Source organism: Oncorhynchus gorbuscha, linkage group LG18 (genome assembly GCF_021184085.1).
Source record: "Oncorhynchus gorbuscha isolate QuinsamMale2020 ecotype Even-year linkage group LG18, OgorEven_v1.0, whole genome shotgun sequence".
Lineage (NCBI taxonomy): Eukaryota > Metazoa > Chordata > Actinopteri > Salmoniformes > Salmonidae > Oncorhynchus > Oncorhynchus gorbuscha.
In genome coordinates, this window is record NC_060190.1 from 70001179 (window position 1) to 70073267 (window position 72089).

The 72089-nt window shown below is 43.2% G+C and overlaps 4 protein-coding genes across 8 annotated transcripts in view; 1 reads left to right on the forward strand and 3 right to left on the reverse strand.

Moving 5' to 3' along the window:
- Positions 1-12916, forward strand: part of LOC124003420 (protein kinase C and casein kinase substrate in neurons protein 1-like) — a 117226-nt gene extending 104310 nt beyond the window's left edge. For 3 of the 4 annotated variants that reach the window (XM_046311673.1, XM_046311672.1, XM_046311674.1), the window contains 7 exons: positions 724-959; positions 1129-1284; positions 4427-4602; positions 4704-4824; positions 4994-5214; positions 7782-7990; positions 8847-12916. In XM_046311673.1, the coding sequence (XP_046167629.1) occupies positions 724-959; positions 1129-1284; positions 4427-4602; positions 4704-4824; positions 4994-5214; positions 7782-7990; positions 8847-8956 (1229 nt within the window). In that variant the 3' untranslated portion in view covers positions 8957-12916. Of the gene's footprint in view, positions 1-723; positions 960-1128; positions 1285-4426; positions 4603-4703; positions 4825-4993; positions 5215-7781; positions 7991-8361; positions 8422-8846 lie in introns of all 4 variants that reach the window. The other variant, XM_046311675.1, reaches the window with a different exon arrangement.
- Positions 12917-29568: 16652 nt separating this feature from the next.
- LOC124003637 (SAM pointed domain-containing Ets transcription factor-like) lies at positions 29569-50784 on the reverse strand. 2 transcript variants are annotated; one of them, XM_046312057.1, is made up of 6 exons: positions 50363-50784; positions 37529-37994; positions 33984-34181; positions 31592-31639; positions 31256-31390; positions 29569-31058 (listed from the first exon to the last, which is right to left on the reverse strand). In XM_046312057.1, exons 2-6 carry the CDS (start codon positions 37980-37982, stop codon positions 30880-30882), a joined length of 1014 nt encoding a protein of 337 aa, XP_046168013.1. In that variant the 5' UTR covers positions 37983-37994; positions 50363-50784; the 3' UTR covers positions 29569-30879. The 2 variants fall into 2 exon arrangements, with proteins under 2 accessions (XP_046168013.1, XP_046168014.1); XM_046312058.1 differs by lacking the exon at positions 50363-50784 and adding an exon at positions 38648-38814.
- Positions 38739-40529, reverse strand: LOC124004199 (sporozoite surface protein 2-like). Its single transcript, XM_046312962.1, has 3 exons — positions 40489-40529; positions 39294-39848; positions 38739-39144 (listed from the first exon to the last, which is right to left on the reverse strand). Exons 1-3 carry the CDS (start codon positions 40527-40529, stop codon positions 38739-38741), a joined length of 1002 nt encoding a protein of 333 aa, XP_046168918.1.
- Positions 50785-69162: 18378 nt separating the features above from the next.
- LOC124003341 (protein ILRUN-like) overlaps positions 69163-72089 on the reverse strand; it is a 9330-nt gene continuing 6403 nt past the window's right edge. Inside the window, exon 5 of the mRNA XM_046311507.1 lies at positions 69163-70971. Within this exon, the coding sequence (XP_046167463.1) occupies positions 70936-70971 (36 nt within the window). The 3' untranslated portion in view covers positions 69163-70935. The remainder of the gene's footprint in view (positions 70972-72089) is intronic.

Sequence of the window (72089 nt, forward strand, 5' to 3'; positions counted from 1 at the left end):
TCTTCCCTGACCCTCTTCTCCTTCTCCCTCTAACCCTGACCCTCTTCTCCCTCTCCCTCTAACCCTGGCCCTCTTCTAACCCTACCCTTCTCCCTCTAACCCTGACCCTCTTCTCCTTCTCCCTCTAACCCTGACCCTCTTCTCCCTCTTCCTCTAACCCTGACCCTCTTCTCCTTCTCCCTCTAACCCTGACCCTCTTCTCCCTCTCCCTCTAACCCTGACCCTCTTCTCCCCCTCCCTCTAACCCCACCTCTTCTCCCTCTCCATCTAACCCTGACCCTCCCTTCTGACCCCTTCTCTCCCTCTAATCCTGACCCTCTTCTCCCTCTCCCTCTAACCCTGGCCCTCTTCTCTCCTTTTCCATCTAACCCTGTCCCTCTTCTCCTTCTCCCTCTAACCCTACCTCTTCTTCCTCTAACCCTGACCCTCTTCTGCTTCTCCCTCTAACCCTGACCCTCTTCTCCCTCTTCCTCTAACCCTGACCCTCTTCTCCTTCTTCCTCTAACCCTGATGCTCTTCTCCTTCTCCCTCTAACCCTGACCCTCTTCTCCCCTCCATCTAACCCTGACCCTCTTCTCCTTCTCCCTCTAACCCAACCTCTTCTCCCTCTAACCCTACCTCTTCTCCTTCTCCCTCTAACCCTACCTCTTCTCCCTCTCCCTCTAACCCTGACCCTCGTCTCCTTCTCCCTCTAACCCTGACCCTCTTCTCCTTCTCCCTCAGGGCCCCAGTATGGCAGTGTGGAGAGGGCCTGGGTGGCAATGATGACCGAGGCTGAGAAGGTGAGTGAGCTGCACCAGGATGTGAAGAACGGACTGCTCAACAATGACTTTGAGAAGGTGAAGAACTGGCAGAAGGACTCCTACCACAAACAGATGATGGGAGGATTCAAGGAAACCAAAGAGGCAGAGGAGGGCTTCAAGAAGGCCCAGAAACCATGGGCCAAGAAGCTCAAGGAGGTGAGGGGCAACCACCTGAACAACTGTACACTTGAGCATTGCTGTAGAGATCTGGACCAAATCAGAACATGCACCACGCTCTGCTGTAACCTTGAAGTAGTTTGCATTGAAATGATACCTCCAAAAGTGTAAATATCCTTAAAAAATATACCATATCTTCTCTCCTCAGCTTGAGACTGCCAAGAAGACGTACCACCTGGCGTGTAAGGAGGAGAAGGTGGCGTCCAGCAGAGAGGCCAACAGCAAGGCAGACACCTCAGTCACAGCCGACCAGCAGAAGAAGCTCCTGGACAAGGTGGACAAGTGCAAGCAGGACTCTCAGAAGGTGAGCTCCCCAGGCCCCTACTGTCCAGGCCCCTGCTCCCCAGGCCCCTACTCCCCAGGCCCCTACTCCCCAGGCCCCTACTCCCCAGGCCCCTACTCCCCAGGCCCCTACTCCCCAGGCTCCTACTCTCCAGGCCCCTACTCTCCAGGCCTCTACTGCCCAGGCCCCTACTGCCCAGGCCCCTACTGCCCAGGCCCCTACTGCCCTGACCCCTACTGCCCTGGCCCCTACTGCCCTGACCCCTACTGCCCTGACCCCTACTGCCCTGACCCCTACTCCCCAGGCCCCTACTGCCCTGACCCCTACTCCCCAGGCCCATACGCCCAGGTCCCTACTGCCCAGGCCCCTACTCCCCAGGCCCCTACTCCCCAGGCCCCTACTCCCCAGGCCCCTACTCCCCAGGTCCCTACTCCCCAGGTCCCTACTCCCCAGGTCCCTACTCCCCAGGCCTCTACTCCCCAGGCCCCTACTCCCCAAGCCCCTACCGCCCAGACCCTCCACTGCTCACCCTCCTCTTCCTGCGTCTCTTCATGATAGGGAGGCCTCTCATCCTATTGCCATTACTAGTTCCAGGAGTTTTTCTTGACCATGTGTCCTGACCAGTTAAAGATCTTGGCCCAGTGATTATCTATTCACTAGTATAGTGAAGGGATTCCCAAACTCTTACACTCAGGCCCCCCTTCCAGCATTGGGGAACATCCCTCTCCGCTGCCTGTGCGAGCGCACCACACATATTTCTATGGGCACAAGCACTATTCATGGCACAAACTGTTCACAGCCCTCTTGTTGGCTTATTTCCTGCAAAATGACAAATTTGGCCATGTCTCATGTGTATTCATGTGATATTTGAGTGACTCAAACGTTACAACAAAATCGATGGGCAAAAAAACCTAGCTAAAAAACGTTAGCTGACATGGGCTAATTGAGCTGGACATTTCTGACAAGTTGTAAATAGCTCTCTAAGGTATGCAATGACTGATGACTGACATAAGTGTGTGTGTGTGTGTGGGGGGCTCCATGCCAACGCAGGGGGAACGCCCCACAGTTTGGGAACCACTGGTAAAGTGGACTTTACTCTGCTGAGCCCACTGGAATGATATCACAGCCTTGCTTCCCCTTGACCCATTCAAACCATTGCACAAGTTATATAATAATGTCTTACAACTACTGAGAGGACAACTAATTATCATTCATCCTTGGTCAACATCAATCATCACCACTTCTCAGTAACCTCAAGCTCGTAAAGACCTTGCTATGCAGAAGCTAAAACATGTAAGAAGGAAGAAAAATAAGTCACTGTTAAAACCTAAATATCCCTAGAAAATATTCCTATTCATGAAAATCACAAATGAAATATATTGAGACACAGCTTAGCATTTTGTTAATCACCTTGTCATCTCAGATTTTCAAAATATGCTTTACAGCCAAAGCTAGACAAGCATTTGTGTAAGTTTATCGATAGCCTAGCATAGCATTTTGTCCAGCTAGCAGCAGGTAACTTGGTCACGGAAATCAGAAAAGCAATCAAATTAAATTGTTTGCCTTTGATAAGCTTCGGATGGTTTCACTGACGAGACTCCCAGTTAGCTAGCCAATGTTCCTTTTTTCCAAAAATATTATTTTTGTAGGGGAAATAGCTCTGTTTGTTCTTCACATTTGGCTGAGAAATCGCCCGGAAATTGCAGTCACGAAAACAGAGAAAAATATTCCAAATTAGCTCCATAATATCGACAGAAACATGGCAAACGTTGTTTATAATCAATCCTCAAGGTGTTTTTCAAATATATATTCGATAATATATCCGTCGGGACAATTCGTTTTTCAGTAGGACCGATTGGAGTAATGGCTACCTCTGTATTTTACGCGAGAGTCACCCTGGGAGCCATCAGGTGACCACTTACGCAATGTAGCCGCCTACGGCTATTCTTCAACATAAATGCGTAAAACTACGTCACAATGCGGTAGACACCTTGGGGAATACGTAGAAAGTGTAACCTGGTTGATAGCACATTCACAGCTCAATAGGGACTCATTGGAACGCAGAGCTTTCAAAATATGGGGCACATCCGGATTGGATTTTTCTCAGGCTTTTGCCTGCAACATCAGTTCTGTTATACTCACAGACAATATCTTTACAGTTTTGGAAACGTTAGAGTGTTTTCTATCCTAAGCTGTCAATTATATGCATACTCTAGCATCTTGTCCTGACAAAATATCCCGTTTAAAACGGGAACGTTTTTTTCCCAAAAATGAAAATACTGCCCCTAGAGTCGCAACAGGTCTTAAGGTGTAAAATGTTGACATTAAAATAAACATTCTGAAAGGGCTCCGAAACACCAAAACACATTCTGAAAGGGCTCTGAAACACCAAAACACATTCTGAAAGGGCTCTGAAACACTACAACACATTCTGAAAGGGCTCTGAAACACTACAACACATTCTGAAAGAGCTCTGAAACATTAAAACACATTCTGAAAGGGCTCTGAAACACTAAAACACATTCTGAAAGGGCTCTGAAACACTAAAACACATTCTGAAAGGGCTCTGAAACATGAAAACACATTCTGAAAGGGCTCTGAAACACTACAACACATTCTGAAAGGGCTCTGAAACACTACAATACATTCTGAAAGGGCTCTGAAACACTACAACACATTCTGAAAGGGCTCTGAAACACTACAACGCATTCTGAAAGGGCTCTGAAACACTACAACGCATTCTGAAAGGGCTCTGAAACACTACAACGCATTCTGAAAGGGCTCTGAAACACTAAAACACATTCTGAAAGGGCTCTGAAACACTAAAACACATTCTGAAAGGGCTCTGAAACACTAAAACACATTCTGAAAGGGCTCTGAAACACTAAAACACATTCTGAAAGGGCTCTGAAACACTAAAACACATTCTGAAAGGGCTCTGAAACACTAAAACACATTCTGAAAGGGCTCTGAAACATTAAAATAAACATTCTGAAAGGGCTCTGAAACACTAAAACACATTCTGAAAGGGCTCTGAAACATTAAAATGCATAACCCGCTTTGCGGGGGTCAACAGACCCTCAGCTCTCAACTGTACAGCCTGTGTGGTTGTTTATCCCTTACATGTTATGAACATACTCTCTGTCTGATCTTCACCATGCAGGCTAAGGAGAAGTATGAGAAGACTCTGGATGAGCTGAGGAAGTGTACGCCCCAGTACATGGAGAACATGGAGACAGTGTTTGACACGTGTCAGCAGTTTGAGGAGAAGAGACTGAGCTTCCTCAGGGAGGTGCTGCTGGACATCAAACGACACCTCAACCTCACCGAGAACCAAAGGTAGGTCCATACTCACACCACCTGGGCACCACCATTATGATACACTGAGTCAAGATGAATGTGTCAGAATAGAGATGTAACTTCTCTCTATCCGTCTTCAGTTACGCCACAGTGTACAGAGACCTGGAACACACCATCACCTCTGCCAGTGCACAAGATGACCTGAAGTGGTTCAGCAACAACCACGGCCCTGGTATGCATATGAACTGGCCCCAGTTTGAGGTACACAACCACTTCTTCCCAGTTAGCCTAACAATGCGTGTGTTTTAATTGATCGTTTTCAACTCATGGAATGAATTTCAATTCACTTCCTCCATTGACTGAAGGGGAAAAACTAGGAATTGACTTGTAACTGGCTTGCTCCCCACCTTCCTTCCTTCCTTCCTTCCAGGAGTACAATCCAGAGCTCACTCACATGATCAGCAAACGAGAGAAGTCGAAGAAAGGGGCAGACGGTATAATGCTGACTAGCGTGACAGCAGCACCCAACCATGTGGCAGCACCCAACCATGTGGCAGCACCCAACCATGTGGCAGCACCCAACCATGTGGCAGCACCCAACCATGTGGCAGCACCCAACCATGTGGCAGCACCGGCTGGAGACAGGGGCAGGTTGGTCTCACAGACAGGGGCAGGTTGGTCTGACAGACAGGGGCAGGTTGGTCTCACAGACAGGGGCAGGTTGGTCTGACAGACAGGGGCAGGTTGGTCTGACAGACAGGGGCAGGTTGGTCTCTCAGACAGGGGCAGGTTGGTCTGACAGACAGGGGCAGGTTGGTCTCACAGACAGGGGCAGGTTGGTCTCACAGACAGGGGCAGGTTGGTCTGACAGACAGGGGCAGGTTGGTCTGACAGACAGGGGCAGGTTGGTCTCACAGACAGGGGCAGGTTGGTCTGACAGACAGGGGCAGGTTGGTCTGACAGACAGGGGCAGGTTGGTCTCTCAGACAGGGGCAGGTTGGTCTCTCAGACAGGGGCAGGTTGGTCTGACAGACAGGGGCAGGTTGGTCTGACAGACAGGGGCAGGTTGGTCTGACAGACAGGGGCAGGTTGGTCTGACAGACAGGGGCAGGTTGGTCTGACAGACAGGGGCAGGTTGGTCTCTCAGACAGGGGCAGGTTGGTCTCACAGACAGGGGCTGGTTGGTCTCTCAGACAGGGGCTGGTTGGTCTCACAGACAGGGGCTGGTTGGTCTCTCAGACAGGGGCTGGTTGGTCTCTCAGACAGGGGCTGGTTGGTCTCACAGACAGGGGCAGGTTGGTCTGACAGACAGGGGCAGGTTGGTCTGACAGACAGGGGCAGGTTGGACTCTCAGACAGGGGCTGGTTGGTCTCACAGACAGGGGCTGGTTGGTCTCACAGACAGGGGCAGGTTGGACTCTCAGACAGGGGCAGGTTGGTCTCACAGACAGGGGCTGGTTGGTCTCACAGACAGGGGCAGGTTGGTCTCACAGACAGGGGCAGGTTGGTCTCACAGACAGGGGCTGGTTGGTCTCACAGACAGGGGCAGGTTGGTCTCACAGACAGGGGCTGGTTGGTCTCACAGACAGGGGCTGGTTGTCTCACAGACAGGGGCAGGTTGGTCTGACAGACAGGGGCAGGTTGGTCTCTCAGACAGGGGCAGGTTGGTCTCACAGACAGGGGCTGGTTGGTCTCTCAGACAGGGGCTGGTTGGTCTCACAGACAGGGGCTGGTTGGTCTCTCAGACAGGGGCTGATTGGTCTCTCAGACAGGGGCTGGTTGGTCTCACAGACAGGGGCAGGTTGGTCTGACAGACAGGGGCAGGTTGGTCTGACAGACAGGGGCAGGTTGGACTCTCAGACAGGGGCTGGTTGGTCTCACAGACAGGGGCTGGTTGGTCTCACAGACAGGGGCAGGTTGGACTCTCAGACAGGGGCAGGTTGGTCTCACAGACAGGGGCTGGTTGGTCTCACAGACAGGGGCTGGTTGGTCTCACAGACAGGGGCAGGTTGGTCTCACAGACAGGGGCTGGTTGGTCTCACAGACAGGGGCAGGTTGGTCTCACAGACAGGGGCAGGTTGGTCTCACAGACAGGGGCTGGTTGGTCTCACAGACAGGGGCAGGTTGGTCTCACAGACAGGGGCAGGTTGGTCTCACAGACAGGGGCTGGTTGGTCTCACAGACAGGGGCAGGTTGGTCTCACAGACAGGGGCAGGTTGGTCTCACAGACAGGGGCAGGTTGGTCTCACAGACAGGGGCTGGTTGGTCTCACAGACAGGGGCTGGTTGGTCTCACAGACAGGGGCTGGTTGGTCTCACAGACAGGGGCTGGTTGGTCTCACAGACAGGGGCAGGTTGGACTCTCAGACAGGGGCTGGTTGGTCTCACAGACAGGGGCAGGTTGGACTCTCAGACAGGGGCTGGTTGGTCTCACAGACAGGGGCAGGTTGGTCTATATGCCTTGTCCGAGCCAGAACAGCCCATAGGTGCAATAGGCAATATATGAATTATGCGTATAAGATGTTATATCTGTTTTCATACAGATGATATCAGTTGTTTGCTCAAGACTATTTCCTCTTGTATTGGGGGCTAGAACATGTATCTAATCTAATGTCCAGGAGGTGGCAGCACTGATTAATGTTGATATAAAGTTAACCGTTCATAAAAACAAAGCATGCGATGTTATTGCAAACTACAGTATCAATACGATGTCCATTAGGGCAGCCCCCCGCACCTCTCTGATGGGGTTAAATGCAGAATATTTCGGTTGAGTGCATTCAGTTGTTCAACTAACCAGCTATCCCCTTTCCCTTTCCAATAACCTGTTGTGAAATGTCACAGTTGTGTTTGGGAATATCTCCACAAGGGCTGTTTTAGTGGCCAGAAGAGGATGTCACCCAGTTGTTTTAGTATTATTATGTGATTATAGCAGAACAGAGAAGTGGGGGCGGGGCATGTTTTCTCATTTACATTTACATTTAAGTCATTTAGCAGACGCTCTCGTGCTGGGTTGACATGAATAAAGAGATCAGCTCATAAAAGTGAAACATCCAGTTTGGGTCTCCAATTCACTCAGCCCTTTCTCCTCTGTGCTGGTCACATGATGACCATGTTGATGAATAGTGATCCTAGTTACTGGAGGAAGCTTGTGGTGAAACTTTTCTGCAATCGAACAATGATGATGATGGTCTAGGATGTTGAAACGTCTCCTCCTCCACAGTGTCAGCAGCTCTGATAAGAACCAGGCCTACTCCTCCCAGGACCAGTCGGCAGAGTGGTCAGACGATGAGCAGGCCGCACCAAACTCAGGCTCAGACACCAATGGGGGTGGAGCCAACCCCTTTGAGGATGAGTCAGCGAAGGGCGTACGGGTGAGGGCGCTGTACGACTACGACGGGCAGGAACAGGATGAACTCACCTTTAAAGCAGGTGAGCATCCCAACAAGAACTAACTAACTCTATTTGGTTGTGATTCTGTTTTTCATGCATCTTTTGAAAATGTTATGTCAAAAAATCTATTTCCCATTTGGGACAATAACGTTACTAATACTGCTGCTACTACTGCTGCTACTACTACGACTACAACTACTACTACTACTACTTGTGAACCTTTTAGAAACCAAATCTGTTTATTGGGTACCACAAGAAAGACACAAAATTGTGCACTGGACTTTTCAATTAAATTTGTTTTGATATATATGATTTAAAACCAATCATCTAACTAACCCGCAGTAGGATAAAAGGTTTCCAAACATAAAAATCAGTTTTTTTTGTCTCATTACCTTTTTCATCCCAAAAAGAAAACAAACAATAGCAACATCCACGGCCCTGGCATGCATATGAACTGGCATCAGTTTGAGGTACAGTTTGCAAGAAATTAACACACACACCTCAAATATAACCTAGATTTCAACCAAAAATCTACAACAGAGTTTCAAGGTTTGGTTGATTTCAAATTGAATTCAAATTGAATTCATGTTTGTTGATAATCAAAAATCAATCAAAATTGTATGTCAATCTGATGTCTCCCTCTCTCCTTCCCTTCCTCTCTCTCGCTCTCTCTCCATCTCTATCTCTCACTCTCTCTCCCTCTCTCCCTCTCCCTCTCTCCATCTCTCTCTCCATCTCTCTCTCTCTCTCTCTCTCTCTCTCTCTCTCTCTCTCGCTCTCTCGCTCTCTCGCTCTCTCGCTCTCTCGCTCTCTCTCTCCCTCTCTCCATCTTGCTCTCCCCCTCTCTCTTGCTCCATCTCTCCCTCTCCATCTCTCGCTCCGTCCTTTCTCACAGGAGACGAGCTAACTAAACTAGAAGACGAGGATGAGCAGGGCTGGTGTAAAGGCCTGTTGGACAGTGGCAAGTTGGGTTTATATCCTGCTAATTACGTAGAGCCCATCTAGTTGGGTTTATATCCTGCTGATTACGTAGAGCCCATTTTGTTGGGCTTATATCCTGCTAATTACGTAGAGCCCATCTAGTTGCTTGGGTCACCCAGACTGAACCGTCCAATCATACTGCACATTGCCAGAGACTTCAAAGCAACGCTTCCCTGTTCCCCCTCTCTGCCTGACCAACCAACACACTGACTGAGCAGTCTTTATTTAAACACTCCCCTAGGATCCACATCAGAGAAACACAGCACCAACATAACCAACACATATCAGCTACAACACTGGGATTGTTACCACAGTCAAACCATGGCAGTATGTGTGTACCAACAACAACTCCTACGAGCGCAGGAAAAACATTCTGCCGTGTTCTATTCCAATGTTGTGCTGTGGTTGTGATGAAATTTACCTGGCAGTATGGAAGTATGTTCCCTCGTAACACTAGTGATATGGTATAGTCAATGGTGCCTGCTTAGCCAGAATAAGCTATGCACTGTGCATTGTAAATATTAGCAGATTCTTTTTGCAACCTGGATGCTATGCGAAACTGTACAGTCCTGTTTTTTTGTTTTTTTTGCATCTGTCATTCCATGTAAGGTTTTAAATATGCTGTACAGTACAACAGATTCTCACTCTTTTTCTATCTTTTCTATGTGAGTTGCTCCTGTGTTGAGTGTTTTTCCCCCTGAAGTCCCCCTGAGCAACAGCAGCAGCATGTCCTACTGGATCACAATAATGACATTTAGCTGATCCTTGACAAATCACTGTCGAGCGGAGCAGAGCAGTACTACACTGTCGAGCGGAGCAGAGCAGTACTACACTGTCGAGCGGAGCAGAGCAGTACTACACTGTCGAGCGGAGCATAGCAGTACTACACTGTCGAGCAGAGCAGAGCAGTACTACACTGTCGAGCGGAGCAGAGCAGTACTACACTGTTGAGCGGTGTCGAGCAGAGCAGAGCAGTACTACACTGTCGAGCGGAGCAGAGCAGTACTACACTGTCGCGGCGGAGCAGAGCAGTACTACACTGTCGAGCGGAGCAGAGCAGTACTACACTGTCGAGCGGAGCAGAGCAGTACTACACTGTCGAGCGGAGCAGAGCAGTACTACACTGTCGAGCGGAGCGGAGCAGTACTACACTGTCGAGCGGAGCGGAGCAGTACTACACTGTCGAGCGGAGCGGAGCAGTACTACACTGTCGAGCGGAGCAGTACTACACTGTCGAGCGGAGCGGAGCAGTACTACACTGTCGAGCGGAGCGGAGCAGTACTACACTGTCGAGCGGAGCGGAGCAGTACTACACTGTCGAGCGGAGCGGAGCAGTACTACACTGTCGAGCGGAGCGGAGCAGTACTACACTGTCGAGCGGAGCAGAGCAGTACTACACTGTCGAGCGGAGCGGAGCAGTACTACACTGTCGAGCGGAGCGGAGCAGTACTACACTGTCGAGCGGAGCGGAGCAGTACTACACTGTCGAGCGGAGCGGAGCAGTACTACACTGTCGAGCGGAGCGGAGTAGTACTACACTGTCGAGCGGAGCGGAGCAGTACTACACTGTCGAGCAGAGCAGAGCAGTACTACACTGTCGAGCGGTGTCGAGCAGAGCAGAGCAGTACTACACTGTCGAGCGGAGCAGAGCAGTACTACACTGTCGAGCGGAGCAGAGCAGTACTACACTGTCGAGCCTTGTTCAGTGTAACGGTAGACAACAGTGTTTCTCTACACACCGTTGTACCAGGGACTGGTAAGCTTGGATGCCTGTTTATGTTGAAAACCTGCTCTCAAGATCAGATGAAATCAGTGTCTGTGACGCACTCAGGCGTAGTGGGTGCAGAGTCAGGCGCAGGAGGCAGAAGGTACAGAATAGTGCTTTTATTTAGGCACAGTGAAAATCGTACGCGCCAAATACCGGGAACACATCCACGATTGGCCCAAAAACAGGACCTAACTAGTCTGGAGAAAAACCCAAAACGAAACACACTACCACACATAAACACAGTGGAAAAATAAGCCCGCACAAAGAGCAGGCAGGCCTTACCGGCTTAAATAGCCCAACTAAAAACATAAACAAGAAACGGGTGAAACCAATAAGACAAAACCAACAGAAAAGGGAAAAGGGATCGGCGGCAGCTAGTAGACCGGTGACGACGACCGCCGAGCGCTGCCCGAACAGGAACAGGAGCCACCTTCGGTAGGAGTCGTGACAGTGTCAGTCAGATAACCACCTGATGGACCACTCAGCAATGTCCCAGGGACCGGTTCCCATCGGACCATGGATCCAGGGAATGACTGGTATAGAATACATACCTTCCCCAAGGCAGCATTGAGTTGTAGTACCTCTGACCATGTCCCTCATGTGCCTGTCATTTCCTGTGTAATTTCTTGACCCCACTGCTTTCTGGACTCATTACTTCTAGTACCTCTGACCATGTGTTGGGTTTAGGTGGGAGAGCATGTGAACAACAACCCCTTCCTTTTTTCTGGTTACATGTTTACAGCAGTGGCTTCTTCGAAGGGTCAGGGTTCAAACATTAATTAGCCTAAAGGTTCAGCACAAATACAACATTGATCCAAAACCACCCTACTCCATCAATGGTGAAACGGGAATTTTTTTATTTTAATTTTACCTTTATTTAACTAGGCAAGTCAGTTAAGAACAAATTATTATTTTCAATGACGGCCTAGGAACAGTGGATTAACTGCCTGTTCAGGGGCAGAAATAGGCTTGTCATCAGAAATGGACTGTCCCTGACCAAATTAAAGTAGCCAAAGAAATGTGGGAATATGAGCTAATTCTGGGAATTTGCTGTATGGATGATCACTTTTACAGTAACAACCCAACGAGAGCCCCACTTCCCCATGGGAGATACTAGATCCTGTCTCCTCTCGCTCAACACTGTAACCATAACTGTTTTTGTTGCCATGGCTTCAGTTTATTATACAACTTCTATGTCCTGTCTTTTTTCTGAATGAAAATGATAAGTCACCTTTACTGTGTCCCGGCTCAGTCTCCACCTTGCGATCTCTGATCTAACAGTCATTGCATGCTCGATCACCATAAATAAGCATTGAATTCTACTGTGAGCTTACTGTACAAATTGACCAAATTGAACTAACTTTGTTCATGTTTTTATCCTGTCTGTTGAATCCTAAACATAATCTTATGAAAACTGATGCCAATGATTTTGGTCTCTTAACTGGCAAAATTTAGACAAATCAGTATATTCAATGTTTTTTAACATCTCCAAATAATTGGGAGAATTTGAATCTATGCAGCACAAAATCCTGTTAAATCTCAATCCTTGTATTTTGAGCTAGTGAATCCAGAATCTTCAGCAGAGATTATACTTGTAATATGTGTGACTGTTATATGACACAGCTGTTGTGTTCGTTTCCTTAGCAACCCTGGGAGATAGTGAAGGCTATAATACCCTGATTGCTCTCTCAACACAAGAGGTGTGTACTCTTACTGACATGGGGACAAAAAGCTACAGTACAAAGTGCACTGAAGAAAAAGGCAGAAAGCGGAGCCTCCACTGAAATATTGATGAGGAAACTGAATTTTCTGCTGCTAGAAGTTTATTCTGGAGATCTGGGATATATAGCTGTGGGGGGACATTTTGGGACTGTACACATCCGATTGTGGGATAAAACACAGCTCTCAAAATGAGTGTTGTGGCAGCGCAAGCTCTGAAACACAAGCCTAGCTAACTCCGTAAATGCTTTACCTGAGCCACCACTCATACTCACAACACACAGTGAGAGAAAGAGAGCATGCATATTTAACGATGCATTTACCTTGCATTTTACCTCGTTTTGCGTACTGTATGTAGGGGAACCAGTGGTCGGACATGTGGGAAATCCCTAGTGGTCTAGAAGTCTGTCTGTTTAGAATAATAGCTATTTACTCTACAAACTGTAGTGCCTGTTCATCTGCATACAACAAAATAAAATTCTTCATCAAAACATTGATATGACTATTGTGATGATGATAGGTACATGCATTCTGTGGATAGAGGGGTGGTATAAAAAACATTTCCCCGGTGCTGGATCCAAGAGGATAACGTAAAACAAAAAAGTAAATCTGCACCCTGGTATGATGCTCCAAAAATATGCACTCTGTGGACATGTAAATGTACACTCTTAGAAAAAAGGGTTATGCGGTTGTCCCCATAGGTGAACCCTTTTTGGTTCCATGTAGAACCCTTTTGGGTTCCAGTTAGAACTGTTTTGGAAAGGGTTCTACGTGGAAACCCAAAATATTCTACCTGGAACCAAAAGTTTCTTCAAAGGGTTATCCTTTGGGGACAGTCGAAGAACCGTTTTTTGTTCTAGATAGAAAATAAATTGCTAAGTGTCCATTTATGTATATTCTAGACCCTGGGTATTCAACGCCTAACCCACTAGGTCCGGAGCCTGCTGGTTTTCTGTTCTACCTGATAATTAAATGCACACACCTGGTATCCCAGGTCTAAATCAGTCCCTAGGGGGACAATGTAAAAAATGCAGTGGAACTGACTTTAAGGTCCAGAGTTGAGTTTGAGGGCTCTAGACTATGTGGAGGACCCCATTTAATATGGAACCGACGTTAAATCACTTTACATAAAGCCTGGAGATATAGCACTCTGCAGCTTATCATTAGCATATATGAGCCTTTATAACGTCTTATGACAAGTCTAATCATTGCTATACCTGCAGGCTGTAAGTAAAGTGTTCCCCATCTCGCCACCAGAGGTCATCAGTAAACTTCAGCTCCTACCTGAGTATGTGAGTCGTGCGGACCTGGAACCGGAGCTTGTCCAATTTGATTGGAACTTGGAGCAAGATTCCCAAAGGCTGGAGCTGGCGAGAAGGCCAGCTCAGGGCATGCCGCTCCAGCATGCATTTGTAGTCTACTAGTGTGCTGCTAATAGTCCCTTGCTTTAGCTACTGTCATGTAATTAGCTAAATGTTTTTTTTAAATGTTTTTACGGATAAAACGCACAGGTGCCAAATCAAGGTGACTTACAAAGATGAGGACCATGAGCATGAGAGGGAGTGCGGCCACTTATGTTTTTAATTTAAAAAAAATAATAATTAAAAAAATAATAATTCATAATACAAAAAACAAACATCAAACATGTCTAACAAACCAAACACAGGTATTTTAACAATACTCAAACATACAAAAAATATCAATAAAATAACACAAAAAATAAACAATTTAATTGCAATTATATTCACTCTGAAAATATATTATTATAATGATTCATGAAGATGTTAGTCTTGCAGTTATTTACTATGGTTAATGTTTTAATAAGATAATTAAATTCAATCAGAAAAATCTAATTTTGGTATAGAATTTTGGAATTTTTGTTTGTGTATAAAGTATTTGGTAACAAGAATTTAAAAAATTAACAACCATTTCAGTGGTTTTGTTATCATTGCAATACTAACATATGTCATGTCAAAAATATAGGCAGTGTTCATAATGGTAAATAAGTATTTTGCAAGGTTTTCCTAAAAATTCTGACACAAATTTACATTCAAAGAACAAGTGAGACAGATTCTCACCTTTTTCACAGAAAACGCTGATATCATCAATAGCCACAAATTTGGAAATCATAGAATTACATGGATATATCTTATGTCAAATGTTGAAGTGTACTTCCTTAACTTGCGACGAGCAATCCCGGATCCGGGATCGTAATCATAGCCTCAAACGAATTAGCATAACGCAGCGGACATAAATACCCCTAGAAACTTTTCCTATTCATGAAAATCGCAAATTAAATGAAATAAATATATTCAAACACAAGCTTAGCCTTTTTTAACAACACTGTCATCTCAGATTTTCAAAATATGCGTTACAGCCAACGCTAGACAAGCATTTGTGTAAGTTTATCATGGCAAAATGCCAAGCTAGGCTCTGCTGGCAGCAGGCAACATTTTCACGAAAATAAGAAAAGCAACCAAATTAAATCATTTACCTTTGAAGAACTTTGGATGCTTTCACTCAGGAGACTCCCAGTTAGATAGCAAATGTTCCTTTTTTCCAAAAATATTATTTTTGTAGCCGTTTGTTCATCATGCTTGGCTGAGAAATCGACCGGAAAATGCTACCACTACAATGCCAAACGTTTTTCTAAATTAACTCCATAATATCGACAGAAACACAGCAAACGTTGTTTAGGATCCATCCTCAAGGTGTTTTTAACATATATATTCGATAATATATCCGTCGAGGCAGTTGGTTTCTCATAAGAAGTGATTGTAAAAATGGCTACCTCAGTATTTTACGCAAGATTTTCTGCGGGAGACACCATGTGACTACTTGCTATATATGGTCCCTTACGACTATTCTTCAATGGAAATGCGTAAAAAGACGTCACAATGCTGTAGACACCTTGGGGAATATGGGGAACACATAAGCTCATTTGTAGCTCATTCACAGCCATATAAGGAGTCATTGGCATGAGGCGGTTTCAAAAAATGCGTCACTTCCTGGTTGGATTATTATCTGGGTTTCGCCTGTAACATCAGTTCTGTGACACTCACAGACAATATCTTTGCAGTTTTGGAAACGTCAGAGTGTTTTCTTTCCAAAGCTGTCAATTATATGCATAGTCGAGCATCTTTTCGTGACAAAATATCTTGTTTAAAACGGGAACGTTTTTCATCCAAAAATGTCAATAGCGCCCCCTAATGCATAACTGTTTTTTAACTTTGTTTGGTATACAGTATTTGTAAGGCCTTAACCAAGCATTTTTCCAGACAATGTCAGGAATAAGCATGTTCCAGAAAAACGTTCCCCTCGGTTTGGTTTTGTGAATGAAGAATTTGTCTTATATATTTAATACAACAAGATCTCTCAAGTAAGCCCACGCCTTCCTTCTGAGTTCTGGATAAACTGTGATCATTCCCAAAATTAAGATGAGTTTAGACCACTGGGAATGGCTTTGATCACAGAAATAAACTCTCTGAAAGGTATTGGAAACTCTTTCAATGTTATAAATTGTTCATATGTGAGAATATTACCCTTGTCGAAAATATCAAGAACAAAATCAATATTCCTCTCATGCCAGCTGGGGTAGAACAACTTATTCCTTACAGTTATGTCTGAATTATTCCACAAAAGAGCTTTATGAGGGGAAAAAGTGTGTAGGAAATATTTTCCAGGCCATTAAAGCTTGTTGGTGAAACCTAGCCAATTTAGCAGGTAATCTTTCAGGAATATAATTACATTTCAGTAAAAATTGAAGACCTCCCAATTTATTAAACACATTATTTGGAATGAACCAGTTTATCTTGAAAGTGTTATTTATGTCAACAAAATCCAACACTTCTAAACCGCCTTCAGCTCTTTTGTTAGAAAGGACAGATTTGTGATGGCCCTTCATAAATGCTGTTTGAGTTTCATTTATAATGGTATCTATTCATTTCTTCAATCTTTTGGCATAAACCAGAGCAATCAATTTCTAATCAACATTTAATAAAGTAATTGGTCTCCAATTGTCAATCAGGCTTTGGAATCAATGAAATAAGGCCCTATTTCATAGTGGAGACCATTTCCCCATTTTTAATGCAATCTTGAAACATATTGAAAATCGGGTCTTCTAGTAACTCCCAAAACTGTCTATAGAATTCAACTGATAGACCATCAGGGCCAGGTGATTTCCCTTTTTTCATTGAATTCAGAGCCTCTCTAATTTCTTCAATTGACACACAGGTGAATTGCAAACTTAGTGGAAATCATCCTCAATTACAGGGACATAATTCTGAATGTGTCCCTGTTATGTGTCAAGCTTGGATACCATCTGCTGGTATGGTACTAAACTGTTAGGTTACAGACCGGATGCCATTGTTCTACCCGCGGGATATGGCAGTTGTTACACGCTGGCTACATGAAACATCCACAGCTAAAGTATCATTGTGGAATCTGAACAGATGGCGATGGTGTACGTACCCCGTGCACATGCTAAAAGAAAGGAACGAGGGGGGTAGATAACTAAGTGTTTCTTTGTAGCAAAGTATTTATAAACGAAAAAGTATTTTACCTTAAATGTTTCATTCATTTTCGATATATTATCTATACAACAGGCCATGATTGATTTTGGCCCAAAAGGCCTGGCTTATTCCCGCATTCGAGGAGCTTTCCGTTTTGATTTGGTTATTTTGCCTAAAAACCTTTAGGCTTACCTATAGATGAATATTGTTTAACTCTGCATCTTTACCCAGCCTGGCAAGTGTGTCCAAAAGGGTGTTTACCAGTGTTCCCCAGTGGCTCTGTGTTTATTTAGGGGATATTCTCCGCTGCTGACCTGCTCTCCAGGCACCATCGCATGAGCCTCAAGCCACAGACTGGCCAAACTGTTTCTATAAATTCATTCAAATGCACTTTTTTTTCGTTTACTTTGTATTTAATTCTAAGTAAGTTACAGCCTATATGAACAATTTATGGAGTACAATGATTTAATACCAGCCTATCGTGTCGCACTTGCAAATACTTCAAAATGCAGGCTATACCCTTGAAATAATATAAATAATATAGCGTAAATAATTAATTTTCGTTCCTGCATGGCCCCCTGTCTGACTCCTGACATATTTAGAGTGTTTACACTACATTAGGGAAAGTATTCAGACTCCTTGACTTTTTCCACGTTTTGTTACTTACAGCCATATTCGAAATGTATTAAATAAATAAAAATCCACATCAATCTACACACAATACCCCATAATGACAAGGCAATTTTTTTTTATAAATTAGCTCATTAATAAAAAATAAAAACAGAAATACCTTATTTACATAACTATTCAGACCCTTTGCTATGAGACTCAAAATTGAGCTCAGGTGCAAAAGAAATCGGAAGCATTGAAGGTCCCTAAGAACACAGCATCCTCCATCATTCTTAAATGGAAGAAGTATGGAACCACCAAGACTCTTCCTAGAGCTGGCCGCCCGGGCAAACTTGGCTATCAGGGGACCAAGATTCCGATGGTCACTCTGACAGAGTTCCAGAGTTCCAGAAACCACTCCTCAGTAAAAGGCACATGATAGCCCGCTTGGAGTTTGCCAAAAGGCACATAAAAGACTCTGGTGAAACCAAGATTGAACTTGTGATGTCCCTCCCACTCTGTCTGACAAATTCTTTCTCTCTGCTCTTGTTTTCCTTAATAGGATTTCGGTGGGTGGAGCTGTGAGGGTCGTCAGCGAAATGGGACACACCTAGGCTCGGGTGTGTCCCATTTCACTGACAACCCTCCCAACTTGTCACCCCCCCCCCCCCAAGTTTCCAACAATATCAAATGTCTCGGGGGCACGACCGAACTAACATAAACAAAGGCCACCAACCCTGGGCCTTCCAAACAGCACATAATCAGAGGCCACCAGCCCTGGGCCTACCAAACAAACATAAACAAAGGCCACCAACCCTGGGACTACTAAACAAACATAAACAAAGGCCACCAACCCTGGGACTACCAAACAAACATAATCAAAGGCCACCAACCCTGGTGATAACAAACAAACATAAACAAAGGCCACCAACCCTGGGACTACCAAACAAACATAAACAAAGGCCACCAACCCTGGTGCTAACAAACAAACATAAACAAAGGCCACCAACCCTGGGCCTACCAAACAAACATAATCAAAGGCCACCAACCCTGGTGCTAACAAACAAACATAAACAAAGGCCACCAACCCTGGGACTACCAAACAAACAAACAAAGGCCACCAACGCTGTTGCTACCAAACAGCCAACTCAAAAAAGCTGTAACAAAAGATGCAAACAAAGCACCTACAGAGTTGATCAAAACACTAACTCCACACAGTAAACAAACTCCCTCACGACGCCAGGACAGCGGAGTCAATCACCACCTTCCGGAGACACCTGAAACCCCACCTCTTTAAGGAATACCTAGGATAGGATAAGTAATCCTTCTCACCCCCCCCCCCTTTAAGATTTAGATGCACTATTGTAAAGTGACTGTTCTACTGGATGTCATAAGGTGAATGCACCAATTTGTAAGTCGCTCTGGATAAGAGCGTCTGCTAAATGACTTAAATGTAAATGATTTTCTCCCAAACAAAATAATCATACCAGTTAGCTTAACCAGTTGAAGCTAGGGGGGCGCTATTTCATTATTGGATTAAAAAAACGTGCCCGTTTTAAGCGCAATATTTTGTCACAAAAAGATGCTCGACTATGCATATAATTGCCAGCTTTGGAAAGAAAACACTCTGACGTTTTCAAAACTGCAAAGATATTATCTGTGTGTGCCCCAGAACTGATCTTACAGGCGAAACTAAGATGCAACTTCAAACAGGAAATGAGCAGGATTTTTGAGGCTCTGTTTTCCATTGTCTCCTGATATGGCTGTGAAAGCGCCATGAATTAGCCTGCCCTTTCTATCGTTTCTCCAAGTTGTCTGCAGCATTGTGACGTATTTGTAGGCATATCATTGGAAGATTGGCCATAAGAGACTACATTTACCAGGGGTCCGCCCAGTGTCCTTTGTTGCGTATCTCCAAGCTGCTCGCATTCATCCATGTGATTGAGACAGAGAGGAGACTTCCAGGAATGATATATCGTGAAGAGATATGTGAAAAACACCTTGAGGATTGATTCTAAACAACGTTTACCATGTTTCAGTCGATATTATGGAGTTAATGTGGAAGAAAGTTTGGCGTTTGGATGAATTCATTTTCGTTTTGTTTTTGGTAGCCAAACATGACGCAGAAAACGGACTGATTTCTCCTGCACAATGAATCTTTCAGGAAAACTGAACATTTGCTATATAACTGAGAATCTCCTCATTGAAAACATCCGAAGTTCTTCAAAGGTAAATGATTTATTGAATGTTTTTGCTGGTTTTTGTGAAAATGTTGCCTGCTAATTCTAACGCTAAATGCTAATGCTAAATGCTAACGCTAAACGCTAAATGCTAAATGCTAGTTTGCTATGGTTGAGAAGCATATTTTGAAAATCTGAGATGACAGTGTTGTTAACAAAAGGCTAAGCTTGAGAGCAAATAGATTCATTGAACCTCTTTAAGGAATACCTAGGATAGGATAAGTAATCCCTCTCACCCCCCCTTTAAGATTTAGATGCACTATTGTAAAGTGACTGTTCCACTGGATGTCATAAGGTGAATGCACCAATTTGTAAGTCGCTCTGGATAAGAGCGTCTGCTAAATGACTTAAATGTAAATGTAATGTAATTTGTGATTTTCATGAATAGTTAACATTGCGTTATGGTAATGAGCTTGAGGCTGTATTCACGATCCCGGATCCGGGATGGCTCGACGCAAGAAGTTAACAACACTAGTATTAGTCCTACTGGCATACCTTTCCAGCTTTGATGACATCACCGGACAACAAAAATCACTGATAAGTCTCTAAGGCACTATACCGAACACTTATACGATTAGGCAGTGAATACCAACCAAAGCACATCCCAATTAGCATCAACCCATCATAATGCAACAAAATACTATACGCCAAAATGTCTAGGAACCAACCTTACATCCCGGATAAGCCCCCAATTGTTACGAATCGGCTCGTAAAAAAGAGCGAGACGAGGAGATAAAGACATAGCAAAAATATATTTATAAAAACAAAATAAACTATATCCAAATAACAATGGTGTGTGTATTCAGTAGTCAGTAGTGTAAGTGAGTGATGCGTGCATAGATGGTGATATTGAGGGCTGTTGAGAGGTGCCAAAACAAATGAATGCATAGAAGCCCCAAGTTGCCACAACAAAAGCCAACAATGTGTCTGTGTGGGGAGAATACAACAGGTGTAGTAGACTTTATAGTGAAATGCTTACTTACAAGTCCTTTTAACCAACAATGCCGTTTTAAAAATAAAATAAATAAAAGTAACAAATAATTCAAGAGCAGCAGTGAAATAAAGAGTAAATGTGCAGGGGTACCAGTTAATTGAGGTAATATATACATGTAGGTAGAGTTATTAAAGTGACTATGCATATATAATAAACAGAGAGTAGCAGCAGCGTAAAAGAGGGAGTGAGGGGGGGGGTAATGCAAATAGCCTGGGTAGCCATTTGATTAGATGTTCAGGAGTCTTATGGCTTGGGGTAGAAATAGTTTAAAAGCCTCTTGGACCTAAACTTGGCGCTCCGGTACCGCTTGCGGTGCGGTAGCAAAGAGAACAGTCTACGACTAGGGTGGCTGGAGTCTATGACAATTTTTAGGGCCTTACTCTGACACCACCTGGTAGTCCTGGATGGCAGGAAGCTTGGCCCCAGTGACGTACTGGGCCATATGCACTACCCTCTGTAGTGCCTTGCTGTCGGAGGCCGAGCAGTTGCCATACCAGGCAGTGATGCATATCCTCCGCTGTTGTGACGTTGTAGACTGCGGAGAACCTCTTCCATGGCCGTCCCCAGTTAAGCTAGCTGATCATTGTGTTGATGAAGAAGGTCACCTTGTTCATTGATCGTCTGGGAGATGTCCGGTTGTCCTGCTGCTTCCATATTTGAGTTGGTATTCTGTAGTGATGGGGCTGTGAGTTGGAAACATGTGCAGGTGAAACATTTTAATAAAACAACAAAACCAAGAACACAAAACCAAGAACACTACCAACTGGTGAGTGAACCTGGGAGATGAAGAGGAAATGATGAAGGTAATGGAGTCCAGGTGTGAATCATAATGAATCATAATGATTCACAGGTGCGTGTAATGATGAGTGGCAGGTGTGTGTAATGTTGAATCCCAGGACCAGTGGTTAGTACTCTGGTGACATCGTACGCTGGAAGGGAGGAGCAGGAGCAGACGTGACAGCAGGGAGCCAGGGAGGTTCTTCTTTATGAAAAAAAGACAACATGCTGCACCCGTGTATCAACTACTAAGGCCTCAATAACATCACAGTAAAAAAACGTTACTCACTAACACCCCTCTGCTTGGCATCCGAGCCTCTCCAGGGGGGCGATCATCTTTTCGAAGTTGGACCTTCGGAACGCCTACCACCTAGGTCGGATACGGGAAGAAGACGAGGGGAAGAAAGCTTTCAACACGGCTAGCGGACACTACGAGTACCTGGTTTTGTCGTTCGGACTGACCAACACTCCTGCAGTGTTCCAGGCCCAGGTCAACATCCTTGTCTTTTTCCGTTTGGCTCAAGAGGATGTCCTTCATGCCCGACAAGTCCTCCAGCATCTCCTGGAGAACCAGCTGTTTGTTAAAGTGGAATAATATGAATTCCATCGCTCCACTATCTCCTTTTTGGGATACGTCATTGCTGCAGGGATCATTCTGATGGATCCTGACAAGGTGAGAGTGGTGGTGGATTGGCCCCAACCCACATCCAGAGTGCAGCTGCAACGTTTCCTGGTATTTGCACATTTCTACCGCCGCTTCATTCGTGGCTACAGCACCCTGGCTTCCCCTCTCTCTGCACTCACCTCTCCCAAGGTTCTGTTCACGTGGTCCCCAGGTGCTGACCAGGCGTTTTTGGATCTTAAGCATCGTTTCACCACTGCCCCCATCCTAATTCATCCGGGCCGTCCCGTCAGTTGGTGGTGGAGGTCAACCCCTTCGGACGTTGAAGTGGGGTCCATTCTGTCCCGTTCTGCCCAGGAACAAAATTGGCTTCCATGCAATTTCCTGTCCCATTGCCTTAATCCCACTGAGAGGAACTATGATGTTGGTAATCGGGAACTTCTCGTGGTCAAGATGTCCCTGGAGGAATGGAGGCACTGGCTTGAAGGGGCAGACCACCCATTCTTAGTGTGGACTGACCATAAGAATCTAGAATATCTTCACACCGCCAAACACCTCAACCCAAGGCAGACTCATTGGGCTCTGTTATTCACTTGGTTCAATTTTAACATATCCTACCACCCTGTGTCCCTGCTCCGGCTGAGTAAAGGGTCGGAATACTTACACTTCTGGTCAAAAGTTATAGAACACCTTCTCATTCAAGGGTTTTTATTTATTTTACTATTTTCTACATTGTAGAACAATAGTGAAGACATCAAAACTATAAAATAACACAAATGGAATCATGTAGTAACCAAACAAGTGTTAAACAAATCAAAATATATTTTATATTTGAGATTCTTCAAATAACCACCCTTTGCCTTGATGACAGTGTTGCATACACCTGGCATTCTCTTAACCAGCTACCCTGGGGCGGCTGGGTAGCCTAGTTGTTAGAGCGTTGGACTAGTAACCGGAAGGTTGCGAGTTCAAACCTCCGAGCTGACAAGGTACAAATCTGTCATTCTGCCCCTGAACCCACTGTTCCTAGGCCGTCATTGAAAATAAGAATTTGTTCTTAACTGACTTGCCTGGTTAAATAAGGGTAAATTAATAAAGGTAAAATAAATAAAAAACCAGCTTCATGAGGTTTTCACCTGGAATGCATTTAAATTAACAGCTTGTTAATTTGTGAAACTTCTTTCCTTCTAAATGTGTTTGAGCCAATCAGTTGTGTTGTGGCATACAGCAAATAGCCCTATTTGGTAAAAGATCAAGTATATATTATGGCAAGAACAGCTCAAATAAGGAAAGAAAAAATTACAGTCCATCATCACTTTAAGACATTAAGATCAGTCAATCTGGAAGATTTCAAGAACTTGACGGTTTCTTCAAGGGCAGTCGCAAAAACCATCAAGCGCTATGATGAAACTGGCTCTCATGAGGACTGCCACAGGAAAAGACGACCCAGAGTCACCTCTGCCACAGAGGAGAAGTTCATAAGAGTTACCAGCAATTGCAGCCCAAATAAATGCTTCACAGAGTTCAAGTAACAGACACATCTCAACATCAACTGTTCAGAGGAGACTGTGTGAATCAGACCTTCATGGTAGAATTTCTGCAAAGAAACCACAACTAAAGGACACCAATAATAAGAAGAGACTTGCTTGGGCCAAGAAACACGAGCAATGGACATTCGACTGGTGTAAATTTGTCCTTTGGTCTGGAGTCCAAATTGAAGATTTTTGGTTCTAACCGCAGTGTCTTTTAAAAACATTTTTTTAAAATATTGTTTCATTTAAGGAGTGGATCAGCGTTAATATTGCAGATTGATTGAAGCAACATTCTATGTAATTGTATGCATAATTTCCAATCCCACATATATTTTGGGGGTAAATATATATAATCATATACAGTGGGGGGAAAAGTATTTGATCCCCTGCTGATTTTGTACGTTTGCCCACTGACAAAGAAATGATCAGTCTATAATTTTAATGGTAGGTTTATTTGAACAGTGAGAGACAGAATAACAACAACAAAATCCAGAAAAACGCATTAAGGTCTGGGGAGTTTCCTGGCCATGGATCCAAAATATTTATGTTTTGTTCCCTGAGCCATTTAGTTATCACATTTGCCTTATGGCAAGGTGCTCCATCATGCTGGAAAAGGCATTGTTCGTCAACAAACTGTTCCTGGATGGTTGGGAGAAGTTGCTCTCTGAGGATGTGTTGGTACCATGGCTGTGTTCTTAGGCAAAATTGTGAGTGAGCCCACTCCCTTGGTGGAGAAGCAACCCCACACATGAATGGTCTCAGGATGCTTTACTGTTGGCATGACACAGGACTGATGGTAGCGCTCACCTTGTCTTCTCCGGACAAGCTTTTTTCCGGATGCCCCAAACAATCGGAAAGGGGATTCATCAGAGAAAATGACTTTACCCCAGTCCCCAGCAGTCCAATCCCTGTACCTTTTGCAGAATATCAGTCTGTCCCTGATGGTTTTCCTGGAGCTAAGTGGCTTCTATGCTGCCCTTCTTGACAGCAGGCTATCCTCCAAAAGTCTTCACCCCACTGTGTGTGCAGATGCACTCACACCTGCCTGCTGCCATTCCTGAGCAAGCTCTGTACTGGTGGTGCCCCGATCCCGCAGCTGAATCAACTTTAAGAGACTGTCCTGGCGCTTGCTGGACTTTCTTGGGCACCCCGAAGCCTTCTTCACAACAATTGAACCGCTCTCCTTGAAGTTCTCGATGATCCGATAGATGGTTGATTTAGGTGCAATCTTACTGGCAGCATATCCTTGCCTGTGAAGCCCTTTTTGTGCAAAGCAATGATGACAGCACGTGTTTCCTTGCAGGGAACCATGCTTGACAGAGGAAGAACAATGATTCCAAGTCACACCCTCCTTTTGAAGCTTCCAGTCTGTTATTCAAACTCAATCAGCATGACAGAGTGATCTCCAGCCTTGTCCTCGTCAACACTAACGAGAGAATCACTGACATGATGTCAGCTGGTCCTTTTGTGGCAGGGCTGAAATACTGTGGACATATTTTTTTGCAATTCATCTGATCACTCTTCATAACATTCTGTAATATTGGCAATATTTATGAAATGTATATTGTTATATTTGGTAGCACTTATTTGTTTTTCCTCCGCCTCAACCCCTTTCAATGAGTGGAACGGATGTGGGTGGGGCTAGGTCTACATAAGGGTGCACTTTTTTTTAAATCCCAAAAGCTCTGAAGAAGGCTGTGAGGCCGATACGTACGCTTATTAAAGATCAGTGATACTATCCAGAGCAGTGATACTATCAAGAGCAGTGATACTATCCAGAGCAGTGATACTATCCAGAGCAGTGATACTATCAAGAGCAGTGATACTATCCAGAGCAGTGATACTATCCAGAGCAGTGATACTATCCAGAGCAGTGATACTATCAAGAGCAGTGATACTATCCAGAGCAGTGATACTATCCAGAGCAGTGATACTATCCAGAGCAGTGATACTATCCAGAGCAGTGATACTATCAAGAGCAGTGATACTATCCAGAGCAGTGATACTATCCAGAGCAGTGATACTATCCAGAGCAGTGATACTATCCAGAGCAGTGATACTATCCAGAGCAGTGATACTATCCAGAGCAGTGATACTATCAAGAGCAGTGATACTATCCAGAGCAGTGATACTATCCAGAGCAGTGATACTATCCAGAGCAGCGTGCATTTTCCTTTTTCCTTCATCTTGTTCAACTGTTAAAATTCACCTTCAAAAAGATTGTTTAGATGTACAAGTGCCTTTTGAATTTTGGTGCTGCATTAATAAAGACCATAAATGGTTAAAGAAAATTGTGATAAATTAAATTGGTATATGTTTTTATTAAAGAGATTTTTGATGTACCTATTCCATGGCACATGGTTTATGAACTGTCAAGTAAAACAACGGCGGATTCAAAACTTCACATTTTTTTTATTTTAAATTCTTGCAACCAATATAATGTTATATATATGGGGGACACAATCTTCCCATCACAGCAAAATTTTCCCATCTCTGCAGATTTTGCTGTGAGGAGGCAGAGTCATTAACTTATTTTGGTACTGTCCATATGTAGCTCGTTTTGGGTCACAGGTACAGGAATGGCTGAAGAATTGCAACGTTTACCTAGAACAAACGCAGCAGATAGCAACACTGGGCGATTTGAAAAGTCATAGTCAATCAATCAATAATATAATTATTATTTGAGCAACATTTTTTATCTTTAATTGACAAGCTATGACAATAGAAATGTTCAGTACTTTTGTGAAGTATCACAGCACAGTTAAAAAATATATGGCAAACAGAAATCCAAAATGGATGGTGTTAAGAAATAGATGGGAGGGGTTGAATGGAGCTGAAGGGGGGACTAATAACAACAAGATAACCAATGTAAAATATGCGGGGCCTGTAAAATGTATATACTGTAGGTTCAGAAATTTTGTGAAATAGTACAGTTACAAATAGAAATCAGAAGAGGAAGGACTAAAAACAAACAAAATATAACTATTGTAAAATAGATTGTGCCTGTAAAATGTGTATAATATGTATAAACTGAAGGTAGAAGCCTAAATATGATTGTTTATTAGTTTACGCCAATTGGGGGAGGGGTGGTATGGTTTGCGGGGAATAATAAAGGTATATTCTAAAAAAAGTATGTGTGTATGTGTAACAGTATAACTTTATACCGTCCCCTCGCCCATACCCAGGCGCGAACCAGGGACCCTCTACACACATCAACAACAGTCACCATCGAAGCATCGTTACCCATCGCTCCACAAAAGCTGCGGCCCTTGCAGAGCAAGGGGAACTACTACTTCAAGGTCTCAGAGCAAGTGACGTCACCGATTGAAACGCTATTTAGCGCGCACCGCTAATTAAGCTAGCCGTTTCACATCCGTTACATATGTATATAAACTCAGCAAAAAAAGAAACGTCCCCTTTTCAGGACCCTGTCTTTCAAAGATAATTTGTAAAAATCCAAATAACTTCACCGATTTTCATTGTAAAGGGTTTAAACACTGTTTCCGATGCTTGTTCAATGACCATCAATAATGAATGAAAATGCACCTGTGGAGCGGTCGTTAAGACACTAACAGCTTACAGACGGTAGGCAATTAAGGTCACCGTTATGAAAACCTAGGACACTAAAGAGGCCTTTCTACGGACTCTGAAAAACACCAAAAGAAAGATGCCCAGGGTCCCTATTCATCTGTGTGAACGTACCTTAGGCATGCAGCAAGGAGGCATGAGGACTGCAGATGTGGCCAGGGCAATACATTTAAATGTCCGTACTGTGAGCTGCATAAGACAGGATGGACAGCTGATCATCCTCGCAGTGGCAGACCATGTGTAACAACACCTGCACAGGATAGGTACATCTGAACATCACACCTAAGCGACAGGTACAGGATGGCAACAACAACTGCCTGAGTTACACCAGGAACGCACAATCCCTCTATCAGTGCTCAGAAAGTCCGCAATAGGCTGAGAGACGCTGGATTGATGGCTTGTAGGCCTGTTGTAAGGCAGGTCCTCACCAGACATCACCGGCAACAACATTGCCTACGGGCACAAACCCAGACAGGACTGGACCAGACAGGACTGGACCAGACAGGACTGGCAAAAAGTGCTCTTCACTGACAAGTTGCGGTTTTGTCTCACCAGGGGTGATGGTCAGATTCACGTTTATCGTCAAAGGAATGAGCGTTACACCGAGGCCTGAACTCTGGAGCGGGATCGATTTGGAGGTGGAGGGTCCATCATGGTCTGGGGCGGTGTGTCACAGCATCATCGGACTGAGCTTGTCATTGCAGACAATCTCAACGCTGTGTGTTACAGGGAAGACATCATCCTCCCTAATGTGGTACCATTCTTGCAGGCTCATCCTGACATGACCCTCCAGCATGACAATGCCATCAGCCATACTGCTCGTTCTGTGCGTGATTTCCTGCAAGACAGGAATGTCAGTGTTCTGCCATGGCCAGCGAAGAGCCCGGATCTCAATCCTATTGAACACATCTGGTTGGATCGGAGGGTGAGGACTAGGGCCATTCCCTCCAGAAATGTCCAGGAACTTGCAGGTGCCTTGGTGGAAGAGTGGGGTAACATCTCAGAGCAATAACGGGCAAATCGGGTCCAGTCCATGAGGAGGAGATGCACTGCAGTACTTAATGCAGCTGGTGGCCACACCAGATACTGACTGTTACTTTTGATTTTGACCCCCCTTTGTTCAGGGACACATTAATCCATTTCTGTTAGTCACATGTCTGTGGAACTTGTTCAGTTTATGTCTCAGTTGTTGAATCTTGTTCATACAAATATTTACACATGTTAAGTTTGCTGACAATAAACGCAGTTGACAGTGAGAGGACATTTCTATTTTTGCTGAGTTTATATATGTGAATGTATGTATATACAGTGGGGCAAAAAAGTATTTAGTCAGCCACCAATTGTGCAAGTTCTCCCACTTAAAAAGATGAGAGAGGCCTGTAATTTTCATCATAGGTACGCTTCAACTATGACAGACAAAAGGAAAAGAAAATCCAGAAAATCACATTGTAGGATTTTTTGATCTGATCTTCATCTTAGTCACAACAACAATAGACAAACACAGTGTGCTTAAACTAATAACACACACATTATTGTATTTTTCTTGTCTATATTGAATACATTATTAAAACATTCCCAGTGTAGGTTGGAATAAGTATGTGAATCCCTAGGCTAATGACTTTTCCAAAAGCTAGTTGGAGTCAAGAGTCAGCTAACCTGGAGTCCAATCAATGAGACAAGATTGGAGATGTTGGTTAGAGCTGCCTTGCCCTATAAAAAAACACTCACAAGCATTGCCTGATGTGAACCATTCCTCGAACAAAAGAGATCTCAGAAGACCTAAGATTAAGAATTGTTGATTTGCATTAAGCTGGAAAGGGTTACACAAGTATCTCTAAAAGCCTTGATGTTCATCCGTCCACAGTAAGACAAATTGTCTATAAATGTAGAAAGTTCAGCACTGTTGCTACTCTCCCTAGCAGTGGCCGTCCTGCAAAGATGACTGCAAGAGCACAGTGCAGAATGCTCAATGAGGTTAAGAGGAATCCTAGAGTGTCAGCTAAAGACTTACAGAAATCTCTGGAACATGCTAACATCTCTGTTGACGAGTTTACCATACGTTAAACATGAAGAAATAATGGTGTTCATGGGAAGACACCACGGAAGAAGCCCCTTCTGTCCAAAAAAAACAGTGCTGCACGTCTGAAGTTCGCAAAAGAGCACCTGGATGTTCCACAGCGCTACTGGCAAAATATTCTGTGGACAGATTAAACTAAAGTTGAGTTGTTTGGAAGGAAGGAACACACAACACTATGGGTGGAGAAAAAAAAGGCACAGCACACCAACATCAAAGTCTCATCCCAACTGAAAAGTATGGTGGAGGGAGCATCATGGTTTGGGCTCAGGGCCTGGACAGCTTGCTCTCATCGATGGAAAAATGAATTCCCAAGTTTATCAATACATTTTGCAGGGGAATATAAGGCTATCTGTCCAACAATTGAAGCTCAACAGAAGTTGGGTGATGCAACAGGACAACGACCCAAAACACAGAAGTAAATCAACAACTGAATGGCTTCAACAGAAGAAAATACGCCTTCTGGAGTGGCCCGGTCAGAGTCCTGACCTCATCCCGATTTAAAATGCTGTGGCATGACCTTGAAAACGGTTCACAACAGACATCTTAAGAATATTGTTGAACTGAAACAGTTTTGTAAAGAGGAGTGGTACAAAATATCTCCTGACCGTTGCTCAGGTCTGATCTGCAACTAGAGAAAATATTTGGTTGAGTTTATTGCTGCCAAAGGAGGGTCAACCAGTTATTAAATGCAAGGGTTCACATACTTATTACACCCTACGCTGTGAATGTGTACATGTTGTGTTCAATAAAGACATGAAAACTTATAATTGTTTGTGTGTTATTAGTTTAAGCAGACTGTGTTTGTCTAATTTTATGACCAATTAATTCAGAAATCCAGGTAATTCCAAAGGGTTCACATACTTTTTCTTGCCACTGTCAGTTAATGGAGCATGCATATAGGAGAGGGTCGGATGACTGTGGTGGCTGTATGAGTTTGCTGTCAAGGAGTTGTTGATGCACTCCCATTCAGGTTCAGTGAACTGCTCTAATTTTCTATTGTAAATGCCTTTCGGGAGAATTCCGAAGTGTGCCATGTGATGAGTAAAATAAGAGGGAGTTGTTTGTTCCTCTGGATAACAGCCAGAACTGAATGCTCCTGAAGCAAAACTTCTAAATACATTCCCAGACGAAGGACAGGGACCAGATCTGATAAATTAACAAACAACAAACTGTTCTTCATTCTACAGTGTAGTTTTAAGATACTGATCATTGGTTAAATTACACAATAGGAAAACAAGGACAGGCAGATCATGCAGATTAAAAAGGCAGTTCAAATGGCGGGGGGGGGGCAGTCCAGAAAGATCACTTAACATTCCCTGCGTTGAAAAAATAAAATCTTCATTTGCCAGCTTTGGCAGCTGACACTTCCGTACTGGCAAAGGGTATGTGTACTGACAGGGATTGGCCAGTGCATGTGTTTTAACCCTTTTCAGCTTAGTTGTGTAATGTTCAAGACCAAGGTGTGATTGTGTGGCCCTTTCTTTGTAGGCCTTTGTCCTCCTCCTTCCCCTTATACTGGGTGGACAAACTGGTAGACCAGTCTCTGGGAGACATCAGGCTTGCGGATGATGCCCTTCTTGTAATACTGCCGTATGGAGCGGCTCAGCTTGTCATAGTTCATCGCTGGTCGGTTCTTCCTCCGTCCCCAGAGTCTTGCCACATGAGCAGAGTCCTCGATTTTGAAAATACCTGGCAGACAGCAGAGTGGGATTAGATATGGAATACATTGTCACTCCATTCAATTGTCATTTTCCATCTTTTTGATGAAATTAGAAAATTATAATAAACATTAGAAGAGAGAAGAGGATGGATAATTGCAGAGTTGAAAATACTTCTGAGCTTATCCCATCCTAGTTCTTGGCGGTCACACAGCTTGCCTGGCTCACCTTTCTCCTTGTTGAGCCAGCGGATGCAGCGTCCGTAGTTGTGGGGCTTGAGGAGCAGCTCTCTGAGGAACTGCCACAGGTGGATGGGCTGGCCTGAGCACGACGAGTCTGCCTCCAACCACAGCTCTTCTCCGCCTGCACAGAGGGGCGAGGGATGAGCACACACACACATATTTGCCAAAAGACTGCACTATACATGACTCTCTGCTCTTATACCTAGGAGCTATGAACACAACTGTCACTACTCCTTCCCAAGGGCCAACAACACTCTGGTCCTGGAGAAACGAGATTCATGTCACTTTCTGTCCTAACAAAACTACTAGGCTAAAAACCTACCTATGATTTTGCTGTCTCCAACTGAACACCTCTCTTTCATCCAGGCAGCTGTGGGGAGAGAAAGAAGGGGATACAAAAAGAGACAGATTAATTGTTGTATTGTTTGAACAGAATAATACAAGCTTCACTATAGAAAATAGTAGCACAGTATGTGCAGACTGTCTACGCTAGTCATACAGCCACAGTATTATAACACAGCTGACTGTCTGCGCTAGTCATACAGCTACAGTATTATAACACAGCTGACTGTCTATGCCAGTCATACAGCCACAGTATTATAACACAGCTGACTGTCTATGCCAGTCATACAGCCACAGTATTATAACACAGCTGACTGTCTACGCCAGTCATACAGCCACAGTATTATAACACAGCTGACTGTCTGCGCTAGTCATACAGCCACAATATTATAACACAGCTCAGTCATACAGCCACAGTATTATAACACAGCTGACTGTCTGCGCTAGTCATACAGCCACAGTATTATAACACAGCTGACTGTCTGCACTAGTCATACAGCCACAGTATTATATGAAACAGTCATACAGCCACAGTATTATAACACAGCTAGTTATACAGCCACAGTATTATGTCATCTGACGCCAGTCATACAGCCACAGTATTATAACACAGCTGACTGTCTGCGCTAGTCATACAGCCACAGTATTATAACACAGCTGACTGTCTGCGCTAGTCATACAGCCACAGTATTATAACACAGCGGACTGTCTACGCTAGTCATACAGCCACAGTATTATAACACAGCTGACTGTCTACGCCAGTCATACAGCCACAGTATTATAACACAGCTGACTGTCTGCGCTAGTCATACAGCCACAATATTATAACACAGCTGACTGTCTGCGCCAGTCATACAGCCACAGTATTATAACACAGCTGACTGTCTGCGCTAGTCATACAGCCACAGTATTATAACACAGCTGACTGTCTGCGCTAGTCATACAGCCACAGTATTATAACACAGCTGACTGTCTGCGCCAGTCATACAGCCACAGTATTATAACACAGCTGAATGTCTGCTCTAGTCATACAGCCACAGTATTATAACACAGCTGACTGTCTGCGCTAGTCATACAGCCACAGTATTATAACACAGCTGAATGTCTGCGCCAGTCATACAGCCACAGTATTATAACACAGCTGACTGTCTGCGCTAGTCATACAGCCACAGTATTATAACACAGCTGACTGTCTGCGCTAGTCATACAGCCACAGTATTATAACACAGCTGACTGACAGTCATCAGTATTATAACACAGCTGAATGCCTATGACAGTCATACAGCCACAGTATTATAACACAGCTGAATGCCTATGACAGTCATACAGCCACAGTATTATAACACAGCTGAATGCCTATGACAGTCATACAGCCACAGTATTATAACACAGCTGAATGCCTATGACAGTCATACAGCTAAGCTGTGAAAAAATATAAACGCAACATGGAACAATGTCAAAGATTTTACTGAGTTCCAGTTCGTGTAAGGAAATAGGTAAATCAAAATGAATTGATTAGGCCCTATTCTATGGACTGGGAATACAGATATGCATCTGTTGGTCACAGATACCCTTTAAAAAATAGGGGTGTGGATCAGAAAACCACACCATTTGTGTTGTACAGTGCTACACATTTCCTTCGCATAGAGTTGATAAGGCTGTTGATTGTGGCCTGTGGAATGTTGTCCCAGTCCTCTTCAATGGCTGTGCGAAGTGGCTGGATATTGACGTAAATTAGAACACGCTGTCGTACATGTCGATTCAGAGCATCCAAACGTACTAAATGTGTGACATGTCTGGTAAGTATGCAGGTAAATGAGAACTTGTTCTCAACTTGCCTACCTGGTTAAATAAAGGCGAAATTAAAATAAATAAAATAAAGGCCGTGGAAGAAGTGGAACATTTTTAGCTTCCAGGAATTGTGTACAGATCCTTGCGATATGGGGCCGTGCATTATCATACTGAAACATGAGATGATGGGGGTGGATGAAAATGGCCTCAGGATCTCGTAACAGTATCTCTGTGCATTCAAATTAGCATTAATATAATGGGCAGCCATATGCCATACCATAACCCCACCACCACCATGGGGCACTCTATTCGCAATGTTGACAGCAAACTGCTCGCCCACACAACGCCATACACAATGTCTGCAATCTGCCTGGTACACACTTCTCCAGCGTGCAAGCGGCCATCGAAGGTGAGCATTTTCCCATTCAAGTCGGTTTCTCCATGAACTGCAGTCACCCTGGTGAGGACGACGAGTACGCAGGTAAGCTTCCCTCATGAAATATGGGACCAATACTTTACATGTTGCGTGTATTATAGCATACCTGACTGTCCACACCAGTCATACAGTTATTATAACACACCTGACTTCCAGATGTCCAGGTGGGCATGCAGAGTGTCTCCACACTGAGGGACCCTCTGCCTGAAGTCCTCTTCACTCATGGCACACAGGTCTTTCCCAGTCTGCTCCTGGAAGGTCTTTCCAGCCTGAGGCAGTCTGTACAGATGCTCTGTCCACAGCAACCACTTCTGAACGTTCCCCGAGCTCCACTCCATGGGGTCTGGGGATAACAGATAAAAACAATAAAAATATAACTTTTTGGGGGGTTAGTCCCCTATACATCTATAGAAACTATTAGCTAGCAGTACTATTAACTAGCAGTAACATTTACGATAACTGTCAACTGCATGTCTGTTGACCTTCAATAGGGAAGGATCTTTTCAGTGTGTGTGTGTGTGTGTGTGTGAGAGATCAAAGATCAAGTGACACTGTGGTATAGGGACCACACACACATCTAGCATCTCTACTGTGTCCCTAAATAGATCTATGTATCTATGTATATGTATGTATGCAGACATATACAAACACAAATGCTGTCAGTCCAGAGGCCTATCACTGTCTTCATCTCAAGCTGTTTTTTTGACTAGTATTTTCTCTGTGAGGTTCACTCTGGGTAAACTCTAATCACAGGCATGAGCTGGGGAGAATGGTGGTTTGCATAAGGTACGGTACTGTTCTGTTGTGTATTCTACAATCGTTTTCATCAGTTGAAACGCACCACGACACCACATTTTCGATACAACAGCAGCAGCAGCAGGACGAGGGGCTCTGAAATGTCAGGGTGTGACTGACTGAAGTCATCTTACAGTACACATACAGTACTGTATTCCTTCAACCTGCTGTTTGCTTTGCCAGTTGAACAGACCTCACCCAAGTATTGTGTACACGGCTGGCAGGCGAGCAACAACGTCATTCCCATAAAGTCCTGTTGGGTATGTGTTAAATGCATGCAGGAGTTGGGATTATACAGATCCTGGAGCAGACAAACATGACTTGCGTCAGAGAGATATCATTCTTCATCGAGCTGTCATCCAGTCATTATCATTTAGCAGCAGGAGTATCTTTTGTCTCAGGGAGACTTGTCTGCTCTGAATCAATACATCAATACCTCTGTCAATACCTGGACAGTAATGCATGAATACGCTAGAATGATCGGCCATGGTGTTGTTAATGCTATTAGATAATAAGAAGAATCTACCGTACACCCACAGCTGATTAGTGAAGGTGCTGGAGGCAAAAGGCAAAACTGGAGAAACCGGAAAAAGTATGCACACTTCAAGTCAGATGCACATTATATGCTATTTTGTTAGTTTTGTCGCATTGTTTGTAACTTATTTTGTACATAATGTTGCTGCTACGGTCTCTTATGAATCGTTATTGTTATTTTCTTGTGTAACTTTTCATTTAATAAATGTTTTTACTTTTATTTAGTTTATTTAGTAAATATTTTCTTAACTCTATTTCTTGAACTGCATTGTTCGTTAAGGGCTTGTAGTAAGTAAGCATTTCACCTGTTGTATTTGGAGCATGTGACAAATAAAATTTGATTCGATTTGTCATTTGATTTCTTTAATTATGGCTGAGCTTTCAGTCAGTCAACCTTCTTTTAGTGCTCTTGAAAAGGAGACAGGATCATGCAGCGATGGCAGCCATAGAATAACAATGAGGAGAAAGTGCATGGACTATGGTTTGTAGCCCACATCAAATATGAAATGCACAGAATGCTGATGTAACAACTAGAGGTCGACCGATTATGATTTTTCAAAGCCGATACGATACCGATTATTGGAGGACCAAAAAAAAGACTATATTTTTAAAATGTATTTGTAATAATGACAATTACAACAATACCGAATGAACACTTATTTTAACTTAATATAATACATCAATAAAATCAATTTAGCCTCAAATAAATAATGAAACATGTTCAATTTTGTTTAAATAATGCAAGAACAAAATATTGGAGAAGAAAGTAAAAGTGGAATATGTGCCATTTAAGAAAGCTAACATTTAAGTTCCTTGCTCAGAACATATGAAAGCTGGTGGTTCCTTTTAACATGAGTCTTCAATATTCCCAGGTAAGAAGTTTTAGGTTGTAGTTATTAAGGGATTGTAGGACTATGTCTCTCTATACCATTTGTATCTCATATACCTTTGGATGTTCTTATAGGCATTTAGTATTGCTAGTGTAACAGTATAGCTTCCGTACCCCTCCTCGCTCCTACCTGGGCTCGAACCAGGAACACAAAAAAAACAGCCACCCTCGAAGCAGCGTTACCCATGCAGAGCAAAGGGAACAACTACTCCAAGTCTCAGAGCGAGTGACATTTGAAACGCTATTAGCGCGCACCCCGCTAACTAGCTAGCCATTTCACATCACATTGTTACACCAGCCTAATCTCGGGAGTTGATAGGCTTGAAGTCATAAACAGCAGAGCTGCTAGCAAAATGCACAAAAGTGCTGTTTGAATCAATGCTTACGAGCCTGATGGTGCCTACCATCTCTCAGTCAGACTGCTCTATCAAATCATAGACTTAATTATAATATAATAACACACAGAAATACGAGCCTTAGGTCATTAATATGGTCAAACCCGGAAACTATCATCTCGAAAACAAGACGTTTATTGTTTCAGTGAAATACGGAACCGTTACGTATTTTATCTAATGGGTGGCATCCATCAGTCTAAATATTCCTGTTACATTGCACAACCTTCAATGTTATGTCATAATTACGTGCATATACCCTGACTCTGCATGCAATGAACGCAAGAGAAGTGACACAATTTCACCTGGTTATATTGCCTGCTAACCTGGATTTAGTTTAGCTAAATATGCAGGTTTGAAAATATATACTTCTGTGTATTGATTTTAAGAAAGGCATTGTTGTTTATGGTTAGGTACACTTTGGAGCAACGACAGTCCTTCTTCACAAATGCACACTGCATCGATTATATGCAACGCAGGACACTCTAGATAAACTAGTAATATCATCACCCATGTGTAGTTATAACTAGTGATTATGATTGATTATGTTTAATGTTAGCCAGCAACTTACCGTGGCTTCTTACTGCATTCCCGTAACAGACGGGCTCCTCGTGAGGCAGGTGGTTGGAGCGTTGGACTAGTTAACCGTAAGGTTGCAAGTTTGAATCCCTGAGCTGACAAGGTAAAAATCTGTCGTTCTGCCCCTGATCAAGGCAGTTAACCCACCGTTACTAGGCCGTCATTGAAAATAAGAATGTGTTCTTAACTGACATGCCGAGTTAAATAAAGATTAAATAAAGGTCTAAAAAATAAATAATAATAATACATAAATAAAAAAATCGATAAAATCGGCATCCAAAATGACCGATTTCCGATTGTTATGAAAACTTGAAATCGGCCCTAATTAATCAGTCATTCCGATTAATCGGTCCACCTCAAGTAACAACCATCATTTAATTGTACATTGGACATGGAATGAGTATCCACCACAGAACATAGCTTCAAACAAAAATATCCATAAACTCTATTAATAATATTTATAGAATGAGAGTGCCAGCTTACTACAGTACCAGTACCTACCTGGGGTGATGTTGAGCAGCTTGCAGGCCGTCTCGATGTCCTTCAGAACCTCTCCGACCACCATGCTCTGGACCTGCTCCAGGGATCGCTCCTCCTCCTGGCCCTCTAGCCCCGGGGAGAGCCCCAGGGCCTGGCTGTCGATGACGGGGCACTGCTCTGGCTCCTCTCCGTGCGCCGTCCTGGGTACAGGGACAGGCATGGCGCAGGCCAGACCCGGGGAGGCCTCGGACACCTTCACCAGCCAGGCGGAGTCCTCGGTAAAGAGCATGTCGAAGCAGGACAGGTAGAGGCCTGGAAACCCACAATGCTCCAGAGCCTCCATGCAGGGCTTGGTGTCCTCCATTTCCCAGGCAGCCCCGGCCCTGTGTCCCATGTTTCTCTCGGGCAGACCTAGGCAGGGCGGTAACAATGAGCTGCTGCCCTCTGATGATAGACTCTCCCCCGGACTCGACATGGCTGCTGCCTCCTGGAATGGAAATATAGTTTACAATAGTCATGAATATTTACAGGTCAAAGGTCAAAGTAGTACATCAGTATTTTATATTTTATATGTTTATATACTGTAGGTGTGAAGATACAGTGCATTGGCCACATTCATAAAGTTTAGATGATGAAATAATGAATAACAACGGTTTGTCATCAAATGGTGTTTGATCCTGCAACACCATTTCAGCTGAGTGCTATGCGGATAATTCTCTGACACTTTCACATAGCCTACTTAATAATAATATAATATAATAATAATATATGCCATTTAGCAGACGCTTTTATCCAAAGCGACTTACAGTCATGTGTGCATACATTCTACGTACTTGTTGACCCAAAGTAAACAAGTGTAACAAGTGTTTCTTTATTTAAGTGGGAATGAGCAATAGCACGCACTAGCTCTCTTATTTCATATTCAAATCAGTTCAATGTCGGACAGGAAAACGTAAAAGACTCTTTCACTGAAAACTATGTACAGAAGATATTGCCAGTGACCTAAACGAGCTTCCTGATAGCCAAATTGTAATAACATTTTGAAATTATTGAAATGATTGAAATTCCAAAACAAGGTATTGTGAACATATCATTTTATGCAGTAGGTGTTACTCCTGCAGTAAATCAAAATCACAGTACCTTCGAGAAACTATCCGTGCCCAAAGCTCCGGCTGCTAAACATGCAACAGTTACAAAACTGTAAGAAAGTCCATCAGAGGGATTGTGGGTGTTAGCCCTCCAGGGGATTGTGGGTGTTAGCCCTCCAGGGGATTGTGGGTGTGAGTCCTCCAGGGGATCGTGGGTGTGAGTCCTCCAGGGGATTGTGGGTGTGAGTCCTCCAGGGGATTGTGGGTGTGATTCCTCCAGGGGATTGTGGGTGTGAGTCCTCCAGGGGATTGTGGGTGTGATTCCTCCAGGGGATTGTGGGTGTGAGTCCTCCAGGGGATTGTGGGTGTGAGTCCTCCAGGGGATTGTGGGTGTGAGCCCTCCAGGGGATTGTGGGTGTGAGTCCTCCAGGGGATTGTGGGTGTGAGTCCTCCAGGGGATTGTAGGTGTGAGTCCTCCAGGGGATTGTGGGTGTGAGTCCTCCAGGGGATTGTGGGTGTGAGTCCTCCAGGGGATTGTGGGTGTGAGTCCTGCAGGGGATTGTGGGTTTTAGCCCTCCAGGGGATTGTGGGTTTTAGCCCTCCAGGGGATTGTAGGTGTGAGTCCTCCAGGGGATTGTGGGTGTGAGTCCTCCAGGGGATTGAGGGTTTTAGCCCTCCAGGGGATTGTGGGTTTTAGCCCTCCAGGGGATTGTGGGTGTGAGTCCTCCAGGGGATTGTGGGTTTTAGCCCTCCAGGGGATTGTGGGTGTGAGTCCTCCAGGGGATTGTGGGGGTGAGTCCTCCAGGGGATTGTGGGTGTGAGTCCTCCAGGGGATTGTAGGTGTGTGTGAGTCCTTCAGGGGATTGTGGGTGTGAGTCCTCCAGGTGATTGTGGGTGTGTGTCCTCCAGGAGATTGTGGGTGTGAGTCCTCCAAGGGATTGTGGTTGTTAGCCCTTAGAGGGATTGCGGGTGTTAGTCCTCCAGGGGATTGTGGGTGTGAGTCCTCCAGGGGATTGTGGGTGTGAGTCCTCCAGGGGATTGTGGGTGTGAGTCCTCCAGGTGATTGTGGGTGTGAGTCCTTCAGGGGATTGTGGGTGTGAGTCCTCCAGGGGATTGTGGGTGTGAGTCCTCCAGGGGATTGTGGGTGTGAGTCCTCCAGGTGATTGTGGGTTTGAGTCCTCCAGGGGATTGTAGGTGTGAGTCCTCCAGGGGATTGTAGGTGTGAGTCCTCCAGGGGATTGTAGGTGTGAGTCCTCCAGGGGATTGTAGGTGTGAGTCCTCCAGGGGATTGTGGGTGTTAGCCCTCAAGGGGATTGCGGGTGTTAGTCCTCCAGGGGATTGTGAGTGTGAGTCCTCCAGGGGATTGTAGGTGTGAGTCCTTCAGGGGATTGTGGGTGTGAGTCCTCCAGGGGATTGTGGGTGTGAGTCCTCCAGGGGATTGTGGGTGTGAGTCCTCCAGGGGATTGTAGGTGTGAGTCCTCCAGGGGATTGTAGGTGTGAGTCCTCCAGGGGATTGTAGGTGTGAGTCCTCCAGGGGATTGTGGGTGTGAGTCCTCCAGGGGATTGTAGGTGTGAGTCCTCCAGGGGATTGTATGTGTGAGTCCTCCAGGGGATTGTGGGTGTGAGTCCTCCAGATGGACTGCGGTGCCGGGTGTGACTCCAGAGCACCCTTGTGTCAATTCACTCTGTTTACCTACATGTTGGTTTCAGTAGTTTTCCCTGCCTCGTGTAAAATGTCCCAGAGGTATTTCTCAACACGTGACCTGAACAGGAAAAACCTTTAGAACATTTTCTTCACAGGTGCATTTCTACTGGCTTTAAATGTCCATCCTAAGTCAACATCAAGAGGATGCCAGTGTAATCACAGGATGACCTCACTATGGTTAAGTGTACCTGGCTACCTGCTGCCACAGGTTGTAGAAGGGAAGGAGCATAGGTGTCATACAGACAGGGTTATCAGTAGTTGTTCTATGTTAAAAGATGCCTGCTTTCACATAGCACATGCTCAAAGAGTGACATGCTTTGTTTGTACAAAGAGACTGTGAGCCAAGGTATTAATAAAACAGTTATAACACTACCGTGCCACACCCAGCAACAGCCACCGAAGCCATCAATAAGGACAATAGATTTAAGTTGATCCCTTTTTCCAATTGTTATATTGTTGTTTTATCAAAGAAACGAAAAAACTTGTCATATAATATTCCCTGGGGTGGGAAAAACACTCGTTTAGCATTACCCAAATAATCCTTGCAGGAACACACTTGACAGACCTGCAACAACTCTGTATCAGTCCCAGAGCTGTAACCACCCTAAAGGAAATGTAGTTATCCTCCCCAAAATAGTTCAACTCTCTCCTCTTTCTCTCTCTATTTCTCTATTCTCTGTGTCTCCAAGCCCCACTCTACCCCCTCCCCCATTCCTCCTTTTATCTCCCAATGTCCCGCTAGCCTGCTGTGTGTCCACTCTCCTCTGTAACAGCTTGCGCTAAGCCCATTAGCCTGGCAAATGTAGCCATGTTAGCTTTTTCCAAAAGGAGAGGGGACGGGAGAAAGAGGCGCAAACATGCTCCCCAGGGGAAGGATTAAGGGCCTGCCTGATCTCTAAATGAGTTTGGTCAAGACGGTGATATTCATTTCAGGAGAATTAGGATCTGCTCCATTTGCTGGACAGGTCAGACACACAGTCAGAGGGACTATGGATGTGAAGGCAGTCATCATCCCTGGTAACCATCCAGGGCAGGCCTTAGACACACAGTCAGAGGGACTATGGATGTGAAGGCAGTCATCATCCCTGGTAACCATTCAGGGCAGGCCTTAGACACACAGTCAGAGGGACTATATCCGTGAAGGCAGCCATCATCCCTGGTAACCATTCAGGGCAGGCCTTAGACACACAGTCAGAGGGACTATGGATGTGAAGGCAGCCATCATCCCTGGTAACCATTCAGGGCAGGCCTTAGTCACACAGTCAGAGGGACTATATCCGTGAAGGCAGCCATCATCCCTGGTAACCATTCAGGGCAGGCCTTAGACACACAGTCAGAGGGACTATGGATGTGAAGGCAGCCATCATCCCTGGTAACCATTCAGGGCAGGCCTTAGACACACAGTCAGAGGGACTATATCCGTGAAGGCAGCCATCATCCCTGGTAACCATCCAGGGCAGCCCTTAGACACACAGTCAGAGGGACTATATCTGTGAAGGCAGCCATCATCCCTGGTAACCATCCAGGGCAGGCCTTAGACACACAGCCAGAGGGACTATGGATGTGAAGGCAGCCATCCTCCCTGGTAACTAAATTAATTCCTCTTTCTTTTCTTTCTTGGTTTACTCTGCATCTCAGCTTGATGTTCAGCTAGAGTCTCTGTGGTTCCTAACCAGCTTTACTATGACAGGTCCTCTATGGAGACATGTAGTATGTAGGATGGGTGGTCAGGTCATTAAGGCAAAACTTTCTTTAATATAAATAATGTGTTTAACATTAAGTACAGTATATCCAAAGGTTTTTCCATTTCAATATTAGGATGCTAGTGACTAGTGACTTTCTCAGGAACAAGAGTCAAATACCCTGACTGCTTGATCTTTTACAAGACTGTTGTATCTGGTTTAAAATGACTCTTTGAGACAAAAGTTGGCATAAGTACTAGATATAAGGAAATGCAACAGTCACCACATCTCCCTTGTTAAGTCCTCTCCCTGTGCTCCTCCAAAGGGCTCCCCTGTTTGATTTTGGGGTTAAAGAAGTATATATAGTCAGGCATGTTTGCTGTGTGTGTAAATGTGTACAGTTTAAGGAGCCACAGGGATTCGTTGTCATTGTTTCTCACGGGAAACTTGGAACCGACGAATGAAAGAACAGTTCCGAGACGAAAGAAAAGAAAAGATAACGGCAGGCTCCTACCGCAACAAGAGAATGCTGGGAAGCTACATATACCCAGCAAAGTCTGCTGTTCCCAGGAAATAGTCTTTGCTGAGAGAAATATAACCTAATACAGCCATTTGACTCTCCTTACACCATGTCATAATGCTTTATTTAACCCTTATTTAACCAGGAACTCCAATTGAGGTCAGAGGAAATCTTTAACACACAGATAACCAGGTGTTTTATATGAGGTCTGTACAAAAAGTAAAGACCCAAGAAGCTTGTGTCAATAATGAAGAGATATTGAAAACACATTTAAAAAAAATATGTGTGCAGAGAAAAGTACAATGAATGGGACTCATTTTAAATATTCGTGGTGAGAGTTCATAATAGATCAATGTGTCATTATTAAGATCAGTCATTTAGTAACAATTGAAATCTTTATAACAATTACACAAACATGTTCTGTCCCCATGCTCTCTTCCCATCTGAGGGCATTTACCTCACACTATTAAACTTCAAATGGGGAAGTCTTGGAATGAGTAAAATATCTGTATACCTCTGGCCCTTTCTTTGCACATTGTGTTAACTAACTACAAATACCTAGGGGTCTGGTTAGACTGTAAACTATCCTTCCAGACACACATTAAGCATCTCCAATCCGAAATTAAATCTAGAATTGGCTTCCTATTTCGCAAACAAAGCATCCTTCACTCAAACATACCCTCATAAAACGGACAATCCTACCGATCCTTGACTTTGGCGATGTAATTTACAAAATAGCCTCCAACACTGTACTCAACAAATTGGGTGCAGTCTATCACAGTGCCATCCGTTTTGTCACCAAAGCCCCATATACTACCCACCACTGCGACCTGTACCCTCTCGTTGGCTGGCCCTCGCTTCATACTCACCGCCAAACCCACTGGATCAGGTCATCTACAAGTCTCTGCTAGGTAAAGCCCCGCCTTATCTCATCTATATAATATAATAATAATAATATAATAATAATATATGCCATTTCACTGGCCACCATAGCAGCACCCACCCGTAGCACATGCTCCAGCAGGTCACCCCCAAAGCCAAATCTTCCTTTGGCCGCCTTTCCTTCCAGTTCTCTGCTGCCAATGACTGGAATGAACTGCAAAAATCACTGAAGCTGGAGACTCATATCTCCCTCACTAGCCTTAAGCACCAGCTGTCAGAGCAGCTCACAGATCAGCTCACACTGCACCTGTATTTATTTTGCTCCTTTGCACCACAGTATCTCTACTTGCACATTCATCTTCTGCACATCAACCATTCCAGTGTTTAATTGCTATTTTGTAATTATTTCGCCACCATGGCCTATTTATTGCCTTTACCACCCTTATCCTACCTCATTTGCAAATCAAATCAAATCAAAGTTTATTTGCCACGTCCACCCAATACAACAGGTGTAGACCTTACAGTGAAATGCTTACTTACAGGCTCTAGCCAATAGTACAAACAAATGTAATGGGTGAACAATAGGTAGGTAAAGAAGTAAAACAACAGTAAAAAGACAGGCTGTATACAGTAGAGAGTTTATATACAGTAGAGAGGCTATATACAGTAGAGAGGTTATATACAGTAGAGAGGCTATATACAGTAGAGAGGCTATATACAGTAGCGAGGCTATAAAAGTTGCGAGGTTACATACAGTAGAGAGGCTATATACAGTAGTGAGGCTATATACAGTAGTGAGGCTATATACAGTAGAGAGGCTATATACAGTAGAGAGGCTATATACAGTAGAGAGGCTATAACAGTAGCGAGGCCACATACAGACACCGGTTAGTCAGGCTGACTGAGGTAGTATGTACATGTAGATATGGTTGGCTGGTGAGAAAGCATGTCCCTGGGACACACTTCTGGACATATTTCCTATTGACTACTTTCCAATGAAGTCTCTTGAGTTATTCCCCTCTGTCTTTATGGACACCTGGAAATACCACAGCAAGGTAAGCAAGAATCAAGAAGCATTTCATCACCATGTAAAGTATCTCTAATATATTAATTGTGACATATCCCTACATACCCCTACATGTTATGGAAGCCCAGTATCCCCTTACCCTTTCCAGGGTAACAATGCCCTCTGGTATAAATAAATCAATGAACAATAGTGGTTGAATCTACATGACTGGGTTTGAATGAGGGATGTTGGTTTTTATTTCCTTGCTTAGAAGGGATTGGTATGAACTACAGTGAATGGTTTCTTTCTGTGTCACGCTATTTTGCTATTCTTGTGACAGGACCATTTCCACCTGCAATGGCACCAGGCCAGGATCTTCAGAGAGGGATGTCTACAGTTACCTTTTTTATATTTTCTAAATATTTCATTGCTGATTTATTACTCTGAATTTGATGTTTTGAGTGTGGAGAGCTCTTGAGCACACGCACCCTTTATCTTTTCTATCTCTGAAAATGATGTGGGCGAAATGCACTTTGTTATTTATTTTGAGACATATTCATGTGCTGTGTGGTGTATGGGTTGGGTAGCAGCCAAAGAAAAACAGAAACTTTTCTGTACAACCTAAAACCATCAGGGGCCTGTACTTTTCTGTACAACCTAAAACCATCAGGGGCCTGTACTTTTCTGTACAACCTAAAACCATCAGGGGCCTGTACTTTTCTGTACAACCTAAAACCATCAGGTGCCTGTACTTTTCTGTACAACCTAAAACCATCAGGGGCCTGTACTTTTCTGTACAACCTAAAACCATCAGGGGCCTGTACTTTTCTGTACAACCTAAAACCATCAGGTGCCTGTACTTTTCTGTACAACCTAAAACCATCAGGGGCCTGTACTTTTCTGTACAACCTAAAACCATCAGGTGCCTGTACTTTTCTGTACAACCTAAAACCATCAGGTGCCTGTACTTTTCTGTACAACCTAAAACCATCAGGTGCCTGTACTTTTCTGTACAACCTAAAACCATCAGGTGCCTGTACTTTTCTGTACAACCTAAAACCATCAGGTGCCTGTACTTTTCTGTACAACCTAAAACCATCAGGGGCCTGTACTTTTCTGTACAACCTAAAACCATCAGGTGCCTGTACTTTTCTGTACAACCTAAAACCATCAGGTGCCTGTACTTTTCTGTACAACCTAAAACCATCAGGTGCCTGTACTTTTCTGTACAACCTAAAACCATCAGGTGCCTGTACTTTTCTGTACAACCTAAAACCATCAGGTGCCTGTACTTTTCTGTACAACCTAAAACCATCAGGTGCCTGTACTTCTCTGTACAACCTAAAACCATCAGGTGCCTGTACTTTTCTGTACAACCTAAAACCATCAGGTGCCTGTACTTTTCTGGCCTAATTTTTATGACTGTTGGGGTCCTCCAGTATCTCTTATTGGAAAGATACTTTGTATATTATGACAGAAAAATCGGTTTGTGGCCACATTTGTGATTGAATGGTGTGGTGATTACTATATTGATTGACAAACATCCAAAATACACAGATGGATGCAATAGCACAGATTCTGTAGTATTCTTGCAATTCAGATTGACATATAATAAGTATTTATTAAGTATTTTGGATGTAGTGACCTACACTGCAACATGCAATAATTTCAATAATTTCAAAGATTTTACGGAGTTACAGTTCATATAAAGAAATCAGTCAACTGAAATAAATTCATTAGGCCCCAGATAAGCATCTGTTGGTCACAGATAGCAAGTTTTATAAAAGTAGGGACATGGAATTGAAAACCAGTCAGTATTTGGTGTGACCACCATTTGCCTCATGCAGCGCGACACATCTCCTTCTCGTAGAGTTGATCAGGCTGTTGATTGTGGCCTCTGGAATGTTGTCCCACTCCTCTTCAATGGCTGTGTGAAGATGCTGGATATTGGCGGAAACTGAAACACACTGTCGTACACGTCAATCCAAAGGATCCCAAATGTGCTCAGTGGGTGACATGTCTGGTGAGTCTACAGGCCATGGAAGAACTGGGACATTTTCAGCTTCCAGGAATTGTGTACAGATCCTTGCCACATGGGGCCGTGCATTATCATGCTGAAACATGAGGTGATGGCTGCGGATGAATGGCACGACAATGGGCCTCAGGATCTCGTCATGGCATTTCTGTTCATTCAAATGGTAATCGATAAAATGCAATTGTGTTCGTTGTCCCTAGCTTATGCCTGCCCCATACCATAACTCCCCGCCACCATGGTGCACTCTGTTCACAACGTTGACATCAGCGATGTGAACACGTTTGTTCACAACATTTTTGAGAAACGTGCTTTCTGTGTATACCGTATGGAACATTTCTGGGATCTTCTATTTCAGCTCATGAAACATGGGACCGACACTTTACATGTTGAGTTCATATTTTTGGTCAGTTTTCTTTTTCAAAGTAACTTTAGTCAACTCTATTTTTCTTAAGGGTAGTTTCAGTGTAGCTTAACTTCTTCCAGTGTGAAGTAATTGGTAGCATGGCAAACTATCTTTTTGGAGTAGCTTGCTTGATGGTGCTTGATCTCTCTTCATAAAACATAACCCCATAGACCTTTACCCCATAAGACACAGTGCCTTCATAAAGTGTTCATACCCCTTGACTTATTCCACATTTTCTTGTGCTACAGCCTGACTTCAAAAGAAATTCTACACACAATACCCCCTAATAACAAAGTGAAAACATGATTTAAGAGGATTTTAAAAAAAAAGAAGTTTTAGAAGCACCTTTGGCAGTGATTACAGCTGTGAGTTTTTCTGGGTAAGTGTATAAGAGCTTTCAAAGGGTGAAATTTGCCCATTATTCTTCTCAAAATTCTTAAAGCTCTGCCAAATTGGTTGTTGATCATTGCTAGACAACCATTTTCAGGTCTTGCCATAGATTTTAAAGTAGATTTAAGTCAAACCTGGCCACTCAGGGACATTCAATGTCGTCTTGGTAAGCAACTCCAGTGTTTTTGGCCTTGTGTTTTAGGTTATTGTCCTGCTGAAAGGGGAATTCATCTCCCAGTGTCTGTTGGAAAGCAGCCAGAACCAAGAATTCCTTGAAAATGCTTGAAAGTATGGAGAGTGGTACTCAGTAATGTGTTGCATTGGATTTGGACCAAACATAACACTTTTTGTATTCAGGACAACTTTTTTTTTGCAGTATTACAGAATAGTTTTTTTTCTGTACAGGCTTCCTTCTTTTCACTCTGTCAGTTAGGTTAGTATTGTGGAGTAACTAAAATGTTGTTAATCGATCCTCAGTTTTGTCCTATCACAGCCATTAAACTCTATAACTGTTTTGGCCTCATGGTGAAATCCCTGAGCAATTTCCTTCCTTAAGTTTTGAAAGGCTGGTCATGGCTCACAACAACACCATCATCCCAGAAACCCTAGACCCACTCCAATTTGCATACCGCCCCAACAGATCCACAGATCACGCAATCTCGATTGCACGCAACACTGCACTTTCCCAACTGGGCAAAATAAACACCTATGTGAGAATGCTGTTCATTGACTACAGCTCAGCATTCAACACCATAGTGTTGCCATAGTGGGGCTGCAAGGTAGCCTAGTGGTTAGAGCATTGGACTAGTAACCGAAAGGTTTCAAGTTCAAATCCCCGAGCTGAGGATGTACAAAATCTGTCGCTCTGAACAGGCAGTTAACCCACTGTTCCTAGGCTGTCATTGAAAATAAGAATTTGTTCTTAACTGACTTGCCTAGTAAAATAAAGGTAAAAATTAAAATAAAATAAAATAATGCCCTCAAAGCTCATCACTAAGCTAAGGACCCTGGGACTATACACCTCCCTCTACAACTGGATCCTGGACTTCCTGATGGGCTGTCCCCAAGTGGTAAGGGTAGACAACAACACATCTGCTACACTAATCCTCAACTCGGGGGCCCCTTTGGAGTGCGTGCTTAGTCCCCTCCTGTACTCCCCGTTCACCCAAGACTGCGTGGTCAAGCACAACTCCAACACCATCATTAAGTTTGCCTACGACACAACGGTTGTAGGCCTGTTCACCAACAACAGCGGGACAGTCACCTTGAAGTGTGGTGCCAGGACAACAACCTCTCCCTCAACGTGATCAAGATAAAGGAGATGATCATGTACTACAGGAAAAGGAGGGGCGAGCATGGCCCCATTCTCATCGACAGGGATATAATGGAGCAGGTTGAGAGTTTCAAGTTCCTTGGTGTCCACATCACCAACAAACTATCATGGTGCAAAAACACACCAAGAAAGTTGTGAAGAGGGCACGACAACGCCTATTCCCCCTCAGGAGGCTGAAAAGATTTGGCATGGGTCCTCAGATCCTCAAAAATGTTTTACAGCTGCACCATTGAGAGCATCCTGACTGGTTGCATCACAGCCTGGTATGGCAACTGTTCAGCCACCGACCCCAAGGCACTACAGAGGGTAATGCGTACGGCCCAGTACATCACTAGGGCAAAGCTTCCTGCCATCCAGGACCTCTTTACCAGGTGGTGTCAGAGGAAGGCCCTAAAAATTGCCAAAGACTCCAGCCACCCTAGTCATAGACTGTTCTCTCTGCTACCGCATGGCAAGCAGTACCGGAGCACCAACTCTAAGTCCAAAAGGCTTCTTAACAGCTTCTACCCCCAAGCCATAAGGCTGCTGAACAGCTAATCAAATGGCTACCCGGACTATTTGCATTTTTTACGCTGCTACTGAGTGTTTATTTTCTGTTATCTATGCATAGTCATTTTACCTTTACCTACATGTACAGTGCCTTGTGAAAGTATTCGGCCCCCTTGAACTTTGCGACCTTTTGCCACATTTCAGGCTTCAAACATAAAGATATAAAACTGTATTTTTTTTGTGAAGAATCAACAACAAGTGGGACACAATCATGAAGTGGAACGACATTTATTGGATATTTCAAACTTTTTTAACAAATCAAAAACTGAAAAATTGGGCGTGCAAAATTATTCAGCCCCTTTACTTTCAGTGCAGCAAACTCTCTCCAGAAGTTCAGTGAGGATCTCTGAATGATCCAATGTTAATGATAAATACAATCCACCTGTGTGTAATCAAGTCTCCGTATAAATGCAACTGCACTTTGATAGTCTCAGAGGTCCGTTAAAAGCGCAGAGAGCATCATGAAGAACAAGGAACACACCAGGCAGGTCCGAGATACTGTTGTGAAGAAGTTTAAAGCTGGATTTGGATACAAAAAGATTTGGCAAAAGGTTTTTGCTGCACTGAAAGTAAAGGGGCTGAATAATTTTGCACTTAAAACTCCATTGTAATAATAAATAAATAAATATTATAATAATATATATATAACCTTTATTTAACTAGGCAAGTCAGTTAAGAACAAATTCTTATTTTCAATGACAGCCTAGGAACAGTGGGTTAACTGCCTGGGATTTGAACTTGCAACCTTCCGGTGTCTAGTCCAACACTCTAACCACTAGGCTAACCTGCCGCCCTATGTGTGGGGTACAGAGTCATTCAAAATCATGTTAAACACTACTATTTCACACAGAGTGAGTCCATGTATCTTATTATGTGACTTGTTCAGAAAATGTTTACTACTGAACTTATTTAGGCTTTCCATAACAAATGGGTTGAAGTCTTATTGACTCAAGACATTTCAGCTTTTCATTTTTTAAACTTTTTTTTTAAACATAAATCCACTTTGACATTATGGGGGTGACAAAATAAAAGTATTTTCTTATCCATTTTAAATTCAGGCTGTAACACAACAAATGTGGACAAAAGTAAAGGAGTGTGAATACTTTCTGAAGGCATGGTAACTGCAAAGTCATTTTCTTTCTGAAAACATACAATAAGACCAACACAGAGTGAACAGCACCTGATACATCAGCCAGAAGAACACACCCTGGAGCCAGTTCTGTTTCAGAAAGTGAATGCCGACTTCCTGTCCAACTCCTTACCTGGGCCAAGGTGTGCTGGTCTCTGGGTGGTCTCTGGCAAGGATGAGACTATTGCTGAGTGTAGACAGGACAGGACAGCAACAGATGTAATGTAGACTAGTGGTGATGATGATGTCTGGTCCAGTTAGCCCAGACTCCTCTTCTGTTAGCCTGCAGGTGTCTGGTGTTTTCTGTTGGGCCAGGAGAGGCACCAGACAGGAAGGCAAGCAGGTACCAGGTAGGGCAGGCAGGCAGGCCTCTATGTCACCCAGAAGACTGATGAAGAATCATCTGCATTGGGACCTGAGGGCTGAGGCTGTCTCCTAGACTCTGCTAGATCACTCAAAAGACTTGAAAGGTGCAGCCTAAAAGCACACCAAGGCTAACTTACGCTATTGGTGACACTATACCTACTGTGGGTGTGACAGAGGGAGAGCAAGAGCGTGTGAAGGAATTTCAGTTCCATTGGCTGCAGGTCATATTTATACTAGGGCAGCCTTGTTACCTATGCACACAGTGTGTGTGTGTGTGTGTGTGTGTGTGTGTGTGTGTGTGTGTGTGTGTGTGTGTGTGTGTGTGTGTGTGTGTGTGTGTGTGTGTGTGTGTGTGTGTGTGTGTGTGTGTGTGTGTGTGTGTGTGTGTGTGTGTGTGTGTGTGTGTGTGTGTGTGTGTGTGTGTGTGTGTGTGTGTGTGTGTGTGTGTGTGTGTGTGTGTGTGTGTGTGAGCTGACCCTTGTCAGAGGGCCTTGTTTCCACCCCAGCCCAATCCTCCCAAAATAATGCCTAAGCCCCTTCAGAACTCTGTTAGTACAACAGTGTCTGATCTTAGTTCAAAGTAAATGGGGGTCTGAGTGTCCATGACAACTTCTCATTTAATCTGGTAGATTCTGCAAAGATAAACTGAAAAATCATTGGGAAATAGACAGTAGGTTGCTTTGTAAATTGTACTTGAAAAGACAGTTATTTTGACATTTAAAACATCTAGTTGTTTTCTTTACTTGAATGTAGTTAGGCAGCACCTTAACAACTGTTAAATCAAATAACATTTTATTTGTCACATGTGCTGAATACTACAGCTGTAGACCTTACCATGAAATGCTTACTAACAAGCCATTAAACCAACAATGCAGAATTATTTTTAAAGTAAGAACATATTTGCTAAAAAAAAGTACCACAGTAAAATAACAATAACAAGGCTATATACAGGGGAGAGTGGTACCGTTTAGTAGTTTTATAAAATCAAATGTATTTATAAAGCCCTACTTACATCAGCTAATATCACAAAGTGCTGTACAGAAACCCAGCCTAAAACCGCAAACAGCAAGCAAAGCAGGTGTAGAAGCATGGTGGCTAGTAAAAACTCCCTAGAAAGGCCAGAACCTAGGAAGAAACCAAGAGAGGAACCAGGCTATGAGGGGTGGCCAGTCCTCTTCTGGCTGTGCCGGGTGGAGATTATAACAGAACATGGCCAAGATGTTTAAATGTTCATAGATGACCAGCATGGTCAAATAATAATAATCACAGTGGTTGTCGAGGGTGCAACAGGTCAGCACCTCAGGAGTAAATGTCAGATCATTCAGAGTATCTCTACCGCTCCTGCTGTCTCTAGAGAGTTTAAAACAGCAGGTCTGGGACAGGTAGCACGTCCGGTGAACAGGTCAGGGTTCGATAGCCGCAGGCAGAACAGTTGAAACTGGAGCAGCAGCACGGCCAGGTAGACTGGGGACTGCAAGGAGTCATCATGCCAGGTAGTCCTGAGGCATGGTCCTAGGGCTCAGGTCCTCTGAGAGAGAGAAATAAAGAATTAGAGAGAGCATACTTAAATTCACACAGGACACCGGATAAGACAGGAGAAATCCTCCAGATATAACAGACTGACCCTAGCCCCCTGACACATAAACTACTGCAGCATAAATACTGGATGCTGAGACAGGAGGGGTCTGGAGACACTGTAGCCCCATCCGACAATACCCACGGACAGGGGCAAACAAGCAGGATATAACCCCACCCACTTTGCCAAAGCACAGCCCCCACACCACCAGAGGGATATTTTCAACCACCAACTTACCATCCTGAGACAAGGCCGAGTTTAGACCACAAAGATCGCCGCCACGGCACAACCCAAAAGGGGGGGCGCCAACCCAGACAGGAAAATCACGTCAGTGACTCAACCCACTCAAGTGACGCACCCCTCCTATGGATGGCATGGAAGAGCACCAATAAGCCAGTGACTCAGCCCCTGTAATAGTTAGAGGCAGAGAATCCCTTTGAAAAGAGGGGAGCCGGCCAGGCAGAGACAGCAAGGGCGGTTCATTGCTCCAGTGCCTTTCCATTCACCTTCACACTCCTGGGCCAGACTACATTCGATCATACTGAAGAGATGTGTCTTCAATAAAGACGTATAGGTTGAGACCAAATCTGCGTCTCTCACATGGTTAGGCAGACCATTCCATAAAAATGGAGCTCTATAGGAGAAAGCCCTGCCTCCAGCATTCTAGGGACAGTTATGAGGCCTGCATCTTGTGACCGTAGCGTACGTGTAGGTATGTACGGCAGGACCAAATCGGAAAGATAGGTAGGAGCAAGCCCATGTAATTCTTTAACAGGAAGCCAGTGTAGAGAGGCATGCACTGGAGGAATATGATCACATTTTTTAGTTCTAGTCAAGATTCTAGCTGCCGTGTTTAACACTAACTGAAGTTTATTTTGTGTTTTACCCGGGTAGCCGGAGAGTAGAGCATAGCAGTAGTCTAACCTAGAAGTAACAAAAGCATGCATTAATTTTTCTGCATCATTTTTGGACAGAAAGTTTCTGATTTTTGCAATGTTACGTAGATGGAAGAAAGCTGTCCTTGAAACAGTCCTGATACGTTTGTCAAAAGAAAGATCAGGGTCCAGAGTAACGCCGAGGTCCTTCACAGTTTTATTTGAGATGACTGTACAACCATCAAGATTAGTTATCAGATTCAACAGAAGATCTCTTTGTTTCTTGGGACAAGCATCTCTGTTTTGTCTGAGTTTAAAAGTAGAACATTTGCAGCCATCCACTTCCTTATGTCTGAAACACAGGCTTCCAGCAAGGGCAATTTTGGGGCTTCACCATGTTTCATCGACATGTACAGCTGTGTGTCATCCGCATAGCAGTGAAAGTTAACATTACGTTTCCGAATGACATCACCAAGAGGTAAAATACAGTTGGGAGAACAAGTATTTGATGCAATAAAATGCAAATTAATTACTTAAAAATCATACAATGTGATTTTCTGGATTTTTGTTTTAGATTCCGTCTCTCACAGTTGAAGTGTACCTATGATAAAAAATACAGACCTCTACATGCTTTGTAAGTAGGAACACCTGCAAAATCAGCAGTGTATCAAATACTTCTCCCCACTGTATATAGTGAAACCAATAGTGGTCCTTAAACGGAACTTTGAGGAACACCAATATTTACAGTTGATTTGTCAGGACAAACCATTCACAGAGACAAACTGATATCTTTCCGACAAATAAGATCTAAACCCTGCCAGAACTTGTCCGTGTAGACCAATTTGGGTTTCCAATCTCTCCAAAATAATGTGGTGATTGATGGTATCAAAAGAAGCACTAAGGTCTAGGAGCATGAGGACAGATGCAGAGCCTCTGTCTGACGCCATTAAAAGGTCCTTACCACCTTCACAAGTGCAGTGTCAGTGCTATGATGGGGTCTAAAACCAGATTGAAGCGTTTCGTATACATTGTTTGTCTTCAGGAAGGCGCAACAGCTTTTTCAAATAAAATTGAGAGGAATGGGAGATTCGATATAGGCTGATATTTTAAACATATTTTCTGGGGCAAGGTTTGGCTTTTTCAAGAGATGCTTTATTACTGCCACTTTTAGTAAGTTTGGTACACGTCCAGTGGATAGAGTGCCGTTTATTATGTTCAACACAGGAGGGCCAAGCACAGGAAGCAGCTCTTTCAATAGTTTAGTTGGAATAGGGTCCAGTATGCAGCTTGAAGGTTTAGAGGCCATGATTATTTTCATCATTGTGTCAAGAGTTATAGTACTAAAACACTTGAGTGTCTTCCTTGATCCTAAGTCCTGGCAGAGTTGTGCAGACTCAGGACACCTGAGCTTTGGAGGAATACGAAGATTTAAAGAGGAGTCCGTAATTTGCTTTCTAATCCTTTCTAATGGCTGTCTCATCGTTGTCGGAGATGTCTCATCGTTGTCGGAGATGTCTCATCGTTATCGGTGATGTCTCATCGTTGTCGGAGATGTCTCATCGTTGTCGGTGATGTCTCATCGTTGTCGGTGATAAGACCTACCACTGTTGCTTTGTTGGCAAACTGAATGATGGTGTTGGGAATCGTGCTTGGCCATGCAGTTGTGGGTGAACAGACACTACAGAGGGGACTAAGCACGCACATTACACACTAGTAACTAAAGTACCAAATATTATTTTCTTCCTTTCATGGGACCTGGAGCCGTATTCATAAAGCTTCTCAGAGTAGGAGTGCTGATTAGGGCTGTTGCTGATCTAGGATCAGTTTCGTCTTTTAGATCATAAAGATCAAGATTACAAGGACACACACATTGCTCCTAGATCCGCACTCCTACTCCAAGAAGCTTTACGACCTGATAAGAAAAAGCATGTGGCCCTAATGTCCCGTCAATTAGAATCTAAAGAACGTAATGTAGAAGTGCTCGCTTTTTAGCAATAAAAGATGCATGCTCCCCCTAAATGACAGTAGTTTATTTCTTTCCCCCATTAATTACTTTGTACTTGCACTGTAAAACATGATTTAATTGCTATCTGGATGACCGGACCTCGATGCTGCTCTCTTAGCTATGGAGGAGTTGAGTTTAAATGACAATAGGATAAAATAACATTATTAGGTTTCATGTGTGAAAGTACTTGTGAGAAAGGAGTTTGAAGCTTGTATCCATTCTCTTTCTGTACACCAACACAGGTGATCAGTGGCTCAATAGAACACATCTAATGAATTACCTCTAATCAACTGTGTCTTTTAATCTAAGAGTGCCATTCTTCTATTTTATTTTTCCATTACCAAGAGCGTAAGTTCGATATCATTACACATGCAGTGTGTGAATAGAGTAATTGTGAGATAGGGAGAGGGAGTGCTGCTAGCATGGGGCCTTTAGAGAGACAGCCTGGTGTGTGTTTGTACTGTTAAACAGACACACCCACACTAGCCCTGCTCTTTTACACCTGCAATAATCACATGAACCATGACAGATGGACTGTTATAATGGATCCAAGATTGAGAGTGTGTGTGTGTGTGTGTGTGTGTGTGTGTGTGTGTGTGTGTGTGTGTGTGTGTGTGTGTGTGTGTGTGTGTGTGTGTGTGTGTGTGTGTGTGTGTGTGTGTGTGTGTGTGTGTGTGTGTGTGTGTGTGTGTGTGTGTGTGTGTGTGTGTGTGTGTGTGTGTGTGTGTGTGTGTGTGTGTGTGTGTGTGTGTGTGTGTGTGTGTGTGTGTTGGGAATGTTTTTTGTAGCCTACTGCATTATGAAGCATTTCATATTGTGTAAAAGGCTGGTATTGTAATACTATATATCCAGACTGAACTTGTCTGCAAAATTGAAGACATATCTTGCAATGGAGCGACACTTTTAATTGGAAAATAATTATATCCGCATTCATTCAGCATTACCACAATGAGTCAAATGGCGTAAAAATGAATAATCTCAGTTGAGCTCAACGGCACAGAGCTCCTTCTTCTCACTCTCTTCTGTTTGTTTTTGCCTTTGCCAACATCCCATCTGTCTGAAGAAATTTGCATGGCAGTTACTTGAGATGTGGGAAGAAATAATTCGCTCTTTTAACCTTTTGAAAACATTGCTTTAGAATAACATTCACATGGTTGAGATAGGATTTGAGAGAGTTAAATAGTCATGTCACAGTTCAAATTTACAACTGTGTCTAAACAATTGCAGCTATTGTAATAGACGTGATCTTGAGCAGGCGTTTGGGCCAGGCAACTGTCAATTGTGTACCTTGGTGTTATTAACCCCACTGCAACCATCCTCAGTGACTTTCAGGGTTGGAGCAAGTGTTTCTGGCATTAATAATATATTCAGTTATGGGTTGATTGATTGTTCTGGGTTCTTGATTTATTTTACATTCGTAGGCAGTGACAATCTTTAACTGCCTGATCAAATTAATATACAGATCAGTAGATAGAGTAACAATGAATGGGGATTATGTCCTCAAATTACTTTGACTAAATGTGATGCGACACATTTGCAAATTAAACTGTGTTGACAATAATGAAAACGTAATTTGGGGAATCTTCATGGTAAATACGTTGTTGGGGTTAATTACATTTCAACAATCTATGCTAGGGGTAAAACCCTACCAAATAATCAAGGTAATCAATATTTAATTTATGTGGTTGTCAACTAGGCATAATGGTGCTAAACACTCCAACAAAATATGTTCTTATGAAATCTTGTTTTCAGGTTTCTGTACAGAGAGGAAGCAAAATGAAATTACCAAAAGGCAACTGGCGGCCTTCCTTTTGAAGGCCCTCAGATCAATTAAACAATCTATAAATACATAATTTAGGAACTCATTTGGGGTCTCAACTTACTGTTGCAAGTTAGAATAGTAGAATAGGTGCAATTTAGAAATGTGGTTGTGCATAAGCAGTTTTTATCTTGTGTTTTTATGTGAAAAAATGTTGAATTATAATAAGGTTGGTAGCAACGTCAAATCGTTATGGAAACCTGTTGCAGTTCAAGTCGACTACTAAACTCGCAATGCTCTTTCTACCGGCTGCCTGGCCAGCTTGCTAGCAAATGTAGCTACACAAAATAATACCAACGTCAATATCAGACCATGGAGTGGTTTGGAATTAGTCATTTTCTAACTGCAAGCACCGCAAAGCATTCATTAGCCTGCTATTCAGTGGAGTGCCTGTGTGGTCCCAAATCTCAGATTAGTGGTCTCTTTTTCTAGTTGAAAATGATCAAAATTCAACATTGGCTATGCTGTCAATGAAGCATGATTTGTGCCGCGCTCAAAACAACTTAACTCGGAACTGAGAAGTCTGACTTCAGTGAGTTCAAGGCAACTGGGAACTCAGAAAAAAACAAGCTCCAACTGGCAAAATACGTTTTGAACGGACATCCAACTGGGAATTGTAAATCGGGAACTCGGGCCTCTTTGTACATGAATATCACTGAAAGCACCATAAATCCAGAGAATGACAGAATTTGATGACAAATTTTGCCCAAAAAGGAACTCCCGGCCACCTTCCTGTTCAAGTGAGCACAGCACAACAAGGTGACCCTAATAATTTGGTATATTTTCACCTCTTAATTTCACCTAATGTTCTGACTTGGTGGTGCACATGTAGCCTATAACCTATTTTAGAGAAATGTAATCTTAAAATATTGTAAGAGCTTTCATTGTCAGTTGATATGCCCCCTGCTGAAGAAAGAGTTATATTGACTACATCCATTTTAGCTCGCTCATTAATATCTTAATCGAAATTACGGATTACCTCTTATCTGCTTGTCGTCCTTGTATGCAATAGTTTGTACACCTCATCTGTCAGTAGAAACCACATCTGTTTAAGCAAGTCAGCCATAAAAAGCTATGTTTTTCAGCAGGCAGTAAATGAGGCTGAAAAACTGTTTCGCTGCCAGACAAGGCTCCGCTGATAGCCATGTGTAGCAGTGGTAAGGTGTTGGGACAGCTTTATATAGGTGCTAACAGTCTGTGGGCACCGTTTGTCACCGTTAGAGTACAATTAATGTATTTTTTAGTGTTGTGTTGTGTAGTGTAGTGGCTTTGCTGGCATCCATCCCACATTATTACATTTTTTGCCCCACCAAGATTTACATGCTAAAATCGCCACTGGACATGGGTCCGTATTGATATCTTACATGTATGATAGACACTTTTGCAATCTTAAAGTTGTTTTCCTATTCATTTCCAGTGTAGTGAGAGCGGCTTTATCGCAATGCTACACTACATGAACAAATGTATGTGGACACCTGCTTGTCGAACATTTCATTCCAAAATCATGGGCATTAATATGGAGTTGGTCCCCCCTTTGCTGCTATAACAGTTTCCACTCCTCTGGGAAGGCTTTCCACTAGATGTTGGAACATTGCTGTGGAGACCTGCTTCCATTCAGCCACAAGAGCATTAGTGAGGTCGAGCACTGATTTAGAGCCTTCTAGGAAGAGTTGCTAAGAAAAAGCCATATCTCAGACTGGCCAATAAAAAGAAAATATTAAGATTGTCAAAAGAACACAGACACTGGAGAGAAGAATCTGCCTAGAAGACCGCTCTGTTGACATTGAGACTGGTGTTTTGCGGGTACTATTTAGACCTCCCACTCCTCTTTCTATTCTGGTTAAGGCCAGTTTGCGCTGTTCTGTGAAGGGAGTAGTTCACAGCGTTGTACAAGATCTTCATTTTCTTGGCAATTTCTCGCATGGACTAGCCTTCATTTCGCAGAACAAGAATAGACTGACGAGTTTCTTAAGAAAGGTTTTTGTTTCTGGCCATTTTGAGACTGTATTCGAACCCACAAATGCTGATGCTCCAGATACTCAACTAGTCTAAAGAAGGACAGTTGTATTGCTTATTTAATCAGAACAACAGTTTTCAGCTGTGCTGACATAATTGAAAAAAGGGTTTTCTAATGATCAATTAGCCTTGGATTAGCAAACACAATGTGCCATTGGAACACAGGAGTGATGTTTGGTGATGATGGGCCTCTGTACACCTATGTAGATATTCCATAGAAAATCTGTTGTTTCCGGCTACAAAAGTAATTTACAACATTAACATTTTAATAGATATAAAATGTTTTTATTTTTATTTTTAAACCCCAAACATTTGAACGGTAGTGTAGATGTTACCATTTTAGTAATCAACCGAGCTAGTAAAAGTAACCTTTTTATTTTTGTCTTTCAGATGGACCGGAAACACACTTGGGTCTGTAGCTGCCATTTCCGGTGGGATAGAGAAAGGGCCCTTTATTTACCAGAAAAGGTAGGCAGTGCTCAGGCTCACCCCACCAGAAGCAGTACACGATCAATGCCACCCTCAGCTAGGTGATCTGCTGGAAGTGAGTGGTGTAATCTCTCACTCTGGGGGTAAGGCATCATTTAAACATCACAGATATAAATTTCCACTGTGCCCAAGATAAAATGCAATGTGAATAGCTTTTTGAGTAAAACTTCTATGTATTATAACCTATTCTGAAAGCCTTGCGTGTGTGTGTGTGTGTGTGTGTGTGTGTGTGTGTGTGTGTGTGTGTGTGTGTGTGTGTGTGTGTGTGTGTGTGTGTGTGTGTGTGTGTGTGTGTGTGTGTGTGTGTGTGTGTGTGTGTGTGTGTGTGTGTGTGTGTGTGTGTGTGTGTGTGTGTGTGTGTGTGTGTGTGTGTGTGTGCGTGTGTGCGTGTGTATTGTCTTCCCTGAAAATAGGTACTGACAGGAGGAGCAATAAGAGTATGGTGGCAAAATTACAAACTTTGTTTTGCACATGTGTTGTATGAGCCTTAACCTGTACATTTCCACTGTCTGTTTCTCTCATGTAAGAAGAAGCCAGTGTTTTTTACCCTCTTGTTTCTGAGCAACTTGGTCACGCGGCCAAAGACAAAGAGCCTCTGAGAGTGACAACAGTTTTTGGTCCATCCTGTTTTTTTTTGTATATCTTTCAAGGACACAGCTGTGTGGAGATATGAAGAGAACAGAGACTAGCTTGAGCAGCAGCGACAATTCTGTCAGCAAAAAGAAGTAATAAAACTGCTGTGATCACTTGTTGGTGCTCTATGTTCCCACCAAGATCTCACACACCTGCTAAACTGCCATGTAGACAGAGGTTGTATTTTCCTATAAAGGCTGAGACCCAACTCTTATTTGTTTGGCTCTTAAACACCTCTACAGAATCGGTGGGTCCCCCGCGGGGCGGTTGAGCAAACGTAGGCTAATGTGATTAGCATGAGGTTGTAAGTATCGAGAAAATTTCCCAGGACATAGACATATCTTATATTGGCAGAAAGCTTAAATTCTTGTCGATCTAACTGCACTGTCCAATTTACATGAGCTATTACAGTAAAATAATATTGTGTTAAGGAGAACCTGAAAATGTATTAATAAACCAATTAGGCATATTTGTGCAGTCTTGATATGAAAGTTTTAACAGAAATTAAATGATTCATTGGACCAGTCTAAAATTTAGCAAAAATACTGCTGCCTTCTAGTGGCCAAAATCTAAATTTCGCCTGTACTGGCATAATACATAATGGCATTTCTCTTGCTTTTCATAGATGATGGTACAAAAACTATATATTAAAAAACACGTTTTTTCTATGTATTATCTTTTACCAGATCTAATGTGTTATATTCTCCTACATTAATTTAACATTTCCACAAACTTCTGTGTTTCCTTTCAAATGGTATCAAGAATATGCATATCCTTGCTTCAGGTCTTGAGCTACAGGCAGTTAGATTTGGGTGTGTAATTTAAGGTGAAAGTTGGACCCTTAAAAGGTTATTAACTCCAAATTTGCAAATCTTATAATAAAAAGTTGTTGTTCTGTGTGTGGAGAGAACTCTGTTTTATAACAGACGTATTCCCGGGTAAATGTGCGTTATTTGGCAAAGTACTCAATTAATATCAATTGACTTGCAATGGTTTCCATGGTTTGCGATCGTCAAATGTAAAATGTAAACGTAAACGCATGAGCTATGTGATTCCAGGTCAGGGTCCTGAGATAGAAGTAAGGAAATATTCCTGCAGGTTAACACATTATTTTAGAAGGCCATTTGACCAACGGAGCCATAGGAGAATTGGATATACTTGGGAAATAATTGATTACATACATAAAACACATACAACATTTTGTATAGGCGGAAATACTGTATGGGTACAGAATTCTAAACTACATAATGAAATTAAAACATATGTTGATGGAAAAGAAATGCCCCCCTTTTGAATTAACTCATTATCAAATTATTTTTGCATTAACCCATAATTCATTTTAAGAAAGGAAGACGTCCCTAACTAAATACTGATTGTTTTGTTTTTGTTTATCTGTGTGTGTGTGTGTGTGTGTGTGTGTGTGTGTGTGTGTGTGTGTGTGTGTGTGTGTGTGTGTGTGTGTGTGTGTGTGTGTGTGTGTGTGTGTGTGTGTGTGTGTGTGTGTGTGTGTGTGTGTGTGTGTGTGTGTGTGTATAGATAGTGTTTTACAATGCGAGCCAAGAGCAGAAGGGGAGAACCCTGTATGTCCAATCTGCTGACTGGACTGGTAAGGTAATGGTGGATAAGTGGGGTAGGGACATTCCTGAACAGGTACCAGACTTTCTCTTGAAAGGCACATTAAGCGAAGTTTTGTTAGCAGAATGTACAAAGAGGTTACAGGACATTGAGAGATAAACCAAGAAAGGCAAGTAGAATAGTCTGGGATGATTTTAGGAAGTGGGAAAGAGAAGCAGAGAAGGGCAGACAAGAAAATTAAAGGAATAATGGTGAATGATGAGAAACAATGACAAAACTGGCATTATCAGTTCTTTGTGTGCAATGTTCCCACCATGATCTCACACACCTGCTAAACTGCCACATAGACAGAGGTTGTATTTTCCTATAAAGGCAAAGACCCAACCCTTGTTTGTTGGGCTCTTAACTCTGCACTGTTGTTGAGTGGATTGATAACCAGAACCTTGTGACCAAAAGCCCTGACTCCTGCACATCCATCCCTGTAGCCATGTGAATGCCTTGATGCCATCTTCTTCATCATCTGTCCCCCACTTTACAGACAACAGCCCATCCAGTGACTATTCGCAGCGACAGAGTAACGCATTTATTCCTATTCATTGCTCCAAAATTGCTGGCTGTCTCCCCATGGTGTGCTCTCTCCCCATGGTGTGCCAGTCAGGGTTGGTGTGCTGTTCAACTGTTGCCTGCCATATAGCCCCCTGCTCCACCACCGACAGCACCATGCCAGCCAGGATGCCTGCATGCCCCAGGTGCCCCTATTTTTTTTAAACAATGTCTGGTACAGACTGGGATGACAGGGAGGGTAGAGGTTGTTCTGGCTCAGGTTCAAGGAGCCATGCCATTCCACTGAACCTGCCCCGGAGACGGTACCTTAGCCACTGAAGATCGTCCTCTGGGGCTCTTGGGACAGAGGGTTCATGTCTTCGACCAGGTACAGATCCCCCACTGACTGTAACTGGTTGGGCCACGGCTGGCTTCCTCCACTCGCATTCCACATCAGTAGGGACGATATTATGAACCGCCAAAATAGGCTGCATGGCTGCATGCATGGCTAGCTCCACAGAGGCATTCACATGTGGTAGAGAGAATCCCCTGGTCACCTATAGAGATCTGCCAAGAGGAAGGAGGTTAAATCAAATCAAAGTTTACAGTGAAATGCTTACTTACAGGCCCTAACCAACGGTGCAATTTTGCCTTACACCCTTTCTGAATTACAGACCCCTGCCTGACCTGAGTCCGCCTGCTGTTCCGGTGCCTTACACCCTCTCTGGATTACCGACCCCTGCCTGACCTGAGTCCGCCTGCTGTTCCGGTGCCTTACACCCTCTCTGGATTACCGACCCCTGCCTGACCTGAGTCCGCCTGCTGTTCCGGTGCCTTACACCCTCTCTGGATTACCGACCCCTGCCTGACCTGAGTCCGCCTGCTGTTCCGGTGCCTTACACCCTCTCTGGATTACCGACCCCTGCCTGACCTGAGTCCGCCTGCTGTTCCGGTGCCTTACACCCTCTCTGGATTACCGACCCCTGCCTGACCTGAGTCCGCCTGCTGTTCCGGTGCCTTACACCCTCTCTGGATTACCGACCCCTGCCTGACCTGAGTCCGCCTGCTGTTCCGGTGCCTTACACCCTCTCTGGATTACCGACCCCTGCCTGACCTGAGTCCGCCTGCTGTTCCGGTGCCTTACACCCTCTCTGGATTACCGACCCCTGCCTGACCTGAGTCCGCCTGCTGTTCCGCTGCCTTACACCCTCTCTGGATTACCGACCCCTGCCTGACCTGAGTCCGCCTGCTGTTCCGGTGCCTTACACCCTCTCTGGATTACCGACCCCTGCCTGACCTGAGTCCGCCTGCTGTTCCGGTGCCTTACACCCTCTCTGGATTACCGACCCCTGCCTGACCTGAGTCCGCCTGCTGTTCCGGTGCCTTACACCCTCTCTGGATTACCGACCCCTGCCTGACCTGAGTCCGCCTGCTGTTCCGGTGCCTTACACCCTCTCTGGATTACCGACCCCTGCCTGACCTGAGTCCGCCTGCTGTTCCGGTGCCTTACACCCTCTCTGGATTACCGACCCCTGCCTGACCTGTGTCCGCCTGCTGTTCCGCTCCCTTACACCCTCTCTGCATTACCGACCCCTGCCTGCCTTGACCCGTTGTTTGCCTGCCCCTGTTTAATGAATACACTTTCATTCCTTCAACACTGTCTGCACCTGGGTCATACCTTAAAACGTGATCGGGGTAATCTGGTTAATGATTAAATGGCTCTTTCCTTGTAGAATGTTGGTGGCAGTATAGAACATGTTGTATTGCTACGATTTTCAAACTTAATTTAATAGCTACATTCACGTAGACAGGATAAACTTCATCCCTCATGCTGGCCATGACCACACCGGTAAATTGCCCCTCACTATAGCTGCACTTCTCCACATGGCCAGACTTCTAGTGGTCTTCTCCCCTTTTAGTGCTCATACTTGAAAAATGCCATAAAATCTGAAATGGACACAAGTCAACATGCAGTACAAACAATTATAAATGTCACTATTTTTGATCTACTGCTCTGCTAACTAGCTAGGTAAAGTGTGGTAAGTAGCTAGCTAAGACCGAGAAAGGGGACATAAGAAGTTCCTGGATTGGGCACAGAAGGTCTCTGATCAAGCTGGTGAAAGGTAGCTGAAAGTGTCAGCCAGAAATTACGTGCAGGAGCTTCCTGACGGAATTTGTAGTCTTGCCGAGGTCTTCTCTGTTGCTAATTAGCATTTACATTTTGGGGGAGTAAATTGATCAAATTCACCTTGTCCAAGAGAGAATTACGCGGTTATCAAAACGTAATGCCAGGGTAAGCCTACACAAAATACAGACCTTACATGAAGTAGTTCTAAAATCCCAGACACAATAGTTAATGATGAAAAAACTATTGGAACCATTACTGGGATTTAGAGCATCGGTCCAGTAACCGAAATGTTATAAAGAGATGGAGCCATCATAAAAACGCCCTCTGGCGGCCGTGGTGGTCATTTGTCCATTCCGTCATGACCAGGCAATGTGTTTTCCTTCATATATAATAATTGGGTTGATTTAAATGCACTTGCAGATCCCAGATGATAAGCAGCGGTTTGCCATGTCTTCCTTATTCAAGTTGCCAATGTACTGCAGAGAGTCAAAGTCAATATTTGTCCTCGTTTGTTCTGTTGACACCATGTCTGCACAGTCCCACTCAAATAATCACCATACACACATATTATTTTATTCAAGAAGCATCATGGTACCTGTCCATCATATAGTCAGAGACCATTCCGATGTTTTTCTATACCGTAAGATTTGTGTTATGTTAAGTGTCCTCAGAAAGTGTTCATACCCCTTGACTTAATCCAAATTTTGTTGTTAGTGTCTTGAATTCAAAATTTATTTAAAAAATATTATTTCACACCCACCTACACACAATACCCCATAATGACGAACTGAAACTCAATATTAGGAAGGTGATGCTAATGTTTAATAACTTAGTATATATACAGTACCAGTCAAAAGTTTGGACAACTACTCATTCAAGGGTTTTTCTTTATTTTTTACAATCATTTGTGTTGTGACAAGGTAGAGGTGGTATACAGAAGATAGCCCTATTTGGTAAAAGACCAAGTCCATATTGTGGCAAGAAGAGGTCAAATAAGCAAAAAGAAACGACAGTCCATCATTACTTTAAGACATGAAGGTCAGTCAATAAGGAACATTTCAAGAACTGGTAAAGTGTCTTCAAGTGCAGTCGCAAAAGCCATCAAGCTGTATGACGAAACTGGGTCTCATGAGGACCGCCACAGGAAAATAAGACCCAGAGTTACCTCTGCTGCAGAGGATAAGTTCATTAAGTTAACTGGGTCTCATGAGCACCGCCACAGGAAAATAAGACCCAGAGTTACCTCTGCTGCAGAGGATAAGTTCATTAAGTTAACTGGGTCTCATGAGCACCGCCACAGGAAAATAAGACCCAGAGTTACCTCTGCTGCAGAGGATAAGTTCATTAAGTTAACTGGGTCTCATGAGCACCGCCACAGGAAAATAAGACCCAGAGTTACCTCTGCTGCAGAGGATAAGTTCATTAAGGTTAACTGGGTCTCATGAGCACCGCCACAGGAAAATAAGACCCAGAGTTACCTCTGCTGCAGAGGATAAGTTCATTAAGGTTAACTGGGTCTCATGAGCACCGCCACAGGAAAATAAGACCCAGAGTTACCTCTGCTGCAGAGGATAAGTTCATTAAGGTTAACTGGGTCTCATGAGCACCGCCACAGGAAAATAAGACCCAGAGTTACCTCTGCTGCAGAGGATAAGTTCATTAAGTTAACTGGGTCTCATGAGGACCGCCACAGGAAAATAAGACCCAGAGTTACCTCTGCTGCACACAGAACCCAAACTGGCTGCACGCGTGCGCCATCGTGCATAAATGTATTTTGTCCTCCTACACCAAACGCGATCACGACACGCAGGTTAAGATATCAAAGCAAGCTCTGAAACAACTACATTAATTTGGGAACAGGTCGAAAAGTATTACACATTTATGGCAATTTAGCGAGTTAGCTACCACTTGCTAGCTAATTTGTCCTATTTAGTTTAACTTGCTGTTGCTAGCCAATTTGTCCTGGGATATAAACATTGAGTTGTTACTTTACCTGAAATCCACAAGGTTCTCTACTCCGCCAATTAATCCACACATAAAACCCTCAACCGAATTGTTTTTCTAATCATCTTTCCTCATTCCCGGCTTTTTCATCTTTGAACTTATATGGTGATTGGCATTTAAACTTTCATAGTATTACTACCCCGACCGACAACACAGTTCGTCTTTCAATCACCCACATGGGTAAAACCAATGAGGAGATGGCATGTGGGTACCTGCTTCTATAAATCAATGAGGAGATAGGAGAGGCAGGACTTGCAGCGTGATCTAGAAAGGAGTTCTATTTTAGCCCTTGGCAACGGAGATGCTCGTTGATGCGCGCGAGCAGTGTGGGTGCAATAATTGAATTACATAGATTTCTAAATTTATTTTGCAATGCTCGCGCATGCGAGGTGAGCGGTGTGGTCGGCCTATAAGGTGTATGTTCCGGCTTCCGACTTCAACTGTACCTTAATAGAAAATGACTCAAGTAAAAGTCACCCAGTAAATTACACCCAGTCTGAAAGTATTTGGTTATAAATATATCAATATATCAAAAGTAAATGTAATCAAGGTGGCATCATTTTATTTTATTTTTACAGAGAGCCAGGTGCACATCTCTAACATTCATACATTGTTTAGAAACTAAGCATGTGTGTTTAGTGAGTCCACCAGATCAGAGGCAGTAGGCATGACCAGGGATGTTATCTTGATAAGTGTGTGAATTGGACCATTTTCCTGTCCTGATGAGCATTAAAAATGCAACAAGTACTTATGGGTGTCAGGAATAATGTATGGAGTAAAAAGTACATACGTTTCTTTTGGAATGCAGTGTGGTAAACATTGTCCAAAATTTAAATAGTAAATTACAGATACTCCCCAAAAACTACTTAAGTAAGTATTTTTACTTCAGTACTTTACAGCACTGACATACTGAATCCATACACCACAAACGCACCACCTATCTCAATGAGGACATCGATTTCTCCCCTTTCCAGTAGCCCCTCTCCCCTACACACTCAAGTCTGGTCCTTTCAGCCTACAGACTTTAGTCCCTAAAAATCCAATGTATTCTATTCTCCAACATTAAGTGGGGTTGTTTCATAATAAATAAGTTGTTTCTCCTTTTCAGGCACTATACATTTACATCTAACATTAATATGTTCATATTTTCAGTCTGCAACAAAAGTTATGGGTTGTTTAATGAATGTCAATTTTTCTACCATTGTCCAACTGTAATTTATTATTTTATTTTTTACATGTGTATGCACTGTATATAGTTTATTTTACATGTGTATGCACTGTATATAGTTTATTTTACATGTGTATGCACTGTATATAGTTTATTTTATATGTATATGCACTGTATATAGTTTATTTTACATGTGTATGCAATGTATATAGTTTATTTTACATGTGTATGCACTGTATATAGTTTATTTTACATGTGTATGCACTGTATATAGTTTATTTTACATGTGTATGCACTGTATATAGTTTATTTGACATGTGTATGCACTGTATATAGTTTATTTTACATGTGTATGCACTGTATATAGTTTATTTTATATGTATATGCACTGTATATAGTTTATTTTACATGTGTATGCACTGTATATAGTTTATTTGACATGTGTATGCACTGTATATAGTTTATTTTACATGTGTATGCACTGTATATAGTTTATTTTATATGTATATGCACTGTATATAGTTTATTTTACATGTGTATGCACTGTATATAGTTTATTTTATATGTATATGCACTGTATATAGTTTATTTTATATGTGTATGCACTGTATATAGTTTATTTTATATGTATATGCACTGTATATAGTTTATTTTATATGTATATGCACTGTATATAGTTTATTTTACATGTGTATGCACTGTATATAGTTTATTTTATATGTATATGCACTGTATATAGTTTATTTGACATGTGTATACACTGTATATAGTTTATTTGACATGTGTATGCACTGTATATAGTTTATTTGACATGTGTATGCACTGTATATAGTTTATTTGACATGTGTATGCACTGTATATAGTTTATTTTATATGTGTATACACTGTATATAGTTTATTTGACATGTGTATGCACTGTATATAGTTTATTTGACATGTGTATGCACTGTATATAGTTTATTTGACATGTGTATGCACTGTATATAGTTTATTTTCCGCTCTTCGTGACATACAATGTGATTTAAGGTGCAGCTCTCAGAAAAGTCAGTGCGAGTAGTACAAAAGTGCAAGTGAAGGTTCACGAAAGGTAAACGTGTTCATTTGGGGGATGCTGTGGGAGTTTTTCCATTCGAACTTTAGTCATTGTGATAACACCACTTAAGTCAGTGTACAGTAAGATGAAGAAGTGAGATGGCCTACACTGAACCCTGGATAGAAGAGCCCACTGCGAGGAAACATCATACCTGTCCCATAAACCAACGGCCACACCATAAATGTGGGAAGCAACCCCTCTTTCACCACTACTGCTTACTTCTCACCAATAGACTTGCAGTTGTTTGTATTGCCACAGTAATGTTTTTCTCTGGGACCCAATATCTCATTGTTCTGTCATTTGGGAACTGCAGCCTCATCTTAGTGGTTAGAGTGTTGGACTAGTAACCGAAAGGTTGCAAGATCAATATCCCTGAGCTGACAAAGTTTAAAAAATCTGTCGTTCTGCCCCTGAACAAGGCAGTTAACCCACTGTTCCTAGGCCATCATTGAAAATAAGAATTTGTTCTTAACTAGTAAAAAATATATAAAAATCCTGGCAAAAGAGAACATATAACTGTGCTGTTGTCTCCCTGCCAAACGGGGCCGATTCCAAGGAATCATTACCGTCACCTGCTAACCAATGTTTCAAACAGTGTGTTACATAAGTCAAAACTGAGTCAAAAAATAAACCTGGTGCCACATTTTCTGTTTCAGTGTTAATTTAATCGTAAAATGTTCATTTATACATATAGGAAAAAGGCTTTAATTTGACATTTTCTCTTCTCATGAATGTTCTATCATAAGACTATGCAAACGCGCCAATCTCCATGCCATCTTGCTTAAAACTGCACCCTCCCACCAAAATAAAAAAACGGAATAAAGCTAAGAATTAAACACTCTCTGGTTTCAGAGTAAAATGCAGAACAGTGAACACAGAGGACTAACATAATGCCCTTGACAAATACATAAATATGAAAGGCTGGTGTGAAAGCACAACAGCCACAAGAAAACAGGGACTTTTCATCAGAAGAAACCATGAGATAAGACTCTTGTATGAGCATCTACAAGATCTTTAGTCTATGAATAACAATTGTCATCAATTTCCTTGTTTTTCATTTACTTATAACCTTGTGGAAATTGTGAAACATTGAAGGAGAGAAATCTTGATTGCTTGAAGAACGTGAAGGTAAATCAAATAAATTAAAATAACATTCCAAATGGGAAACAAATTGCATAACATGATGTTAACTTGGTTGATACCATGTAATTGTAAACAATAATTAATATGACTACATGTCGTAATAGAGCATTCCACTTTGACGCAGAGGAATGAATGAATTCCAGGGTTGAACCTGTCTTTTTGAGCGTATGCACTCACTCTACTTAATTTGACAATCAAAACGGGACTCAACGTTGTTAAGTGTGGAAGAAAACTAAAACACGGAGAATATATACTATTACAACAGACAATAATATCTAGATCCAGACAGCATACAGAAACTAAATCAAATCACCACTTGTAAACATCTGAAGTGACATCGTGCAAACTGCAGAAACAAAACAAACGGTGCTGATATTGTCAATGGCTTGAGCAGTCACAAACCCAGAATTTAAATACCTCTCCCTATGATGGGAAAGGGAAGTCTGTTTGTCAATGTCTGTCGTGATGTTTCAGAGACCATTTGGTTTGGTTGTTTAGTTAATAGCACCATCTGCTGGCTCTAAAGAACAAGTGTTACCACTGAATGATCCATGTGTCTTAAGTACAGTACAGCAAAGGCTTGTTTACGGGGCAACTCATTCACAGGCCTGTATCCTAATTTCTGAAACACCTGTGGAGAATTATATATTTTTTATTAGTATTATTTTGTTTAATCTATTTAGATACATAACCCTACCTGGCCTATATACATAGGTCACCACAACTTCTTTACCAAAGTTGTATCCACCACTGTGTTCAGTCAAATCCAAAAGGAAACTATACACGTGCACACATGCACAATTCAGAAAACACAGACAAAGATTCAAATCCTACAATAATAGCTCAACAGGCAAAATAGTTTTTGATGGCTTTTTTCTCACACATTTCATTTGCTCAAGCTCACACACATCCATCCTTTTGCTAAGCTCAACCAGCAGTGCCTACCCTACACTAATGAGGTGTGTTGACAGCTACAAATAATAATAAAACATGTATGTAGTAGAATGTAGGATTTATAGCACTCTTTATGTCGCATTCACTCATGCTGATCTTGGGAGAGTGCTGATGATGCTGGTAGGGTGTTCACTGGGATAGGTGCCCCCTTGTTCTCACTGTAGCTTGTGTTTTGGTGGAATGGGGTAGGGCTCAAGGGAGAGAGTTGTCTAGAGTCTGTATGAAATATGTGTCCCTCCCCTCTCCAGTGCCCCTGCCGCAGGCCAGCATCAGCATGCCCAGGTCTGTTCAGCACCACCTGGCCTGGGTCTCCATCTGTCTAACTCTGGCCTAACGGATAGGGTCCATGAACACCCTGAGGGGAGAGACAGAACACAGTCAACACAATGTATTCTACGAGTTATAATCTTTCTGTTATTTTTCTATTTTTCTCTCTGCATTGTTGGGAAGTATATCACTGTTAGTCTATACCTGTTGTTTACGAAGCATGTGGCAAATATATATTTTTTTATTATTATTTTTATTTGCATGATAGTTCAGTGATTATGAAGTACTTTGAAAGGCTGGTCATGACAGACATCAACACCATCATCTCAGACACCATAGATCCACTCCAATTCGCATACTGCTTCAACAGATCCACAGATGACGTTATCTCAACTGTACTTCACATTGCCCTCTCCCACCTGTATAAGAGGGGAAATAACTCAGACTTCAGGTCAGCGTTTAACATCATAGTCCCCTCCAGGCTCATCACCAAGCTAGGGACCCTGGGACTGATGGAGATGAGTCAGCCTACAGGAAGGAGATCAGCGACTTAGCAGTGTGGTGCCAGGACAACAACCTCTCCCTCAACGCCAGTAAGACCAAGGAGCTTTGTGGACTATAGTTAAAAGACGGGAGAGCACGTCCCCATCCATATCCACAGGGCTGTTGTGGAGCTGGTCAGGAGCTTCAAATTCCTTGGTGTCCACATCAATAAAGACCTAACATGGTCCACACACACCTGCACAGTTGTGAAGAGGGCACGGTGGCACCTATTCCCCCTCAGGAGGCAGAAAATATTTGGTATGGGTCCTCGGATCCTCCAAAAGTTTGACAGCTGCACCATCGAGAGCACCTTGACTGGCTGCATCACAGCTTGATATGGTAAATGCACCACCCTTGACCGCAAAGCGCTTGAGGGTGGTGCGGACAGCGCATTACTTCACTGGGGGCCGAGCCCCCTGCCATCCAGGATCTCTATATCAGGCAATGTCAGAGGAAGGCCCGAAAAAATGCCAAAAGACTCCACCCACCCAAGCAAGGCTGTTCACTCTGCTACCGTCCGGCAAGCAATATCGGAGACATGGCCAACAGGCTCCGAGCCATAAGACAGCTAAATAGTCCATTAAGGGTGCCCAAAATATCTTCACTGACCCTACGCAAACTCACTAGACTATATACATTCACAAAGTATTCAGAGTCCTTCAC

Coding starts and splice junctions, on each gene's coding strand:
- LOC124003637 (XM_046312057.1), bottom strand. CDS start 37,982: ATGTCGAGTCCGGGGGAGAGTCTATCATCAGAGGGCAGCAGCTCATTG. Junction 34,182..37,528: donor GCTGCTCAACATCACCCCAG/GTAGGTACTGGT, acceptor TGTTATCCCCAG/ACCCCATGGAGTGGAGCTCG. Junction 31,059..31,255: donor CTGGCTCAACAAGGAGAAAG/GTGAGCCAGGCA, acceptor GCTGTCTGCCAG/GTATTTTCAAAATCGAGGAC.
- LOC124004199 (XM_046312962.1), bottom strand. CDS start 40,529: ATGCTCCTTCCCTTCTACAACCTGTGGCAGCAGGTAGCCAG. Junction 39,849..40,488: donor CTGTGGCAGCAGGTAGCCAG/GTACACTTAACC, acceptor AATCCCCTGGAG/GACTCACACCTACAATCCCC. Junction 39,145..39,293: donor CACCCACAATCCCCTGGAGG/GCTAAAACCCAC, acceptor AATCCCCTGCAG/GACTCACACCCACAATCCCC.